This window comes from Podarcis liolepis, assembly GCF_965112155.1.
Source record: "Podarcis liolepis genome assembly, chromosome: 14".
Classification (NCBI taxonomy): Eukaryota; Metazoa; Chordata; class Lepidosauria; order Squamata; family Lacertidae; genus Podarcis; species Podarcis liolepis.
In genome coordinates this window covers 6,019,202-6,091,290 of record NC_139569.1, presented here as the reverse complement: position 1 = coordinate 6,091,290, position 72,089 = coordinate 6,019,202, and the positions used below count along the sequence as shown (strand labels likewise).

At 46.8% G+C, this 72,089-nt stretch overlaps 2 long non-coding RNA genes across 2 annotated transcripts in view; both read left to right on the top strand.

Moving 5' to 3' along the window:
- The first annotated feature begins 19,647 nt into the window (after positions 1-19,647).
- LOC310693141 lies at positions 19,648-27,285 on the top strand. The gene is made up of 3 exons (XR_014519003.1): positions 19,648-19,704; positions 22,733-22,841; positions 26,486-27,285. It is a non-coding gene; the product is annotated as an uncharacterized lncRNA (long non-coding RNA).
- Positions 27,286-65,892: 38,607 nt separating this feature from the next.
- Positions 65,893-72,089, top strand: part of LOC310693137 — an 11,956-nt gene continuing 5,759 nt past the window's right edge. The window contains exon 1 of the long non-coding RNA XR_014518996.1: positions 65,893-66,019. This is a non-coding gene — a long non-coding RNA (uncharacterized lncRNA). The remainder of the gene's footprint in view (positions 66,020-72,089) is intronic.

Here is a 72,089-nt window from a genome sequence, read left to right as displayed (position 1 = left end):
AGTCAGACCACTGGTCCATCTAGCTCAATATTGTCCACATTGGCAGTGGCTCTCCAGGGTTATTGATGAAGGACATTCCTAGCCCTACCTGGAGATTCCAAGGGTTGAAATTGGGACCTTCTACATGAAAGGACTATGGGACGCGGGTAGCGCTGTGGGTAAAACCTCAGCACCTAGGACTTGCCAATCGTATAGTCGGTGGTTCGAATTCCTGCGGTGGGGTGAGCTCCCGTCTTTCGGTCCCAGCTCCTGCCCACCTAGCAGTTTGAAAGCACCCTTAAGTGCAAGTAGATAAATAGGTACCGCTTTATAGCGGGAAGGTAAACGGCATTTCCGTGTGCTGCGGTGGTGCCGGCTTGCCAGAGCAGCTTTGTCATGCTGGCCACGTGACCTGGAAGTGTCTGTGGACAGCGCTGGCTCCCGACCTCTTAAGTGAGATGAGCGCACAACCCTAGAGTCGGACACGACTGGCCCGTACGGGCAGGGGTACCTTTACCTTTACCTTTACATGAAAGGAAGATGGTCTACAGGCCTTCCCAAGGGAAGCAGCTCAAACTGAGATCTTTATCCCTTCCTGACTCTCAGCGAACCCCTGCATGCACTTCCCTGGAGGTGGCTGGATGGCGGCTAAGAGATTGAGGTTGAATCCTGACAAGACAGAAGTACTGTTTTTGGGGGACAGGGTGCAGGCAGGTATGGAGGACTCCCTGGTCCTGAATGGGGTAACTGTGCCCCTGAAGGACCAGGTGCACAGCCTGGGAGTCATTCTGGACTCACAGCTGTCCATGGAGGTGCAGGCCAATTCTGTCTCCAGGGCAATTGTCTACCAGCTTCATCTGGTACACAGGCTGAGACCCTCCCTGCCCGCAGACTGTCTCGCCAGAGTGGTGCATGCTCTAGTTATCTCTCGCTTGGACTACTGCAATGCGCTCTACGTGGGGCTACCTTTGAAGGTGACCCAGAAACTGCAACTAATCCAGAATGTGGCAGCTAGACTGGTGACTGGGAGCAGCCGCCAAGACCACATAAGCTACATTGAAAGACCTACATTGGCTCCCAGGACATTTCCGAGCACAATTCAAAGTCTTGGGGCTGACCTTTAAAGCCCTAAACAGCCTTGGCCCAGTATACCCGAAGGAGGAGAAGAGGAGACTGAGAAGTGATTTTATAGCCATCTTCAAAAATCTAAAGAGCTGTCACATGGCAGATGGAGCAAGCTTGTTTTCTCCTGTTCCAGAGAGTAAGACCTGAACCAACAGATTCAAGTTACAAGAAAGGAGATTCTGGCTAAACATTAGGAAGAGCTTTCTGGTGGTGAGAGCTGTCTGGCAGTAGAATGGACTCCCTTGGAGGTTTTTAAGCGGAGTTTGGGTGGCCATCTGTCAGGGATGCTATAGTTCAGATTCCTGCATCGCCGGGGGGTTGGACTAGATGGCCCTTGGGGTCATTTCCAGCTCTACAGCATTAAGATTCTCTGATTCTATAAGCTTCCCCAAGAGTTAAACCCTGTGGCCTCAGTTATAGGCTGGAAAATCCATCACCCAAAAAAGGACGAAGGATTCAGGTTGAGAATGAGTCATTAGTTGGGAACAGCTCAGATGTGGCTGAGTTAACAGAAGGGAACGGCACTTCTCTCACTCTATCTGAGCCAGGGAGGTGTTATGATTGGCTACCAGGACGCCGAAATCACTTTTTATATGCTGACCCACCCAGTGAGGAAGATGAGAACTGCATAAACATTTTTCTAGCGCTGAATGGTCCATTTGCACTCCAAAAGTGTTTGTGTTCCAAGAACCAGATTTTCAAAGCGGTGTGTGTGTGTGTGTGTGTGTGTGTGTGAGAGAGAGAGAGAGAGAGAGAGATTTAAGAAGTGGTCGTGAGACCTGGCAGAGCTGAAGTCCTTTTCACGGGGCTGGGAGCTGTATAATGAGAAACGAATTTCTCTCTTTAACGCATGGTTGGGAAGTTTGTAAAAGAAAATAGGACTTGCGACTGCTGTGTGTCAAAGCCAAGCAAACTGGGCACAAAGAAAACTGCCCCCTTGCCAAGACTCAGCAACGGTGGAAGAAAACTGACCATGAAATGAGAGAGGGAGGGAGGGAGAGAGAGAGAGCAAGGGGGAGAGAGAAAGGGAGAGGTTGTAGGCAAACTAGGACATGACTTTATGATCAGCGTCAAACCATTGTTTGGTCCTAAGCTCTTGGAAGCGTTCCTGCTTGTTGCCAATGCCCTCAGAGGTAAGGATCCTTGCAGCCTTGTCGAAGGATGTTTCTAATTAACTGTCCTAGAGTATCTGCTTACATTTTGGCAGAGGGGTCTGGCTGCGAGAGGTGAAACTGCACCAACTTGAAACAGACCACAGTGGCAGCCATTGGCTCGAACACAGAGAGCTGCGGTGGCACTGCAGAGAGTCGAGGGCCAGGGTCCAAATCGCCGTACGACTGGCTTCGCGTGCTCAAGGGGGGATTTGGAATCAAGCTCCTCAAAGAGGCCGCCTCCCTCCATGCTGTTTGATGCAATGGCTTTTGAAACTGACCAGTGCTTTGGGGAGGGTCCGAAGGTGTGGAGTCGGGCACCTGCTTTGCATACAGAAAGTCACAAGTTTGATCCCTGGCACCGCCAATGACAACGATCAGGTAGCAGGTGGCTATCACCAAAGGATATTCGGGTTAAATTAATATAATTTAGTTTCGCTTGGTAAGTAAAATGTGTGTAAAAACCGCACATAAATAATGAAAAACGATTGCCAAGTACTTGCAATTATATTATTTAGCATCGCCTGAGATTTTCAGAAGGCAAAATGAAAATCCTTTGGTTTTCCGAAATGTGCTTCTTCATTAAATGTAGAATTATCTGGCCAAATGTTGTCCAGTTGCAAAAAATAACAGCAGGTTTGAATTCCTCACACCTAAATACGTATTTAAAAGACCCCCTCGCTGAAGAAATTTGCAAAAATTAAGTCTCGCCTCCTAAAATGACACACCCTATGTATTCCATGTTGTCTCTGGCTTCACTTACCACAGGCAGGTGGCCCCTGGAATCTTGTTCAGGAGGGGACGTGGCCCTCAGCCCCACCCTCCCTGCAGACGCTGCGACTCCCAGGCAGGAAAGTATGGCTGGCTTAAAGGACAGTCAATCCCAGAATCCTCCAGGCTCCAAGGCACGTCATCAGAGCATCACTGCTTTAACGAACCATCCCCATCCCCGCCAACGAACAGCCACATTAGGCTTAGAAGTCAAGGAGAGAGTTGATTATACAGGATAAGATCCCTAGCAGTGAAGAGTAATACCCTCCCCTCTTTGAAGATAATGTGCGGCCCTCAACTCTCTGAAGATCGCGTGGCTTCCTTGTTCCTCGGAGAGGGTATTGAAACGCGCCAGGCCTTTTGAACAAGAAGTGATATTCCCATTTAGAAATGGTGAGCGATAAGCTCCAAAATGCCACTTTTGAAATTGAACCCAAAGAAGTGTGAACTGTCAGCAAAGGGAGAGAAAGAGAAGTGATTTACCTTGGTCATTTGATAAGTGAGGGAGAAAATTCCAACGATAAGAAGAAAATTGAGGCGGTGGGGTTGGTGGGTGGGTGGCCGGCAAGGGGGGGGGGAGAGGGGGGGGAGATGCACAAGTCAGCTGACACGGCAGATTCTCAAGAGACTTCCAGCGGTGTGGATTCTCTGGCACACTGCGGGTTATTCAGCCTGGAAGACCCCCACAATTCTGCTTTGTTTTGTATGGAAGGAAAAGAAAGAGAGACATTCTTTTCACACAACAACAGTGCTTTAAACCGAGTCCAATGAGCTGTTCCTCAGGGGCAATCTTGAAGATCTGTGACAGTTGGAAAGAGACCAGGGCCACATCTATACTGCACATTTTAAGCGCTATGATACCACTTTGAACTGTCATGGCTTCCCCCAGACCAGACAAATGCTGGAGATGCGGATTGAGGAAAGTGAATTATGTACACACCCTTTGGAATTGCTCTCAGATACAGTTATTTTGGAAATCTGTCCAGGCTAATATTCCTGACAGGATACTGAAGTGTAAGTGGGTCCCCACGAGGCAAGACGCAGCGATAACAGCAAGAACCTTTATTGAACTACATCACTGGGAAACAGGGGCAAAGCAACTGCTTATATACATGCCTGAAAGCCTGGGCCACTCCCACTCCCAACGCGATTGGCTGTCTAAACTTTCCAAGCTGCGAATCACGACTCAGAGTTCAAGGGCCAATGACAGAGGCCCAAATCCTGAAATGTTTTGTGATTGGACAATATGTATCGAATCAGAATACAGGAGCTCAGAATCCTTAGTCCAGACTCAAGCTCAGGCAGACACAGACCACTGAATACATAACATCACATTCCTTTAGAACTGGAAATCTCTCTACTTGGTTAACTGAAAGATGTTATTCCAGAACAGGATCAAGAAATAGTAATAAATTTTAAGGCAGCTGTAAAGATTATGATAGTTAAAAATGGGGTGGGGGATTATACCTCTCACTGTATATGAATGGTTTTAAAAAATCTGGTCTCTAGTAACTATGATTATACACAGTCCTTTTTTCCCCTGGGGTTACGCATACCCCTAAACATTTTGTGAATCTAAGTTTGGCTTCATTGAGGGGCAGTATTTCAATATGGGTAGGAAAATGGGAGTACCCCTAAACATTTTTTTTAGAAAAAAAACCCCACTGATTAATCTGCCTAACAGGTTTCCGGAAAAAATGTGGTGGTTTTTTTTTAGTATTTTTTTGGAACAAGATGTTTAAGGAGAAGGTTCAACCTTACGCAGTTTTCAACCTGCTATAATTATGTTTATTTCTTTATGGATATTTAATGGCAAATTTAAAATGCCACAGCTTGCTCCAAAGAATTCTGGGAGCTGTAGTTTTTTTAAAGGTGCTTAGAGTTGTTAGGAGACCCCCTCCATTTCCCTCACTGAACTACAATTCCCAGAGTTCCCTATGAAGAGGGATTGACTGATAAATCATGCCAGGAATTAATCAGCTCCCAGCACCCTTAACAAATGACAGCTCCCAGAATCCTTTGGGGGGGAAGCCATGACAGTTGGCAGTAGTATCATAGTGCTTTCAGTGTGCAGCACAAATGCTGCCTGAACAAACTTGCTGGTTGACACGGTGCAATTCCACGAAGGCCGTGCCATTCTGTAATGTGGAAAGCATGTTCAAATTGGCTGCTGCCGAACAGGAGTTGAAAGGTTTTTTTGCCAAAATGTCCTGCACATGGGGTAACTGAAAGAAATCAGAATCGCCTACTTCTAAAGTTGAGAGGTGGGCGAAGACAAAACACCCCTCTTCCCCCCCCCATAATTACACCCACAGGAGCATGGGTTGTATAATCACGGAGACACGAGTTGACAGGAAGGAGGCAGGTCCTTGAGCGCTTGTGACATTTATTTTTCCTCTGCTATCGATCCCATCAAGTCCGTACCACTGCTGGGGTCATCCTTACACCATAGACTATTTGCTTATTGTACTGGAAAGCAGGTGCTAAGTGCTTTGTATACAAACTGTCACCGACACACAGATGCGATGCGCACACACACACACTCGAAGTTGGCAAACCATCTGGAGGTCCCCTCCTCACTCAGTTGATCAGGAACGCTGTGTATAAAACTGTCACCCCACTAAGAACTAAGGTTTTAATACACTCCAGATATGGAGGAAAGTACTTTTGCAAGCTCTTTCCTTTTTCCAAAAAAACCCACACGTCCAGCCAAACAGCTCTTCCAAAAGACGCTTGCCAATTGTTGTTGGGAAGTGACTAGATGCTAGGAGAGGATATATTTGTTAGATATTATCCTTCCTTCCCCACGTTTGTGAGTTCAGCAGAATGCCATCCCTTTGCAGATTAAAGGGGAAGCTTCTAAGCTTCTAGGCCAGTTTTAGTCTAGTTTAAGTAATCCAGGGTGTTTTAAAGGCAGACTGGATTCTCCTGCTGTTTCCCCCCTCTTAAAACAAGGATCACACAGCCAGTCTTGTAAAAGATGAAAATAACATTTACTCAGAATACTTGTTGAAGAATACATTGGTACCTCGTTCTGGAGGTCCGTTCTTAACCTGAAACTGTTCTTAACCTGAGGTACCAGTTTAGCTAATGGGGCCTCCTGCTGCCGCCACACAATTTCTGTTCTCATCCTGAAGCAAAGTTCTTAAGCCGAGGTGCTATTTCTGGGTTAGCGGAGTCTGTAACCTGAAGTGTTTGTAACCTGAAGCGTCTGTAACCCGAGGTACCACTGTAACAGAAACAGCAGCTTTGTTCAGGCAGGCTCAAAATGGTAATTCAGTTACAAAGACATACTTACGGTAAATCTAGCCTAAAATGGTGCCTGAGCTTGCAGATGTTGTCACATTGCTGGCAGAGCAGAAAGAGATGGAAAACAGTAGGAATATCTATAGCTATAGGAATATCCCCCTGTCAGGGCACAGTGGGTGTGCCTCTCACAGAGTTCACTCTACAGGGCCGTCTTAAGCATATCCGGTGCCGTGGTGCAAAACTCCCTCTGGTGCCCCCCCCCCCATTTCCCAGAGTTGTCCGCCTTTTTTTAGGGAGGACAGTGCTGCCGGCGGGGATGGTGGAGGCGGGCAGCGGCTGGAGGGCGGCTCCTCTGACAGGGAAGAGGTGGAGGCTGGACGTGGGGCTTCTCAATTCAGCTGGCCGCTTCGTGCCATGGTGGCCACGGCAGATGGAGGCTCCAGGTGCGGTGCTGCTTCGGCGTGGCATGGCAGAGGTGAGCGAGGGCGGCGAGCTGATGCTGGGAGGCACTGCGTCCAGCCTCCGCCTCTTCCCTGGCGCCCTCCAGAACGTGGTGCCCTGGCGCCCCACGCCACTAGCCTCTATGGGTAAGACGCCCCTGTCTCTCTAGTAAGTTTACAGGAAAACTCTGTGAGCTCTGGCTTCTCTCTTGTGCCCATCTAGCAAAACATGAATTGTTGGTTTGACTGCACTTTAATATCCCACAGTCACGTCACAACAAAGCCTATTAGCGGGAAACAAGCCAGAGGCTTTTGTCACGTGAGGAAGCCTCTGATCAGGGCCACATGTGTGAGAAGATGCCGTTCATCTCCACAAAGCTCCGTAGAGGCACTTATTACACCAAGGCTCCTTGGTAAATAATACAGTCTAGAAAGAGCTGAAACTTGGGGAAAGCGTCCAAGAGGATCAGAGACATGCTCGAAATCCAGATGAATGGATTCCATTTCCCAGTGTGGGGTAATGGTTACTGGGCTGGAGTGTGAGCCTGTTAATGGTGCAAGTAGTGTCAGTAAAAGCACAGATTTGACACTCTTCATCTTTCTCTCCTGTTCTGACCAGGCCGCAGTCACAGGTGAGCCTGCTTCCCTAGGATATTCCAGCCAGGATTGGTGTTAGAGGACAGCAGTGTCAGGCTTGGGTTGAGGCCCACTCCCCAGCAGAGGATAAACTACCCTGCAGAACAGCTCTTGCTCTTGGCCTTTGCCAGATGTTCCCTTGCCCTCTCCAAGTGTGTGAGCAGCAGTGAGAAAAGTGAGGAGATAGATCTCTCCTTAGCATTGTCACAGTAAAAGGTAAAGGGACCCCTGACCATTAGGTCCAGTCGTGACCGACTCTGGGGTTGTGGCGCTCATCTTGCTTTATTGGCCGAGGGAGCCAGTGTACAGTTTCCGGGTCATGTGGCCACTATGACTAAGCCGCTTCTGGTGAACCAGAGCAGCGTACGGAGATGCCATTTACCTTCCCGCCAGAGAGGTACCTATTTATCTACTTGCACTTTGACGTGCTTTCGACACCAGCTCACCCGAAAAGGACCATCTTCTCCACGACACCTCTATGGGACTCATGACAGGATGAAGAGCACACAGGCCAGCCTGAAAATGAAAAGCCAACTTTAGACTCCAACCCAAAGGCCAGCAACTCATACCTCTTCGGTGTGGAACCACGGAAGCTCCCTCACTCTCCTTAGGATGTCAGAGAGCACACCTAAAAGGTCTGATGTGGTGTGTAAGAACCCGACAGCTCTTAACCAGAGTAGGATCAGACCTGTAGGAGGTTTGAAAGGGCTTGACCTGAGATTTGATTTTTGCTGGAGCAACATTTGTTCTACCTCAGAGCTGTCCAAGGTACTGAAGATCCCTCTCTGAATTTGCTATCTGAAACGTTGCCTCACGTGAGCTGCTTCCTTGTGGCTAGTTGTGATCCTAGCTACTCACCCACACCTGGGTAGCTGACCGAGAGGCCACGTTGCTTTCATGCAATTTGCTTGGCACCCTTCAGCTGCACCACACAACTACAACGGGACAGCTTTCTATTCTAATATGCATGGCATGCCAGTTTTACGCCATTTCTGGGAATCTAGCAACCATAGCAGCAGCATTGACCCACGCCGCTACTGTATTAGCATGCTAGTCCAAGTCATTTTGTGACAGTGGTATTGGCATTGCCTTGGCACGGAAACTGTTGCGCTCTCATCCAGATCACTTGCTTGCTGGCTCATAGGATTTGGCTGCACATTTTGCCCCACTCCCCACCGAAATAGCACAAGATGTCCTCAGATCAAGAAGGCAACCTGCCTACCCACTGTATTCTGGTTTCCACCAGATTTAAATGCAAATTATGGTAATAGCAGAGGGCTTCTGTGTGCACTAAAATATGCAAATTGGCTCCAGCCTTTCGGCTCATTATTAATATGTTCACAAGCTGAATATTCTTTTTTGCTTCTTCTTATTCAGCATCCAGGCACTCCCGGGTAAATACAATGAGCAGAATAGGCAAGGAGATTTCTTACTAAACAGCAGCACCAGACTGGCCCTTTGCTGTCACCTGACTTCCCGGGGTTAAGAGAATTCTGGGAAGTCATGCAAATGCCCCATATCTGGATCTGCCTGAAGTTCATTTCAGGGGCACAGGGAGCCAGGGAACTCTGGTCCCCAGGGCTCCCAACTGGAGTCCTGTGGCACCCAGCATTCAGAAACATCGAAAATAAATTCTTCAGGGCGGCTGAGACCTTCATTTGCTCAAACCTAGCAACATCACCTCCTGGCAAATAGAAGGGGAAGAAATGGAGGCAGTGAGAGATTTTACTTTCTTGGGCTCTGTGATCACTGCAGATGGTGACAGCAGTCACGAAATAAAAAGACGCCAGCTTCTTGGGAGAAAGGCAATGACAAACCTGGACAGCATCTTAAAAAGCAGAGACATCACCTTGCCAACAAAGGTCCGTATAGTTAAAGCCATGGTTTTCCCAGTAGTGATGTATGGAAGTGAGATCTGGACCATAAAGAAGGCTGATCGCTGGAGAATTGATGCTTTTGAATTCTGGTGATGGAGGAGACTCTTGAGAGTCCCATGGACTGCAAGAAGATCAAATGGAGACATTCTGAAGGAAATCAGCCCTGAGTGCTCACTGGAAAGACAGATCCTGAAGCTGAGGCTGCAATACTTTGGCCACCTTATGAGAAGAGAAGACTCCCTGGAAAAGACCCTGATGTTGGGAAAGATGGAAGGCACAAGGAGAAGGGGACGACAGAGGACGAGATGGTTGAACAGTGTTCTCGAAGCTACCAGCATGAGTTTGACCAAACTGCGGAAGGCAGTGGAAGACAGGAGTGCCTGGTGTGCTCTGGTCCAGGGGGTCACGAAGAGTCGGACACAACTAAATGGCTAAACAACAACAACAAGCAACAAAATCCAGGGTTCGGGTGGCGAAACATGGGTTTTCTCGTCCAAAAGCTATTGAGTAAACTTTAATTCAAGGATGATTGTCTGATGTGTGTGCCAGAACTTTGTGAAATGGGGCATGTGCTTGTTTCATCCCCTAGTTTCTACAGGCAAATTCCCCTAGTTTCTACAGGCAAATTCTGTCCATGGCTATTGCACATGAAAGCTAAATGGCAAATTCCCTCTATCTCTTATGTTTAGGCTGCATGTACCATAGCTTGTGCAGCCAACAGCACACTCACAACAAGAAGGTATTGGCAGACTCGAGGGAACCCCAAGTTTTGCAGAAGTACACATTTTTTGGGGGGGGGGTTGGTGGTGGAGGAAGATGCCCGGAGGTGGGAGGTCCTTCTCCCAGAAAACAGCCTATTGAAGACTGAGTATGCTCAGTAGCCATGGAATGCTGACTTAATGGTGGCAGAAGGGGAACTGAAAAGCAGGGCAGGAAGATGGAATGGAATATCATGGAAGAGGGCCCAGCTGGGTGGCCGGCATCCTGAACAGGAAAATTCTGCACTGCAGCATTTGGTTGCAGTGCCCTGCTTGTATTCTTCTAAACATCAGGTGCCAGGGGACAGCAAACGGCAACATAACCACCAGCATCAGGTTCTGCTTGTGAACTTCCAGAGGCAACTGGCTAGCCGCTGCTGGAAGCAGGATCCTGGGATGTGTTGAGCCTTTCTGCATCGCTGCAAAGGATGCTTAGGGGTGAGGGCACTTCTCAGCCGTGTAAAGGTAAAGGGACCCCTGACCCTTAGGTCCAGTTGTGGCCGACTCTGGGGTTGCGGCGCTCATCTCGCTTTACTGGCCGAGGGAGCCGGCGTACAGCTTCCGGGTCATGTGGCCAGCATGACTAAGCCGCTTCTGGCGAACCAGAGCAGCACATGGAAACGCCATTTACCTTCTGGCCGGAGCAGTACCTGTTTATCTACTTGCACTTTGACGTGCTTTCAAACTGCTAGGTTGGCAGGAGCAGGGACCGAGCAATGGGAGCTCACCCCGTCGTGGGGATTCGGATCGCCAACCTTCTGATTGGCAAGTCCTAGGCTCTGTGGTTTAACCCACAGCACCACCCGCGTCCCAGTCTCAACCGTGTACCCTGTGCCAAAATGCCTTGGGCCGTCCCTGCTCTGCTCTAGCTGCAACATTTCCCTAGCACACCTGGACCTTTCCCTCCATCCCATCTCACCAACCCCTTCCAAGCATACTTTAAAAGATGCTTTTATCGCCCCTTTTAGCCAAATCCCAGGACCCGACGGCCAGCAGTCCTGCTGCCAACCAACCCACCAACCCCCTCCCCACTCCCTCTCTCTGCCACCCTCCACTTTCCCCAACAGCCTCAGGAAAAGAGATGGCGAGCGGCCTCTCTCTCTTGATTGTGTCGATGGGAGATGATTTTCAAGGTGAAATTTCCCCGTTCAGGAGAGTCACTTTCATTCAAGGCAATGAGCAAAATGTCACCCCCACGTTGAACCGCATTCAGCGGCTCTCCGTTCTCCGGCTGCATTTAAATTTACTCCACTTTTCCTTTCTGACACCTGTTTAAATCAATATCTTCCTCTCCAGGTCGTGGCTAGAATGTGCCTGGTCTCTCCGCACAGCGCTTCTCAAATCCACTAAAATCAACACAATAATTGAAATATTTTCAAGCTGATTACACTGCTGCCTGGGGCTAGGCTGGTTGCTAAGGGTAAGCTCCCCGGTTGCTAGGGGGAGTAAATCATCTTGCATTATTTGATTTTTGTTATAGATATGAAACCGCTACTCCCTCGATTAAATGTCTCTCAGTCTAACACCTATGGGACCTGGGGAAAGAGAAAAGGAAGCCAGCAACCTTGACCCTGTCAAATAAATATCTCTAACTTTTCCTGTCCTCAGGCTCCCAAACCAAACCTGTCTACTGATTTCTCTCCCCCCCCCCCCACCGCCAACCTTTTCCCTCTCTTCCTTCCCCCCTTCTTTTTCTAAAACCCGACTTTAAATAACACCGCTGTGGGGACAAGCGGCTGACGAGGGGAAAGAGCTGTCTTTTCCATTAAAGGCACTCTCGACTTGGCGAAACGCTCTCTATTTACTCCAAACACAGCTTGATGGGGAGGCTACACGGACCTAATATCTTTGAAGACGTGCAATTGGAACAATTACGCCTTTCCATCCAGCCGGCCGGGCCGCTCGGGTGCCCCTCTCTTCCTTCAGCAGCAAAATAGGAGCAGGCCCAAATGGCGCAGGAGAGCTGGGGGGCGGGGGCACGGTTCTCTCTCCACTGGAGACCCCCCAGTGTATTATTTTGTCAGTGGATAGGTTTCAACCGTTTCAACCTTCAAACACCTGCCGAAAACTTTTCTGTGCCGGCAGGCTTATTATGCAGGCAATGGAGGAAAATTCATTCATCCATTCATTCAGTTATTTAGTTACAGTGGAACCTTGGTTCTCGAATGCCTTAGTTGACGAACAAATCGCTGAAAACCTTTCTGCGCCGGCAGGCTTATTATGCAGGCAATGGAGGAAAATTCATTCATTCATTCATTCATTCATTCATTCATTCAGTTATTTAGTTACAGTGGAACCTTGGTTCTCAAATGCCTTAGTTGATGAACAAATCGGCTCGCGAGTGCCAAAAACCTGGAAGTAAGTGTTCCGGTTTACGAACATTTTTCGGAAGCTGAATTTCCGATGCGGCTGTCGGCTATTGTTTCCAGGACACCTGTGCCAATCAGAAACCACGCCTTGATTTCCAAATGTTTTGGGAGTTGAACAGACTTCTGGAACGGATTAAGTTTGAGAACCAAGGTTCCACTGTATTTCGTTTATATCCCACGATATAGTTTATATCTTCACGGAGCTCAAAGTTATGTATCTGGTTCTCCCGCTGCCTGCTCCTCATTTATTCCCCACAACAGCCCTCTGAGGTAGGTTAGGTTGAGAGGCAGCAACTGGACCCCCGCCTCAAGGTCACCCCAAGAACTCCATGACTAACCACTATTATTGTTTCATTGAATGTATTTGTACCCCAAATTGGGACTCAAGGTGACAACCAGGGATACTTTTCTAGAAAAAAAAGAGGTATCAACATGGATTTACTGGGGAGGCAGGCTTCATGTTAGGCAGGGCAGAACCTCAGTTAGTTAAGTATTTTTATTGATTTACTTGATTTAGGGGGGCAGCTGCCCCCTGCCTTCCCCTTGTCTACGTCCATGTGTACTGGAACTCACCACAAATACCTCCCTTATTCCCTTATAATGCTAATACTGTCCACCTGAGAGGTGTTGGAACTGAGTTCCAGCTGGAAAAAAAGCTTATGACATTTGAAAATCTCATGATAAACGACAAAGCAATGTGGTGGCCTATTCTCACAAGCGATATAGCGCTTGAGGTTGAACTCATCGGTTAGTGGACAAGCTGAGCAATTGAGCGAGGCTGTATGGCCCAGCCCACTCCATACTTCTAAAGCACTATTAATCCACTTTAACCATTGTGGAGAATCCTGGGAACTGTAGTTTTCTAAGGGTGTTGAGAATTGTAGCTCTGCGGGGGTCAGCTCTTAGTGAACTACAGTTTCCAGGATTAGGATCATAGAATCATAGAATCATAGAGTTGGAAGAGACCACAAGGGCCATCGAGTCCAACCCCCTGCCAAGCAGGAAACACCATCAGAGCACTCCTGACATATGGTTGTCAAGCCTCTGCTTAAAGACCTCCAAAGTAGGAGACTCCACCACACTCCTTGGCAGCAAATTCCACTGTCGAACAGCTCTTACTGTCAGGAAGTTCTTCCTAATGTTTAGGTGGAATCTTCTTTCTTGTAGTTTGCATCCATTGCTCCGTGTCCGCTTCTCTGGAGCAGCAGAAAACAACCTTTCTCCCTCCTCTATGTGACATCCTTTTATATATTTGAACATGGCTATCATATCACCCCTTAACCTCCTCTTCTCCAGGCTAAACATGCCCAGCTCCCTTAGCCGTTCCTCATAAGGCAGCGTTTCCAGGCCTTTGACCATTTTGGTTGCCCTCCTCTGGACACATTCCAGTTTGTCAGTGTCCTTCTTGAATTGTGGTGCCCAGAACTGGACACAGTACTCCAGGTGAGGTCTGACCAGAGCAGAATACAGTGGCACTATTACTTCCCTTGATCTAGATGCTATACTCCTATTGATGAGGCCCAGAATTGCATTGGCTTTTTTAGCTGCCGCGTCGCACTGTTGGCTCATGTCAAGTTTGTTGTCAACCAAGACTCCTAGATCCTTTTCACATGTACTGCTCTCAAGCCAGGTGTCACCCATCTTGTATTTGTGCCTCTCATTTTTTTTGCCCAAGTGCAATACTTTACATTTCTCCCTGTTAAAGTTCATCTTGTTTGTTTTGGCCCAGTTCTCTAATCTGTCAAGGTCGTTTTGAAGTGTGATCCTGTCCTCTGGGGTGTTAGCCACCCCTCCCAGTTTGGTGTCATCTGCAAATTTGATCAGGATGCCCTTGAGTCCATCATCCAAGTCGTTGATAAAGATGTTGAATAAGACCGGGCCCAAGACAGAACCCTGTGGCACCCCACTAGTCACTCTTCTCCAGGATGAAGAGGAACCATTGATGAGCACCCTTTGGGTTCGGTCAGTCAGCCAGTTACAAATCCACTGAGTGGTAGCATAGTCAAGACCGCATTTTACCAGCTTCTTTACAAGAATAACATGGGGCACCTTGTCAAATGCCTTGCTGAAATCAAGGTAGGCTACATCCACTGCGTTCCCTTCATCTACCAGGCTTGTAATTCTGTCAAAAAATGAGATCAGGTTAGTCTGACATGACTTATTTTTGAGAAATCCATGCTGACTATTGGTGATCACAGCATTCCTTTCTAGGTGCTCACAGACTGTTTGCTTAATGATCTGCTCCAGAATCTTCCCTGGTATTGATGTCAGACTGACTGGGCGGTAATTATTTGGGACCTCTCTTTTCCCCTTTTTGAAAATAGGGACAACATTTGCCCTCCTCCAGTCTGCCGGGACTTCGCCTGTTCTCCAGGAATTCTCAATGATGGTAAAGGTAAAGGGATCCCTGACCATTAGGTCTAGTCATGGCCAACTCTGGGGTTGCGGCGCTCATCTCGCTTTATTGGCCAAGGGAGCCGACATACAGCTTCTGGGTCATGTGGCCAGCATGACTAAGCCACTTCTGGCGAACCAGAGCAGCGCACAGAAACGCTGTTTACCTTCCCGCCGGAGCGGTACCTATTTATCTACTTGCACTTTGACGTGCTTTCGAACTGCTAGTTTGGCAGGAGCAGGGACTGAGCAACGGGAGCTCACCCTGTCGCGGGGATTCGAACTGCCAACCTTCTGATCAGCAAGTCCTAGGCTCTGTGGTTTAACCCACAGCGCCACCCACATCCCTCCATGATGGTATAACATTGCTTTAAATGTTTGGCATGAATGTGACTTCTGGGTGAGGAAGGCCAAAGTCTTGAGTCATGAAGCGCAGCACGATCAAGGGAAGTTGTGAACTGGACCAAAGTGCTGAGTCGCAAAATATGGAACAATCAGATGACGTTCAGACATTTGTTACATGAGTTTGATTTCTTCCCAGCTCCTACTGATTTCAGACCTCTTTTGAACATCTTTAAATACTGCTTTTAACTGCTTTTTAATTGATAACGTTGATGTTTTGTTTTGTATATTTGTAAACTGCTTATATATAGGTGCAGTATGTAGGTGTGGCTAAAGAGGATAAACAAGAAAGGAGTGAGCTGAGTCAAAGTGCTGAGTCATCAAGCATGGACCAATCAAATGACGTTGCGAACAGGGCTGAAACGCTGAGTCATCAAGAGCTGACCAATCCAGTGGCGTTTCAACTGGAAACAGCATGTTGCTAGGGGGACATGGTGTAGGGTTGCCATATTTAAAAAAAACAAAGGTTTTAAGCTATGTTTTAGGAAGATCACTGCCATATGCCTGGGTTTTCCAGACATTTTAATGGATTTTCGAAAATTCCGCCCGGACACCATTTTTGATGGATGAATCCCAGCTATGTCTGGGAAATTTTGGACATATGGCAGTCCTACATAAGGTGCCCATCAAACCTTCTTTCCCTCCTCCCAGGTCTGGCAAAATGGTTTGTAGAAGCTCAAGGCCTGGGTGAGTTTTGCATCAGGAGAACTACCTTCTAGAACTGGTAGCAGAGGAGTCCCAGGACCAGTTCACATTGCTTAAAAATTTTGGTTCTCGTATGACTCAAATTGATTAATTTTTTTGTTGTATATATTTCAACAATCCCAAAGTTTGAGAGTCTGTAGCACAGATGTTGCAAAGAAGGAGTGTTGTGGTAAGCTGGCTGCTCTGCTGTGGCTCATGCAGTTCTTTCCCCTTTGCAACAGAGGTCGAGACCCTGGAGGAATAACAATGAGTTCATGGACGTAAGGCGGGTCCTAAGAATACACGCCTCAAGTGTCAAAAGCCAGGGCAAAGAGCTGCATCTTCAGCATTCAGGAGCACAATACCTAAAGGACCACCAAACCATTGGTTTGTTTTTGTTTTTATTATTCATTTTGCGCTTTCTATATTATAATTTTATGTCATGGACCGCACTGAGATCTAGGGATGGAGGGTGGTATACAAATTCAAATGATTTGCAAAAAGCTGTATAACAAAGGTGGCAGGTACACTTCTGTGTGGAGCTCCATAATTTAGGGACTGCCACCAAGAAGGCCCTGCTTTGGGCTGCCACCCTGCTGTTAAAAGATTTTAAAGGTGTCAAATATAGAATAAATATTCATAAATGCACACATATCTAAATATATGAATCATGTGTCTGAAACAGTATGGGAGAGCAATCCTGAAGCCATTTTGACTCTCCCAATGACCTCAAATATTCTTCTGCAGTAATGAGGAAAGCCTTCCTTCCCATTGTCTTTTTGCTTGTAAATCCTGTTTTAAGGGCGTATTTGTGTATGAATAGGGTGAGCCTGCGACCTGGATTCGGGAACTAAAGTATTAACTATCACAGAAGAATGGCCAGGCTGCCCAGGTAAAGCAATCAGTGATCATTATCAGGTATCCTGGCATACAGGATTTCTGCTATAGACCACCTCCTTCTGTGATGTATGTATGAGGTGTTTTTTTTTGGGGGGGTGGGGGTGTCTCTGGCTACAGGGTGGGCAGTTTCAAAAGTCTATATCAGGGCTTGTGCACCATTGTTCAGGGTTCTCCTCCCTCCTGCGTGTGGCGAGTGAAGACCCTGTTGCAACAGTTTAATAAAGATCAGGCTTACTAGCCGCTTTGCTTCTCAATATACTCTGGCTGGCCTGTTTTCTTCTACTAATAGGGAACCCACTTAAGGACTCTATATGGGCTCCGGAAGACCCCATAAGGGAAAGGGAGCAGTTTTTCTTATAACACTGCCAAACTTCTGAGGTAATACCAAGAGGGTCCTCTTCACCAATCTCAGCACCCATGGGGGCCTGTGAAGGAGGAGGCATTTTTTCAGGTATTTGGAGAGCCAAACACTAATGGAAAACGGCCTTGGTCCAGTATACCTGAAGGAGCGTCTCCACCCCCTTCGTTCTGCCCGGACACTGAGGCCCAGTGTCAAGGGCCTTCTGGCGGTTCTGGCGGTTCCCTCCCTGCGAGAAGCCAAGTTACAGGGAACCAGGCAGAGGGCCTTCTCAGTAGTGGCACCTGCCCTGTGGAACGACCTCCCACCAGATGTCAAAGAGAAAAACAACTACCAGACATCTGAAGGCAGCCCTGTTTAGGGTAGCTTTTAATGTTTAATAGACTATTAATTCTTAAGGAAATCAGCCCTGAGTGCTCACTGGAAGGACAGATCGTGAAGCTGAGGCTCCAATACTTTGGCCACCTCATGAGAAGAGAATACTCCCTGGAAAAGACCCTGATGTTGGGAAAGATGGAGGGCACAAGGAGAAGGGGACAACAGAGGACGAGATGGTTGGACAGTGTTCTCGAAGCTACCAGCATGAGTTTGACCAAACTGCGGGAGGCAGTGGAAGACAGGAGTGCCTGGCGTGCTCTGGTCCATGGGGTCACGAAGAGTCGGACACGACTACACGACTAAACAACAAAAGACTATTGTATTTTAATATTTTGTTGGAAGCCGCCCAGAGTGGCTGGGGAAACCCAGCCAGATGGGCAGGGTATAAATAATAAATTATTATTATTATAAATTATTATTGGGCATAGAAAGAAACAGACAACCAAGGCAGCTGTTTTGAAACCCGGGTTTTGCCTGTGGTCTTCGCAGAGACATCTGGTTGACCACTATGGGGAACAGACTGGTTGAATTAGATTGGCCTTTGTTCTGGCCCTGTCTGGGCATTGGAAGGGTGATTGCAGTAGGAGAAAGGGAGCCAGTTTGGGGCTTGAGGGGTGTGTGTGTGTGTGTGTGTGTGTGTGTGGTGTGTGTGTGTGTGTGTGTGTGTGAAATCAAAGCTGAACCTTGGAAAGAAGTGAGGCGTGGGGAGTCTTTCCAATCTCCCTTCCTCTGCTGTGCCACCTTAAGCAAAGAAGAACTCGGTGCCGGCAAAATGAATGAGCACCCGCATGCAGTGCCCACTGGAGCAGACACAAACAATCTGAAGGTTATTGCTGCTCTTATTATTCATGGGTCTCCACTGGTGTGTGCAGACTGTACAAACAGAGAAGGGGATGCAGGGCCCGGCTGGCCCATGGAGCTGGAAAGGGGATGTCGGAGGCTGACAAAAGGAAGATCAGATCAGGCACTGGAGAGAGGTGACAGGCCAAGGCAGCCACTGGATTTGGTGCTTTTTTTGTGGGGGCGCAGACAGACATATTTATCTGTGGAACAGCAGAGCTCATTTGGAAGCAAGTTCCTTCCCCACATTCATTTCAAAAGATCTCCTGGGCCGAGCTCTGAACCGTCACCCGCAAAGAAACTAACAGTTCTACACATTGATAAGCGCAGGCTGGCTGTGCACAGGGGTGATTGGCTAGCGCCTACAAAGTCACTCATACCCCTCTGCCCAATTCCTGGATTACGAAAAATCATACTCAGGTCCAGCCCAAGATGTTTTGCTCTCTGAGGCGAACAACAAAATGGCAAACACCCCATTTCCAAGAGTGCCGTGCTATTTCTATTGTAATTACTGGTATGTTTCGAACAAGTTTTATATATGTATATAGTTTTAATTCTATCAAGGGTTGATTGTATTTTAATGATTGTCTTTCCTGTGTTTTTAGTGGTTCTTGTTTTTATCTGTAAGAAGCTTCGAGTCCTTTGAGGGGAAAAGGTGGGGTTTAAATAGATTAATAATAATAATAAGTATTATACTTATAATAATAAGTATAATAATAATAATAAGGTCAGAAGCTGAGCAGATTAGTTGCTACTTCAGCACTGGCAAAGGGATAGCATTCTCAACTGCAATGACATTGGAGGTGGCTGACTTTGCCATTCTAGGCTTTCAAAAAAGGAAGAAAAATAAATGCAAAAACAGATTAACATGCATATTGTACTCAATTTTTATTTTTTAAGAAGGCAGGGAGCCTACATGGAGCATCTGGGGAGGGATAAGACTGACAGGGGAGCTATTATTTGATTCACAAATTTTCAATCTTGTGAGTTGTGAAACCCAGAGAGACCTGGCCTCCTATCATGGATAGAGAACCTGCCCCTGCAAGAGTCTCTACCCTTCATAAATCAATCCACCTTGGGTTTTTATCGTGATCTGGGCTCCTGTAACAACCCAGCAACCACTGAAAAGCTTCTACAAAATGTTAGGCCTCGGACATGTGTTTTCATGGTGGTGAGGAATTGCTCCATAGCCCTCCGACTCACCTTGGAAGACAAGGCTGGTGGAGAGAAACCATAGAGGTGATAAGGTTCTAGGGGCAACCAGCCTTCTTCACTTCCTGTTCTCATTCAAAAGCTGCCATTCTGGGGGCCAGGAGGACATCTCTATGGCACAACCCCTAGCGTTTGCCACCCATTCTGGAAACCAGAAGTGCAGATCAAGCACCTCCTCCTGGTATGTGTTTGCCATCCAAATTGAAACAGAAAGTATCGATCCATCTCCTTGGAAGCCAAGTGCTCCCCTGCTGTCTTCAGCTCCATCCTCGCAGCAGCCCCTATAAAAGGAACCAGGAGGAACTTCAGAGCAGGTTGGCACGTGCAACACGCGAAGGACAAGATGGCGGCTCTCCACCACCACCTTCCAGCCAGACTGGCAGCTGAAATCTACTTAGGTGCTGGAAATAGGACAGGGCCTTTCGCTGCTCCTCAGGCCTGTGCTCCAGTTTAAGAGCTGCAGGGAAGGCCACAGGGCACTCACAGCTGGTCCACTCCCTACCCCTACCTGAGGAGACAGCCTCATTATGCCTACTGCCAGGGCTGGCCTTGCAGAGTGCTAAGAAAGTCGAGGAGAGGCACACAGTCCTGAAGGCCTGGGAACAAACTAGAAGCCTGCCACCTTCCTAGCAGCATGAGAAGAGCTCTGTAGGATCAGGCCACTGGCCCATCTAGTCCAGCATCCTGTTCTCACAGTGGCCAACCAGATGTTTGCAGGAAACCAGAGAGCCAGTGTGGTGTAGTGGTTAAGAGCGGTAGTCTCGTAATCTGGTGAACCTGGTTCGCTTCCCCGCTCCTCCACATGCAGCTGCTGGGTGACCTTGGGCTGGTCACACTTCTCTGAAGTCTCTCAGCCCCGCTCACCTCACAGAGTGTTTGTTGTGGGGGAGGAAGGGAAAGGAGATGGTTAGCTGCTTTGAGACTCCTTCGGGTAGTGATAAAGTGGGTTATCAAATCCAAGCTCCTCCTCCTCTTCCCCCTTCTCCTCCTCCTCCTCCTCCTCCTCCTCCTCCTCCTCCTCCTCCTCCTCTTCTTCTTCTTCTTCTTCTTCTTCTTCTTCTTCTTCTTCTTCTTCTTCTTCTTCTCCAGCAACCAGGACCCAAGCACAAGAGGACTCTCCCCTTCTATGCCTTCCAGCAACCGATGTTCAGAAGAATTGCAGGTGGAGGCGCAGCCTAGCCATCATGGCTCCTACCCATCAATAGTCTAATCCTCTTTAAAAAAAATTATCAACAATTTCAACAAAATATTAAAACATATCATATTCATTATTCCCCCTTCCCCCACCTCCCCATCAAACCGCCCCCCGAGATTTCCCTCAGCTCCCCTCTCTGATTTCTCAATACATATTATTCTCTGCATATTGTAAAATTGTATAAATCCTTATACAGTATTATCTATCTACTATGTTAACAATCACGAAATTTGTCTGTGTTTATTCAAAACCTGCCAAGGAGGCCAATTCATTTTGTTGTCTTTTTAAGTAATTTGGGAAAAAGTTCCCATTCTTCTTTAAATAATAATAATAATAATAATAATAATAATAATAATAATAATAATAAATTTTATTTATATCCCGCCCTCCTCAGCCGAAGTCGGGCTCAGGGGGGCTAAGTTTAAAGTCACAGTTGTCCTTATCTCGCAGTTTGTATGTCAGTTTATCCAGTTCTGCATAGTTCATCCATTTCTCTTGCCACTGTTCTTTTGTCAGGGTTTCCTCATTCTTCCATCCTTGTGCTATCAAGACTCTTGCTGCTGTTGTAGCATACATGAATAAGTTCTTTGTTTTCCTTGGCAGGTCTTCTCCTACAATCCCTAACAAAAATGCTTCTGGGTTGTTGTTTTTTGGAAATGTCATTTTAAACATTTTCTTCAATTCATTATAAATCATAGCCTAATCCTCTTTTAAAGCCATCCCAGTTGGTGGCCAAGCGCCATGGATTAACTATGCGTCTCATCAAGGTGGACTTTCTTTTATCTGTCTGGAACCTTCCATTATTCAGCTTCGTGGGATGTCCCCAACCTCTAGTGTTATGAGAGAGTGAGAAAACCTTTTCTCCATCCCCATTCTCCATGCCATGCCATGCACCACCTTTATAAACTTCTATCATGTTTGCCTCTCACTTTTTCTCTAAACTAAAAAGTTCTGAATACTGCAACATTTATGATAAATTAACAGGAAGGATTCAAAACCTGCAGGACCAGAGATTCTTAGAAGACTGGAGTAAATACAGGGACGCGGGTGGCGCTGTGGGTAAAACCTCAGTGCCTAGGACTTGCCGATCGTAAGGTCCCTGCGATGGACGGGGTGAGCTCCCGTCGTTCGGTCCTAGCTCCTGCCCACCTAGCAGTTCGAAAGCACCCCTAAGTGCAAGTAGATAAATAGGTACCGCTTTATAGCGGGAAGGTAAACGGCGTTTCCGTGTGCGGCGCTGGTGCTGGCTCACCAGTGCGGCTTCGTCACGCTGGCCACGTGACCTGGAAGTGTCTTCGGACAGCGCTGGCTCCCGGCCTCTTAAGCGAGATGAGCACGCAACCCCAGAGTCGGTCACGACTGGCCCATACAGGCAGGAGTACCTTTACCTTTACCTTACCTCGGGTTACAGACACTTCAGGTTACATACGCTTCAGGTTACAGACTCTGCTAACCCAGAAATAGTACCTCAGGTTAAGAACTTTGCTTCAGGATGAGAACAGAAATCGCATGGCAGCAGCAGGAGGCCCCATTAGCTAAAGTGGTGCTTCAGGTTAAGAACAGTTGCAGGTTAAGAACGGACCTCTGGAACACATTAAGTACTTAACCTGAGGTATCACTGTATATGAATTATTTGAAAAGTAACTGTGATGAACAGATCACACTTGTAGGACTGCAAGAAGTTTTGTAAAGTAGATTATTTGAAATATTACATGAAAGACTATGAAAAGAATTATTAGTTAAGGAGAATTAAAAGTAATAGGAAATTAAGAAATGCAGAAGTATGTTAAAAAACGGGAAATCATCCGAGGTGTTGATGGAAGTCAAAATATTGTATGGGATGTGAAGATATGTTGTATGACTGTTGGAACTGATATGTTAAAAAATCAATTAAAGTGTGTGTGTGTGTGTGTGTGTGTGTGTGTGTGTGTGTGTATGAATACTGCAACATTTCCTGATAGGAGAATCGCTCCATGCCGTTGATTTTGGTTGCTCTGTTCCAAACCTTTTCCAGACCTACAACTGGGGCTTTTGTCCCCCAGCCAGGACATGCTGGAACTCAGTTCCGACACACCTCAGATGGGCGCCATTGCCATTACAAGAGAACAAGGGAGGAGTTGTTGGTGAGTTCTGGCACCTCTTTTCTAGAGAAAATAGCACATCCTTTTTGAGGTGAGGCAACAAGAGCAGGACACAGTATTCCAAATTCGGTTGCATTTCTTAAACCCTTAGCAGCAAAACAATATGCTTGAAGCTGCACAGTTGATGCCTGATGAAACCTCAGGAACAAGAGCAGCCGCAAAAAGCATGCAATTTTTCTCATTGATTCCACTCACAGAATGAACATTTCATGATGCAGAATTCGGTGCGGAGCGTTGGCCCCTTAAAGCGTGCAGCCCTGGGTTTAAGCATGGTCTGGCTTAATTGGATTAACTCTGCTTTGCTCAAAGGGACACAAACCCCTTAATTTTCAAGAGAGCCACAGAGAGGGAGGCACTCGACCCCCTACTCAGTTCTGCGGCGTCCGTGTAATTATCTCCCCCTGCACCCGCGATTTAATTGGCCCGTGGCCATTCCAGCACGTGCATCTCCTTGAAAGCGCCTCCCTCCTTTTGCAAAACTGACGACAGTTTTGGGGAAGAAGTGGAAGCGTTGAGCAAGGTGCGTTTCCTTGCAGGCGAGTCTTCCCCGGGAAGTTTGCGAGGTTTTCAGTGGGCAAGGATACTGAGCCTCCTGAACTTTAAGTACAGCTGTACCCGAGGCCCGTCTGCCTGGCAGCAGGTGGGCGTGTGCAAACGCCATTCCTGCTGGGATACAGCCAGCTGTTCCTAGAAATGAATCTCGAGTAAATTAGCAAACACCACACAAACCTGTCATTTGAATCATTCTTGATTACTTTAAATGCTGGGCTGCCTCCTAAAACCCCGGTTCCCCAGTGCCCAGCTCCTGTCTGTCTGCATTTCCGTTTAAGCCCAGGCTCCCTTATTTAGACCTCAGGGCCTAGTTTCTACTTAATGCAGCGACAACCTTGGTTCTTCAGTGGAAAACGAGCTCGACAGTCGTGATTGGTTTGTTGGTATATTTATCTCCCGCCTTTCCTCTAAGAAGCATCCCCTCCTCACCTCATTTCATCCTCACGACAACCCTGTGAGGTAGTTTAGGCTGAGGGACAGCAGCTAGCCGAAAGCCATCCAGTGAGTTTTGTCACTGAGTAGCTTGGTCTTCCAGGTCTTGATCTGACAATACGGGAGGCAGCAGTTACAGGTTCAGCAATGATGTGATTCTACGCTAGTTTGGCTTATTATTATTTTATTTCTTGAATTTATATACTGCCCTATACCCGGAGGTCACAGGTGGTTCACAGAACAAGATCAACATAAAAACCACACACACACACACACACACACACACACACACACACATTAAAAACAACAACCCAATAACACCCTCCTCCCCCCAAAAAACAGCCACATTTTGAAAGGGCGTAGGATGTCAATCAAATCAACAAAAGGCCTGGTTTAAAAGGAATGTTTTTGGCAGGTGCCTAAAGGTGTATAGTCAAACCTTGGTTCTCGAATAGCTCTATTTTCGAACATTTTGGTTCCCGAACGCTGAAAACCCAGAAGTAAATGCTCCGGTTTTTGAACATTCCTCAGAAGCCAAACACAGCTTCCGCTTGAGTGGTGGCTGGCCCCGCCTCCGCAGGTGGCTAGCTCCACCCCTGGGTGCAGGGTATGCGTGCTGCCGCAGGCGCCCGATTGGCTTGCTCCGCCGCTGCTTGGACTTAGCCTGCTCTGCACACTGCAGCCGCAGTGGGGAAAGAGGCATGTGAGTGTGGCAACCCCGCACACCTCTTTCCTTGGCTCGGGCTGGCAGCGGCTCTGGCTGCCCTCTTGTTTGCTCTTCAAGATATGGCAACCCTATTTATACCAAGTCAGAGATTGGTCCATCTTGACCTGTACCGTCTACACCAGGCATAGGCAACCATGGCCCTCCAGATGTTTTGGGACTACAATTCCCATCATCCCTGACCATTGGTCCTGTTAGCTAGGGATGATGGGAGTTGTAGTCCCAAAGCATCAGGAGGGCCAAGTTTGCCTATGCCTGGTCTACACTGACTAGTAGTGGCTCTCTATGGTTTCAAGCTGAGATTGAGCCTGGGAGATTCTGCTTGATCTTCTACAATGATCTGTGGCCAATGGAAGGTTAGATATCCTAGCAGGTTGGTGCTATTGAAATGACTCTGGATAATAATGGTCTTGGCTTTTAATCACAGCAATAGGCAGGACATAGTACTCTTAAAAACGGCAAGCGTATTGTCGGTGGTCAACAAAAGAGGTTCAAAGACTCTCTCAAGACAAATCTAAAAAAAGGGTAGTATAAACACCGACAACTGAGAAACACTGGTCTGTGAGTGCTCCAGTTGGAGAACAGCCTTTCCCAAAGGTGTCATGGGCTTTGAAGACACTCAAACTCAGGATGAAAGGGAGAAACGTGCTAAGCGGAAGGCACACTTGGCAAACCCTCACTGTGGTCAACTCCCACCCGGAAACCAATGTCCCCACTGTGGAAGGACGTGTGGATCCAGAATTGGCCTCCACAGTCACTTTTAAAACTGTGTTTATGGAAGACAATCTTACTCGGCTACAAGTATCGCCAAAGAATAAAAGAAGAAGAAGCTGGACATAGTTAGTCTCAGATGGACATCTGTCCAATTACTGCTTGCTTAACTGTATTTGTGCCTAAATGAGCCTACAGAAAGGGTTTTTGTCAAATTCATGGAGGAAAGTTTTTTTCTTTTTAAAAAATGGCTATTAATATATGATAGCTAAGTGAAACCTCCCTGATAAGGGGCAACCTACCTTAAAGTGCAAGATGCTGGGGAAGAACAATAGAGGATGGCCCCAGAGAGACACCCAATTTGTCGCTTTTGGAATCAGAACAATAATCAGAATAATTTTATTATTTGTACCTTGCCCATGTGACTGGGCCATGTGACTTAGATGGGCCAATCCAGCAAAGTGCTTCTCACGTTGTCCATTTATTTTGTAGGCATTCCTATCGCGAAATGAAGCTTGAAGTCAGGTTTCCAGCAACGCCATAATAAAATTCAATCAGGATTGTTTCTGAGGATGCAGCGAGAAGACATATAGGGAGGCCTGGAATGATGCTTTTGTATAATAAGGGGAGTCAAAATAAGGAAGTTTGTACAGAAAGGCAGGCAGGCAAGAATTACACTTGATTAAAAGCTGAATTACTGCAGCAATTCGTCAAACGAATACAGGAATGTGATGCGGGGGTTATAAATGCAAAAAGAAAAGAAGAACAGAGGCTAAGAGGAGAATGAAGAGGAAGAGAGATCAGGGCAGAAAAGACAGGGTGGCTGGTAGATGCAGGGAAGAGTCTATTAAATTAAACATTAGGAGGCACAATATTAATAATAATGCTATAAATATGTATACTGCAAAGTCAACACCTTCCAAAAGGTCTGAGCCACCAGTTTCCCAGAGCCATAAACATCATTATTAGCTTAAATTTTCCTTCCAGTAGCACCTTAAAGACCAACTAAGTTAGTTCTTGGTATGAGTTGGTCTTTAAGGTGCTACTGGAAGGAATTTTTTTATTTTGACTATGGCAGACCAACACGGCTACCTATCTGTAGCTTAAATTTTGTGCAGAATGACACAGATTTCCATTTGGGAAGGGACAATCCCTGCTAAAAATAAATAAATGTGATTTTTTTTTTAACATGGACTTTTTTTTTCAGTTGGAAGACTCATTGGGAAAGAACTTTCCATGATGTAAAGTAAATACCTACCCATCATTTTCCGGTTGCATCTTGACCAGAAGAGAGTTTCAGGACAGAGTGACTTGCAATTGATGGATTGGTCGAGTCCCAGTATTTACAACGTGCTTTCCAGCCAATTAACTTTTAGACAGCCTGATAGGTCTGAACCGTGGGGTTGCCTTCATAAGCTTACTTCATATTATGTAAAATATTATTAATAACAGGCACCTCATGGTGAGGCTCAGATTTAATGGCGGTGTCAACCGATAAACCCCCAAACGACTTAGGAACAGGTTGTCTGAAGGAGCGCCTTTCTCCCTGTTGCTCTCCAGTGTGAGGCCTGCACCAGAGTTCTTCAGCCTTGGCTCTCCAGATGTTTCTAGACTATAACTCCCATCATCCCCACTTGGTTAGGCAATTGTCAGGGATGATGGAAGTTGGAGTCCAACAACATCAGGGCACCCAAGGCTGAAGGAGCTCTGGTTCAGAATAGCTGATGAAACCCTCCTCATCATACCGCAGCTTTTGAAATTACAACTATCCATCTCTAGAGGGACGGTCTGTTTGGTGGTGGCCCCCGTACTATGAAACCAGTTTTCTTCTGAGCTGAGGTGAGCACCCACATTCATAGCATGGAGACATCATTAAAAACACACCTGGATCTCAGGTTATTATGATTTTAACTCCCCCCCCCATTTTTCAGTTGCATTCCCCGCCCCCCTGTATTAGATTTTTTTCAATAGTGGGGTGTGTGTATGGTTGTAAACGACCTAAAGACTTGCTATGGGAATTGGTACAGAAATGTTTTAAATAAAACAAATACAGTGGTACCTCTGGTTACGTACTTAATTTGTTCCGGAGGTCCGTTCTTAACCTGAAATTGTTCTTTACCTGAAGCACCACTTTAGCTAATGGGGCCTCCTGCTGCTGCCGCCGCGCCGCTGCTGCACGATTTCTGTTCTCATCCTGAAGCAAAGTTCTTAATCCGAGGTACTGTTTCTGGGTTAGCGGAGTCTGTAACCTGAAGTGTATGTAACCCGAGGTACCACTGTACATCAATGCACCACATTGATGTGGTTGTGTTCTTTGTGGTTTTGCAGGTTGCTAGTCTCCTCCTTGGTTGGGAAGTATTGACTGGATCACACTTGGCTATGATTCCCACAGGAACTGGACCAATCTATGGAAGGAAGCAAAGGTACCCAGCTCCTCCCCACCTGGCTGGTGTACAGATCCTGACTTGGACTTTCACCTATACGAGAAGCATGTATGTGCTCTGCTACATTACAGTAGTGAAAACCTGGCTCTACCATTAGGCAAAGTGAGGCAGCCACCTGGGGCAGCAGATGCTGGTGGGCAGGGAATGCTGGGAAACTATGTGAACCCTGGTTCAAGAAATAGTGACCCTCCTCCTCCATTGCAGGGGGTTGGCCTAGATCAGGGGCCAGCAAACTTTTTCAGCAGGGGGCCTGTCCACTGTCCCTCAGACCTTATGGGGGGCTGGACTATATTTTGAAAAAAAATAATGAACAAATTCCTATGCCCCACAAATAACCCAGAGATGCATTTTAAATAAAAGCACACATTCTACTCATGTAAAATCACGCTGATTCCCAGACCGTCTGCGGGCCGGATTGAGAAGGCGATTGGGCTGGATCCGGCCCCCGGGCCTTAGTTGCCTACCTATGGCTTAGATGACCCTTAGGGTCCCTTCTGTCTCTATGGTTCTGTGTGACTATTTGGTCTCTTTGAAGCCACTTTTCTTTTGAGTATGGTTAATAATACCAGCAAAACTGTTTTCACCACTTCTTGTGCATTTATTTGTTCAAACGTTTAGCACCTGGCCCTTTAGTTCCACATTTCCCAAAGCGGCTTACAACGAAGCTTTTTATTAAAATTGACCTTTTCAAAAAGGGATGCGGGGAGGGAATCTGTGGCCACAATAACACCATGCGTTTAAAGTGCTGTGAGGCAACAGCCATGGCTCCCCCCAAAGATTTATGGGAAGTGTAGCTTGTTATGGGTCCTGAGTTGTTAAGAGACAACCTATCTCCCTCCTAAAGCTACAGTCTCCAGAGCGGTTTAACAACCAATCCCTTTTCCCAGGGAACTCTGGGAACCGTAGCTCTGTGAGGGGAATAGGGGTCTCTTAACAACTCTCAGCATCCTTAACAAATGACAGCTCCTAGGATCCTTCAGCGGTGAAGCCACGACTATCTAAAGTGGTGCTATAGGACTTCGAAGGCATGATGTGACTGGAGCCTGCGTCCTTGAAAAATACAGCTGAAAGTGGGCCTTGGCTAGCCCTTGCTGTGGGCTTGGGGACAATCCACGACACAACTTACATACCTTCCAACATTTCTCTGATGAAAATAGGGATGCCCACTGCTATTTTTCTAGAAAAAGAGGTGCTGGAACTCACCGCGACGCCTCCCTTGTTCTCTTATAATGGCAATGGCACCCACCTGAGAGGTGCCAGAACTGAGTTCTAGCTGGAAAAAAAAGCCCTGTCAATGTCCTATTCCACATCCTTCACCACTTCTCAGATGATGGGCAGATGGGGCTCATCCACCTGGGAAGGTAGAAGAGTTTGGAATTGACATCCCACTTTATCACTACCCTAAGGAGTCTCAAGGGACGCGGGTGGTGCTGTGGGTTAAACCACAGAGCCTAGGACTTGCCAATCAAAAGGTCGGCGGTTCGAATCCCCGCGACGGGGTGAGCTCCCGTTGCTCGGTCCCTGCTCCTGCCCACCTAGGAGTTCGAAAGCCATCAAAGTGCAAGTAGATAAATAGGTACTGCTCCGGCGGGAAGGTAAACAGTGTTTCCGTGCGCTGCTCTGGTTCGCCAGAAGCGGCTTAGTCATGCTGGCCACATGACCCAGAAGCTGTACGCCGGCTCCCTCGGCCAGTAAAGCGAGATGAGCGCCACAACCCCAGAGTCGGCCATGACTGGACCTAATGGTCAGGGGTCCCTTTACCTTTAAGGAAAAGTGGGACATTCTGAGATCAAATCAGAAACAGGGACGGTTTCTGTAAATCCGGGAGTGTCCCTGTAATAGGGACACTTAGAGGGTCTGAACTTGACCCACTGGGTCTGGCTAATTCCCTCTGGAGAGGCACCCTCGCCTGGTGGCAAAGGCCTGCGTCCAGCGGCTTGGGGCCTGCCTTCTCCGCCTTTCATTCCGCGGCGCTGATGGGCAGCGAGCGGGGATCAATAAGACACCTCCGACTTTGTCTGTTTACAAACTAGCTGCCTTCAGCAGTCAGGCTGGTTAAGCACTTCATTCCCATTCCAGGAGGCCATCTGCTGCCTTTTGCTGTAAGTCTCTCTGAAAACCCCGGCCTTGACAAGCCGGAGATACGTCAGTGCCGTTATCAGCAGAACACAACATCTGCCATGCCTGACACCCACCATTGTAGGCCATTTAATCTGTCCCCCTCCTCCCTTTAACTGGAGACAACAGCTCCCTATATTATATTTTCCCACTCAATTAGCACTATCATCCTGCTGAAATAGAGGCCAATTTACCTTTAATGACATCATTGTTAGGAGAGTGGCAAGCGGCGGGTCCGGAGCTGTCACCCGATTGCGGGAGGCATGAGCCGCCTCTCTCCTCTGCTAACCCTGGCGGAGGAAGGGAGGGACAGGCAGCCTATCCGAGGCAGCCTTCACCCCCGACCACAGACATTGTTTCCGACAGTTCACAGAAGCAGTGTGGCGGAAAATTGAGTCCAGATTCATTAGGTTTTTCAGTGTGCTGCTCAAGTCAGTTAAATTGATACATTTCCTAACAAAATTGAAGTGCTTTGTGCTGCCAGCGGAAAGCCTGGTGACCCTGCTCGGCCCACTGAGCAGCCAAAACGAGTTGATGGATCCATTAGGCCGCTCCGAATGCTTCCCCCCCCCATCTCCCTCCGTTTCTGAGTGACACAGTAAATCTGAGCCAATTTCAGTCCCTAATCATCATTACAAACCCCCTCCACTGTTCATTTATTACTTCTACAATTCTAATACGGCACACAAATGGGTCAGCACCCGGGGAGGCAAATGTAACGGCACCAACAGGCTTAAAGAGCCCATAATCCTTTCCCTCGGCTTTATCGGCGATGCCAAACGCTGCCTGGTTTCCGCCTTTCCGCCCCTTCCGCCCTCTCCCCAAGAGGCCGGCGGCCAGGTGATCTGTTGATATTGGCTTGGCCGCAAGATCAGGCCAAGATATAGATCTTGGCTATAAGATCAGGGGCGAAAGCTATCCAGAGGGTAGGAGTGCTCTCAGCAAAACGAAGGGGGTGATGGGAACGCTAATGGCAGGTGGCGGAGATGGAAAGGAAGACCTGCACCCAGGAAGAGAAATCAAAAGAAGGCTGTAATGGATAAGGGCCATTAAGGGGCCACAATATGGCGGTGCCTTTGGGCCGGCTCAGGGTAACAGCAAGGTTTGTTTGTCAAGTGCATGGCTCTCTCTCTCTCTCTCTCTCTCTCTCTCTCTCTCTCTCTGTGTGTGTGTGTGTGTCCCTACGCATGCGTGTAATTTCAGGCAGAGAGATCGGCAGGAGCGCTGGCCAGCTCCTGGGGCCTGAAGTGCCAAGCCGTTTGGCACATGCATTGGATTGACAGCTGCCTGGCGCGGGGTTTTGGGTGGCAGAGCTGCCACGGCACGGCCGGGGCTTGATGAGCGTGCGGAATGGCAAGCATGTGTCAGGGATCTGGTATGGCGATTAGAGTTTTGGTTTTGCATCTGGTGGGCTTTGTCTGAGCCGTTCCGGTGTGGCGGGGGGAACGGCAAGTTCCCTCTCTCTGCCACAACGCCTCCATCGTGGAGGGGAAATGTCACCGCAAGCCCCTCGCTCTCATTCTGGCCAATAGCTTGCTGAGATGCACTGTGTGTGTGTGTGTGTGTGTGTGTGTGTAAGATCCAAGATTTTGAGATCCACATGATTCACTTTAGAGGTAGATTCTGTTCCTGAAACACCTTCTTTCAGCAAGTAACAAGAGTATAATAGCACAATTATATAATACCCTACTGGATCAGGCCCATAGCCCATCTAGTCCAGCATCGTGTTCTCACAGTGGCCAACCAGATGCCTGGGGGAAACCAGGGAGCAGGATTCAAGGACAAGATCCTTCTCCCCTCCTGCGTCTTCCAGGACCTGGTCTTCAGAAGCATTGCCAGGCATCCTGGCTAGCGGTCATTGCTAACCTTCTCCTGCACGAACTTCTCCAATCTTCTTTTACAGCCATTCAAGTTGGGAGTTCCACAGTTTAACTATACGTTGCACGAAGAAGTCCTTCCTCTTAGCTGCTATTTATCTTCCAACGTTCACCTCGGAATGGAAGATCATGCCTGGCTTGCAAATATCTATGGTATAAAAATGTACAGAAAGAACCCACAATATAAAGTTTCCAAAGGCTTAGAACAGGCATGTCCAAAGTCTGTCTCGGGGGCCTAATCCTGGGGTAAAATTTCCTGGGGTAAAATTGGCCCGTTGGTTGGCCCGTTGGTCAGCCCTCACGGCCCTCACTTCATCAAACCTGGCCCTCTTTGAAAAAAGTTTGGACACCACTGGCTTAGAAGATTCAAATATTTTGTTTTGTTTTGTGAGGTGGAGTTTTGTCATTTATTTATACCAATGCAACTAACCTCCAGCACTCTTTGGCAACACCAATGAGGGAAATACGGACCTCTTAATGTTTCTGCTAAACTTCTGCCCAACTTCTGATTTTGCTGTCAAATCGAGAGAACGGATGCGTTTCAAGTTTGTTGTTGTTTTTATTGTGTTTCTATCTTATTATACGTTGGAGTGAAATGAACTTTATTTAAATAAAAATAAATAAAAAATCTCTTCCGAGAGAACTGAGTGCCTTTGTTTGCCTCTAGGAAGTAAGCAAACTCAAATGATGTTTCCTTGTTTAAGCAATCTTTTACACCCTTCAAGAGTTAAACATAATTTGGCGTCTCCTTGGCAAATTATGGCATTTCCCCCCACCCTTCCCCTCTTACAATATAGCAGCTTTCCTCTGGAAACTCTTTATATATATATTGTTTTAACTGTTGGAAGCCATCCTGGTTTGTTGAAGAGGGTATAAAAGTTTCAGATGAATTTCGTTTTGCTGGGAAGGGAGAGCTGTTATTAGACCAGTATAACTTTAATAAATAAACCCTGGAAGAACCCGGAGTTTCGGCTGCTTTATGAATGGTCAAGGCTGCCTAATTTCAAATGAGCCAAAGTTCTCGTTTTCACGTGGCAGGGTTCCAGGAGAGCCATTTCACATGCTTCTTCATGGACTTGCAGACCAGTTCTTGGACCAAATGCTGCGCAAATAGGAAGGGCTGTTCTCGTCGTTGTCAACAAAGTGGAACCTGTAACAATTCTGTCATGATACTGGGTTAATCTGCGATCCCCCCCCCTCAAAAGTCGGTACACAAAATTTGCATTTAAATACTGCTTAAATATGGGCCTTATCACAAAAGAAACACTTAAATGTTTATCTCAACGTATGCATTTTATAAACACATTTCATCCTAAAATACAGGTATTGATGGATCTTTGGTATGTTTTCTGAGCCGAGGACTAGCTTCACAAAATTCGGAGATGTGCCAAATCCAGGGGATGATTATGTTCCAATCCATGTATCAGGTCAATTTTCTTTAAAAGTGGACACAACAAAATTCTCCTTCATCTCTGGTCACAACAGAGAATACTACGCTAGGCAGACAAGTTGCCTGATCTGCTACAAAGATGCTTCTTGTGTTCATTGGCTAAGTAGAATATTGACTGGCCCAGGTAGTGTACAATCACTGAAGTTTGTTCTGGAAAATAAAAAGCACTTCCAGAAAATTCTGCACAGCCATCTGCCACCTGATAGCTATTTTGCTGTCAACTACATATCACAGATCTGCCCCAGGTGTTGTGGGACTGACAAATTTTTATTGCTGGGCTTCTATAGTGATTTGGAAACCACTGAGCTGGGTGGCCCCAGGCAAGTAGCTCTTCTAACAGCACTAGATGGGCAGACATCTATCGTAGGATAGATCATACAATGATAGGATGATTTTGAACTTAAGTTCAGCTATGACTTCAGCAGGGAACCCTTGGATTCAACCTTTCAGGACCTTCTGTGCTGGAGGAACATCTTGGCAAGGTCAGTTAGAAGTCTTCCTATCGTGGGATTATCTGACCTCTTTGGAAGTTCAATAGATGTGCCTATCTAATATTGCTTTTGCCGAAATACCTTCTGAATGCAGCATTCACACATTACGCAGCATCCTGGAACCCTTCCCTACGTGGCCCCAGCACGTGACTCACCATTTGGATCACTTGGGAGTAACTGCAGAAGATGAGATTTCCGAACCTTGTTCTGGTGTCCCACCAAAATCCATCTTCATCGGAAGTCTATGAAGTCTAGTGTTAGGAGAGAGGAAGGAAAACTATCCACGTTCTCCAAGCATGATTTTATAAACTTCTTTTGAAGATGGTCTAAGAAGTCATCGCATGTGTGCACCACATTTTAAAAAAGATAATGTTATTTATTTACTGCACAAAATCCACATGATCCTCTCAGTGGTCCACAGTGCGCCTCAGACAGCCTACTAATTCATGCGTTGGCGCATTGGGCTTGCGCAAACTGAACAGAACCTTCTGCTGTCCTCAGAGCCAAGTTCTTAGTGCAGGTCGTGAACATCTGTCTTGGCATATGTTCAGAGCATACATCTTCTTTTCCTTACACCAGAGTAACTTGAGAAGCAGCATGAAGAAGCATCTCAGGCCTTGGAATCCCACCTAAGACAAGAGCTGGAGTTCTGTTTGTGAGTTGGACTGATGCTAGAATCGGGGGTGGTGACCCAGGAGAGGACATTCCCTCTGGCGGCCCCTAAATTGTGGAAATCCTTTGCTGTAGAAGAGTATCTGGCACCTTCATTATACATCTTTTGGTGAATGCTAGACACACCATTTCACCCTGGCTTTAGACTCTTGAGGTGATATTTTTAGGACCTGCCTGTTTTTGTAATTCTAAGTTGTCTAAAACTGTTTCCAAAAGGTGTAATATTGTGTGTTCATATGCATGTTGTGTTTTAATTGTTGAAACCTGCCCTGGGACCCTAGAGTGAAGGATGGGTTATAAAATGTAGTAGTAATAATAATGCTAATAATTTGACAAATAAATTGTGCATGGCTTACTTGTAAATAAATGTGGATAGGATCAAACTTCAAAACATGCTGAAAGTATTTTATTTCCAGTGATTGCTTAGATTCTTGAGTAACTGACTGGTACTCCTGTAACTGATAAACCACTTGTTTTAAAGTTTCATTAAAATGCAACTTTAAAAGGATTAAGCAAGTTTAATAAAAGAGACCCAAGTCACTGTGTTCTGACTCATCGAAGGCAAGTGGAGGCCACTATCTTATGGAATTCCCTGCCGAAAAAGGAGACATCCGGCTTCATCAATTCAGCATTTTAAGAAAGTTTTAATATTTCATCTATTTTCCCTGGCTTGTAATTGAAGGTGTTATTGTATAGACTGCTGCCGGAGTTGTTTCTTAAATGGCACTCAAAAATGCTCACTCTTGTTTAATTGTATTTATTGTCTGACTTACTGCTTATATTTGACTTGCTGTTCTGTGATATGATTTTTCACATTCAATACACTGCCCTGGTATCTCACGGATGAAGGGGACACATAGGCACACCACACACACACACACACACACACACACACACACACATGTGTATTGGTTCAAGGCAGGGCTGGGTTTAGGTTTGATGGGCCCTAAGCTACTGAAGGTAATGGGGCCCTTTCTATGTCCAGCTGTCCTTAGCCAATAACAAATTGTCGCTGTTTCTTGTGTTGAATATATGCTATATGGTACTTTATGGACCTAATAGGTATCTAAAGCCATTTGCACATGCAGAATGTAGGCACCCTATATATAGAAAGGAGCAAACCAGTGATATTTGAGGGAGCAGGCTAGCAGGCGGGGCCCATGACTTACATCATAGGAGCCTACACAACACAAAACACTGTTGCTGTATATAGGTTTTATTTTATTTGTTTTTTTATCCTATATTTTGGAAATGTACACCCAGTTTTTTCCCTTTAATTTTTTGGGGGGCCCCCAAGAGAGTGGGGCCCTAAGCTATAGCTTGTTTAGCTTATATGTAAATCTGGCACTGGTTCAAGGTCCCAGGAGATTGAAGACCCATCATTTCTGCAGCAGGGTCTCAGCAGGGACTCTGTCCCCAGCATCTTAGAGCTGCCCAACCAGTGTGAAAGGAGAGTTTTTTTAGCCACAGAGACCTTCTCCTCTCACTCATTGTGCTGGTTGGAGCCAATCAGAACGACAGAGGTGAGCCAGTCACTGAGGATCGGCTCCTAGGATCACTCTGGAGAAGGCACATGGGAAGAACACTGGGGGAGAGTTGTCCTGTATGCTCCAAAGCCAATAATAATAATAATAATAATAATAATAATAATAATAATAATAATAATAATAATAATATTTATTTATATCCCGCCCTCCCCAGCCGAAGCCGGGCTCAGGGCAGCTAACAGCAGTCAAATAATCAAACAATCAAATAATCCAACATTCTAAAAACATTTCATTATAAAAATTAATTAATTAAAATCAAATTAATGGCAACCGTTAAGCAAAATTCTGTGCAGGTTGCCAGAGGAGGGAGTCAGGCTGGGCCCTGACCAAAGGCCTCGTGGAACAGCTCTGTCTTGCAGGCCCTGCGGAAAGATGTCAGGTCCCGCAGGGCCCTAGTCTCTTGTGACAGAGCATTCCACCAGATCGGGGCCACAGCTGAAAAAGCCCTGGCTCTAGTTGAGGCCAGCCTAACCTCTCTGGAGCCAGGGCTCTGGAGCATTTAGGAACACTGAAAACCCAAAGTCCTTCCGTTTCAAGAGAATGATGTGCAAGTTCTGTTACGTGCAACGGAACTTCAAGGAAAACGCAAATTGAGTCGTGCCAAAAGAAGATATCGCAGCACTCCAAATCATTTGCCCATGTACGTGCACAGATAATAGTAGACGTAGCTTCAAGGGAACATACACTGAACGTTGCAACACATCCCTAATCATTATAACGGCATAATTAGAAAATTATTGTGTGATCTTAGAGGGTTGTATAATCTCAGAAGGGGGCGTGGCTGTGACTGTCACAAAGGGATCCTGCACACACGCTATGAAGTGAGGCAGCCAGAGACATACCTTTTGCGAGGGGTCAACCTGTTGAGTCAAATTGTGAAGGTTGGCATGTGAAGTCCCTGTCCTACTGGAGCTGTGGAGCAACTCTGACCAAGAACTGGATTCAACTCTGTGGGTGCTGATGGATGGATGGAGCTCGGACCCAGGGGAGCCACTCCCTTCTTTTGACCTCTTGGAGGGGTGGGTGTGGCTATGGCATCCACTATAAAGGCTGTTCAGCTGGTGAACGAGGAGAGCAAACTCCAGCTGAAGGTCCCATGGGTGGTAGGTGACATATCTGAGGAGGCTGGGCAAAGCCATCTTGATGGTCTTGGGGGTTAAGTTAGGCAAGGAGGTGCTGAATAATGTTGGGAAGGGGTTGCTCAGGAAACTGGGGAGACATGGCTGGGTGGGATCATTCGTACAAACACGAGTCGCAAGTTCCACCCATAGCCTAATAAGACTTGCAATTAGTGCTTAGTGGCCGAACCTACTGAAGCTCGATATGGGCTTGCCGTTCAGCCGTAGAAGAGATTAACGGGGACCGGCTTTTAATCTCATCTGGCATCCCCAGCAGATTAAGAACGGTTTGTTTCACTGTTGGGCTTGTGGATTTCTTGCTCAGCGTAATCTTAAGGAAGCAGCGGATTTATCCCAGGAAAGAACCTAGTAGGAGTCATAAGCCATGAATTACGGATATACATTTGAATTAGCGAAACGGGTGGGGGAGGAGGAGGGAGAGCAAAGGCGGAATGGCTTCTCATTTCCAAGGTACACTTATCAAGCACTAAACAAGGGGGAGGTTTGGGTGGATGCGTTCCTCATGGAGGCGCATGGGGGCGCAGAGCTGTGCTCACCACATCAGGGAAGCCGGTTGGAAAACTAAATCCCGCTCTGAAATCTATGTTCACACATGTATATCAACCGCCCAAAGAGAGAGGGTCGGAGGATAATTTTGCTCCTTTGAATTTTCAAGTGATCTGACCTAACACACAGTTCCCAGACTTATTCGCAGATGACAATTACAACCACACACTTCTCCAGGTTTTGATGAGCAGTATAGGTGGTGCTGTGGGTAAAACCTCAGTGCCTAGGACTTGCTGATTGTAAGGTTGGCGGTTCGAATCCCCACGGTGGGGTGAGCTCCCGTCGTTCGGTCCCAGCTCCTGTCAACCTAGCAGTTCAAAAGCACCCCTAAGTGCAAGTAGATAAATAGGGACCGCTTTATAGCGGGAAGGTAAATGGCGTTTCCGTGTGCGGCGCTGGTGCAGGCTCGCCAGATGCAGCTTCGTCACACTGGCCACGTGACCCGGAAGTGTCTTCGGACAGCGCTGGCTCCCGGCCTCTTGAGTAAGATGAGCGCGCAACCCTAGAGTCGGTCACGACTGGCCCGTATGGGCAGGGGTACCTCTACCTTTATGGCTTGACAGCAGAATGTGTTCAAAATGTGCATATTAGGGGAAAGTACATTAAAACATGTATGATTCAAATGCAATGTTTTGAGGCAGTTAAAAGCCGCAGCAACAACAAAAAAACTCCACAGAAATTTGACCCGAATTGACATGATCAAACACTTGTGAAATTGACAAGGAAGCAGAATAAGCTAATCCGATGTTCACCCCTTCCTGAGAACCAGCACAGTGAATGGATGGCATTCCTAGGTGAAATGAGGTTTAGTCTATGCAAGCACCAGACATGGTGGAATCACTGTTGGGTTCTTAGACTATACCACCTTCAACTGCAAGTGGGGGAAATTTAGCCTGACTAAATGCTTCTTCCCCTCTGTGAAGGAACTTCTCGAATGGCAACAAAAATCCTGCATGCAGATAGAGGAGGGGTGCAATCCAGTATTCTGATCAGCAATCTCTCTAAAGAGATATAGCCCAGGAATAGTTTTGCTGCATGACTTGTTGCTTGCAAGGATGGCTAAGGATGGGCAAACAACATGCCAATTTCAGTTTCTCATTTTTCCAGTCTTAAACTCAGTTCTCCACATTTCCACATTAGTTTGTGAATAATTTTTAAAGTCTTGTGAAAATTCGCCAGCATTCTAGTGCTTTTTTTATCCTACCATGCACTTTTAAATGTGCAATTTTGCCTGATATACACATTTTTGCAAGGATGCTTCCCCTAATACAATGCAATTTTGCACGTTGTTTTTACTAATATATGCATTCCTATGCAAACGTTACCCCAATATATGCATTTTTGGGCCCATTCTTGGCTGGAGAATAGTATTGCAAAATTCAGAGATGTGCAAATTTCACAGGGCGGCTGTGTTTCAGGTCACCTGTGGTTCTCAAAACATACCTACGGTCACACATCTCCAAAAAATTCTCCATTTATTTTGGATTCAGTTGCCAATTCTCAAGGGTTGGTTCACGTTAGCAAGGGAGTCCTTCAACATTTGATCTCTGGCAGCTGAATATGTGAATGGGATCCTTTGAAGAGCACAGTGCCTATGAGAGATCAGAAACCTCCTCTTAGCTGATTCTGTCTGTGATAGGCCATCCAGACATGGAAGCATCATACAAGGTGGCAATCATCAAGTGATGAGCTCATCAAATGATAGACCACCACCATCTTCTCAAACAACTGGTCCCCAAAGGGATATTAGCCACCCACAGATAGTTGTATGACAAATTTGGGACAAGAGAGGTCCTCTTAAGGTTGCAATATGCCACCATCTCTTTCAGGGTAGAATCATAGAATCATAGAATCATAGAGTTGGAAGAGACCACAAGGGCCATCGAGTCCAACCCCCTGCCAAGCAGGAAACACCATCAGAGCACTCCTGACATATGGTTGTCAAGCCTCTGCTTAAAGACCTCCAAAGAAGGAGACTCCACCACACTCCTTGGCAGCAAATTCCACTGTCGAACAGCTCTTACTGTCAGGAAGTTCTTCCTAATGTTTAGGTGGAATCTTCTTTCTTGTAGTTTGGATCCATTGCTCCGTGTCCGCTTCTCTGGAGCAGCAGAAAACAATCTTTCTCCCTCCTCTATATGACATCCTTTTATATGTTTGAACATGGCTATCATATCACCCCTTAACCTCCTCTTCTCCAGGCTAAACATGCCCAGCTCCCTTAGCCGTTCCTCATAAGGCATCGTTTCCAGGCCTTTGACCATTTTGGTTGCCCTCCTCTGGACACGTTCCAGTTTGTCAGTGTCCTTCTTGAATTGTGGTGCCCAGAACTGGACACAGTACTCCAGGTGTGGTCTGACCAGAGCAGAATACAGTGGCACTATTACTTCCCTTGATCTAGATGCTATACTCCTATTGATGCAGCCCAGAATTGCATTGGCTTTTTTAGCTGCCGCGTCACACTGTTGGCTCATGTCAAGTTTGTGGTCAACCAAGACTCCTAGATCCTTTTCACATGTACTGCTCTCAAGCCAGGTGTCATCCATCTTGTATTTGTGCCTCTCATTTTTTTTTTTTTTGCCCAAGTGCAATACTTTACATTTCTCCCTGTTAAAATTCATCTTGCTTTTTTTTTGTTTTTTGTTTTTGCTAGCATCTTCCCTTCCTCCAACAAGGGAGAAAACACCCCCTAGACCCACCCAGTCAACCCCCTTCAGCTAGCCCTAAGATGCCAAGATAAGCAAGGGGCAAGGGGGCAGCTGGTCTACACACTTCTCTAGACAGCTTGGATGCATTCTCAGGCTGCAATAACTGAAAATGATCCAGTACAGATAGAAAGGGACGCGGGTGGTGCTGTGGTCTAAACCACTGAGCCTCTTGGGCTTGCCGATCAGAAGGTCGGTGGTTCGAATCCCCACGACGGGGTGAGCTCCCGTTGCTCGGTCCCTGCTCCTGCCAACTTAGCAGTTCAAAAGCACGTCAAAGTGCAAGTAGATAAAGAGGCACCACTCCGGCGGGAAGGTAAACGGGGTTTCCGTGCGCTGCTCTGGTACTATGTTTTTATTTGTAAGCTGCCATTAGTCCCATCAGGGAAAATGCAGGGTATAAACAAACAAACAAACAAACAAACAAAACAAACAAACAGTATTTGCACCACCTGTGCGCGTGCACACACACAGTTAGTTAGTTAGTTAGTTAGTTAGTTAGTTAGTTAGTTAATATACCGCCCTTCATCTGTAGATCTCAGGGCAGTTCACAACATAAAAATACAATTAAGGTGCCGACTGTCCTGTTTCATTGCTCACAGGTCACCCAAGTGCGCACGTGACTTCCATGCTCCATGGAGACAGCAAGCCCATTTAGGAACATAGAACTGCAAAGTTGGAAAGACCCATGGGGGTCATCTAGTCCAACCCCCTGCAATGCAGGAACCTTTTGCCCAACGTGGGGCTTGAACCCACAACCCAGAGGTTAAGAGCCTCGTGCTCTACCGACTGAGCTATCCCATTGTCATTGTGACAAATGGCCCCATGTACCTCACATTTCACAGGGAGCAAGAGCCTCAACAGAACTGCCTGCCGTGTCAGTCAGCGAATCCCCACAGATCAGGGGAAACCCCTGAAGATCAGGGAGGTCCAAGTGGACCACAAGCATTGCTGTTTTTCTAGAAAAAGAGGGGCTGGGACTCACCATGAACACCTCCCTTGTTCTCTTATAATGGCAATGGCATCCACCTGAGAGGTGCCGGAACTGAGTTTTAGTGAGTTCCGGCTGAAAAAAAGCCCTGGCTGCAAGAGGACTTTGACATGGAACTGCCCATTGGACTGTCCTGCCTTAGAGAATTCAGGAATCCATCCGATTCTAGAAGTCTATGAGGATGGGCTCCATCAATGGGTCCTCCAATATGAGGTTGCTGTGTTCAGACCAAGCCTTACCACAAGCGCTTAAACCCCATCCTGCCTTCCAGTACAGTGGTACCTCAGGTTAAGTACTTAATTCGTTCCGGAGGTCCGTACTTAACCTGAAACTGTTCTTAACCTGAAGCACCACTTTAGCTAGTGGGGCCTCCTGCTGCTGACGCGCCGCTAGAGCACGATTTCTGTTCTCATCCTGAAGCAAAGTACTTAACCCGAGATAATATTTCTGGGTTAGCGGAGTCTGTAACCTGAAGCGTATGTAACCTGAAGTGTATGTAACCTGAGGTACCACTGTACTCATGTTCTCCCTTCCCATTTCTTCTTCCCTGTTAACATTCTGATTGGAAGCTCCCTGGGGCAGAGACTTGCATCTTATTTATTTATTCCTTTGCAATTTGTTATTCTCGCCTCACCCCCTCCATGCATATTGATGGTGCAGCATAACAGCAGCAAGAACAGTAATTAGAACAACAACAACAACAACAACAACAACAACAACATCTTGTCTGTTTCCAGAAACAACAAACATATGAATTTGGTGTTCGTGCCACCAATAAGGAATTAAACATTGGATCTGGCAAGGAACATTCTACACCTTATGAGTTTCTGCGCTTCCTATCAGACGCTGATCACTCTTAAATTTTTGTGTGTGTCTGTGCGCCTCACTTGCACACTCTCCTTGAAGTACGTGCACACACACACACACACACACACACACACGACATATTTAAGGCAAGTGTCATGTCTGCTTGTTTGGTAGCAGTGAATTTTCTCTGTGTTTATCCCCCAGAGGGGTTGTTTTGTGGCTTTATTGACTAAATAACGGTATTGATTTCTTAAGAGCTTTCTCACTTCCTTTCAATGGGAGATATCGTTTTGTCTCTCCCTCCTCATCTCTGGACACTGGGTGAGAAGTTCTTTTTAGTGACACCATAAATTTCCATCTCGGCTTTGTAAACAAGTGTTGTGCTGTCCACAGGGGTTAATTTGGTCATGTTAAATGTTCTCATGATTCCTCCTGGGCTTCGGGAGAGTAGATCATGGCTCCCAAGAAAAAGCAGCTTGAAGAGAAGGCATCCTCCTCCTTTCACACTTTCTCTATGGTTACACCATCCACCCTGACATCATTCGTGCAACCTGCTGGTAATTAGCCAGGGAACCAGTTCCCCACCCTTTAGAGAGGATGAAATTGATTCTCCACCTCCTGTTCCATTATTATTATTTTTGTCCTGGTGGTCCAGTCAGCACTGGGTTCCCCTTCTCCTGGATTCTACATCCACATTAGTTTGTTTATTTAGGGACTGAATTTCCCTTTCCTCCTTTCCTCCCAAAGGAGCCGAGGGGGAGGCAAACAATCAAGCAATTAAAAAGAAAATTAAAACAATTAAGAACTGAATGTCGGAAGATTCAGAACAGATCAAAGAAAACCCTTCTTCGCACGGTTGAACTATGGAACTCTCTGCCACAGGAGGCAGTTACGGCCACCAACCTCAAAGGCTCTAAAGGCAGATGAGTCAAATTCATGGAGTGGTAGGCTATTGACGGCTGCTAGCCATGATGGCTGTGCTCTACCTCCACAGCAAATTGGGACGCGGGTGGCTCTGTGGTCTAAACCACTGAGCTGCTTGGGCTTGCCGATCAGAAGGTTGCCGGTTCAAATCCCAATGACGGGGTGAGCTCCCATTGCTCTGTCCCAGCTTCTGCCAACCTACCAGTTTGAAAGCACACCAGTGGAAGTAGATAAATAGGTACCGCTGCGGCGGGAAGGTAAATGGCGTTTCCGTGCGCTCTGGTTTCTGTCTGGAGCCAGTGTGGTGTAGTGGTTAAGAGCAGTGGACTTGTAATCTGGTGAACCGGGTTCGCGTCCCCGCTCCTCCACATTCAGCTGCTGGGTGACCTTGGGCTAGTCACACTTCTCTCTGAAGTCTCTCAGCCTCACTCACCCCACAGAGTGTTTGCTGTAGGGGAGGAAGGGAAAGGAGATGGTTGGCCACTTTGAGACTCCTTAAGGGAAGTGAAAGGCGGGATATAACAACAACAACAACAACAACAAAAAATAACAATAACAATAAATTTTATTTCTACTCTGCCCTCCCCAGCCAGAGCCGGGCTCAGGATGGCTAACACCAGTAAAATTACAGTAAAATCATAATAGGAAAGAAACCCAATTTAAAATACGGGTTAAAATGCAATTTAAAATGCAGCCTCATTTTAAAAGTAGCTCACAGATCAAAACCATAAGGGGAGGGAAAACATAAGGGTCAGACTGAATCCAAACCAAAGGCCAGGCGGAACAGCTCTGTCTTGCAGGCCCTGTGGAAAGATGTCAAGTCCCGCAGGGCCCTGGTCTCTTGGGACAGAGCGTTCAACCAAGTTGGGGCCAGTACTGAAAAGGCCCTGGCCCTAGTTGAGACCAATCTAACCACCTTGCGATTTGGGACCTCCAAAATGGTGTCATTTGTAAACCTTAAGGTCCTCCGCGGGGCTTACCAGGAGAGGCGGTCCTGTAGGTACATAGCTCAGACCACCCATTCACAAGAATGGGGGGCTGACTGAGTGCATTTTCACACAGACACACACACACACACACACACACACACACACACACACAGAGTCCCCAAACCAAAACAGCCTATTTTCCCTTTTAAAAAAATCAAATCAAACAATCCCCATCTCCCTTTGAAGGGGCCAATAAAAAACAAAACAAAAAACCACAACCCAGTACATTTTTTTCTCCTTTTTTTCTATTAACTGGCAATTGAACCAAAAAAGAGAAGAAAAATCTTTCGCTTTCCCCACTTTAGCCGCAGTAAATAGAGACTGACAGTTTATTTCCGACCTCCTGGTTTCAGAGTGCGGGGACAGGCGCGCGCAAACACACACACAGAACGCCGAGCGTAAACAAGCCCCCAACGTTTGAAATAAATACTTATGGGCCCAATGACAGACACGGCAGAACACAGCCAGCTCTCCGTAGCAATCTTTCTGAGCTGTCACACTCTCTGATCGGTCTTTCCCCCTTTTTTTTAAACACAAACACAGCTGATTTCTTATCAAATGTAAAAAACCTAGGCGGCACTTTCTTAAATGGTTACCGCGAGCATGAAATTGACATTGTGAATCATATATGACACTGCCTTGTCTACTTTGTAATTGATCTGTGCTTAGGAAAAGCAGACAGAGCTTGTACATCTTCAGTTCCAATCACCTGCCTCCTCTTCTCTCTCTCTCTCTCTCTCTCTCTCTCTCTCTCTCTCTCTCTCTCCTTCCTCCTTCCCTGTAGCGCATACCAAATTTCCAAAGAATTTACTCAGGACCTCAAGTGACAGCAAATTGTTATAAACTGTAAGGGCAATGTTTTTTTAATATATATTTTTTGGTTCTTTTTTTAAAAAAAGGAAGATTAAAAGGGTTTCATTTGTTTGAAGAAAAGGTTTTTAAAAGGCTCTAATCCTCCGAGGTGTCACTTTTAATGTTGATGAATTCATTATTATGCATTTCAGACGGTTGTAATTGGTTAATCCAGAAATTTTCTCCCTTAGGGAAGAAAGCGGGGTGGGGGGGGGAGAGAGTTGGAATTAAGAAAGGAAAAGGATGGGATGCAAGGCGAATCAAAGAGGTTTTTTCTTCTTCTTTTTCTGTCTTTTTTGCAGCTGCTGACGGCACCTGTGCCACCCTGAGCTTGGCAGTCCAATAAAACAAAAGGAAAGGGAGATTGGCATCTTAACAGGATCCCATTTGGTTCGGTTAACTGAGTGCCATTTGGAAACCAAAGTTGTCCATCATGGCATGAAAGAAGGACCCTGCAGACTGGGGGAAGGAACCTCCCTGGGAAATCAGGATCCATTCATTTCTTTCCTCATCATATCAGAATGAGTCTGTCCATCTGATTATTCATTGGAGGGGGTGGCAACCATTTAAGCCATGGGTAGGCAAACTAAGGCCCAGGGGGCTGGATCCGGCCCAATCGCCTTCTCAGTCTGGCCCGCAGATGGTCCAGGAATCAGCGTGTTTTTATATGAGTAGAATGTGCCCTTTTATTTAAAATGCATCTCTGGGTTATTTGTGGGGCCTGCCTGGTGTTTTTACATGAATAGAATGTGTGCTTTTATTTAAAATGCATCTCTGGGTTATTTGTGGGGCACAGGAATTTGTTACCCCCCCCCGCAAATATGCCCCCCACAAGGTCTGAGGGACAGTGACTGGCCCCCTGTTGAAAAAGTTTGCTGACCCCTGACATTTTAAGCAGACCTTGCAACTGTCTCGTTTTGACCAAGACATCTGCCTCCCTGGCTTTTTCTATGGGAAAGTGCGCCTTGGTTTTGGAACGCTTTGGTTTTGGAACGGACTTCCGGAACAGATTAAGTTTGAGAACCAAGGTACTGCCGTACTTGCCAATCTCTCTTCCGGTGGAATTCTGGGAATTGTAGATCTGGGGAGGGTGGAATAGGGACCTCCTAACAACTCCCAGCAACCTCAGCAAGCTATATAGCTCCTTGAACTACACTTCCCAAAATTCTTTGCAGTGCAAAACATATGGAGGGCAGCCACCAGTCTGACGAAAACTGGGTGTGTGTCCCAGGCTAGAACCGAGGAAATAGAGACGCAAACCCTCCCTCAGACGCAAAGCTCACACGATGGTCTTGGATCAATCCCACACACCTGGTCTTTAATGTACCTCACAGGGCGGTTGTGAAGATCAAACGGATTGGGGATGGTACGAGATGTGCTACGTTGGAGAATGCTGGGATAAACCTATAGCCAGCAAGAATCAGCTAGCCGGGCTCGTGTTTTTATTTTTCTTCGAGAGGAGAGCACACACCCTGCAGGGGCACCTCGCTTGAGCTCGCGGGCTGCCGATGACGGAAGTTTGTATGTAAATGTTACATCACGTGCAATTTACATAACGGCCCAGTTGCCATGACACCACGCGCATAAAAACCAATCAATAAATAAGTGGAATTGGTGTCAATGGAAATTTTGCGCAAACGTGAGTGCTAAAGCACGACCCATTCATTTGGCAAGGCCAATTTCCATTTGCTCTCGTGTAATATTTCTCCCTCCTCTTTTTTTAAAAAAAGCTTTGCCGGGGGCGGGGGGGGGGGAATGCATTTTGAATGCGAGCTTGTAATACGCCCCTGTTGATTTCATTCAGGGATCAGAACGGTAATAAGGAATGTTTATTCTTTTATCAGATTGATGGAGATCTTCCGCCTCTTGGAGGAAGGCCCTTTTCTCAGGTGCGCCTGCCGCAAACACCCAAAGGAGGGGCGGATTTTGTAATCCAGTGGGAGAAATCCGTTGGGGTGGAGAGATCTCAAAAGCACCATGTCCATTATCTCGAGAGGCAGGAGGTCAGTTTCATGAGTGAATCCTAATTTGTCTAGGGTATTTCATATCTGTGGATAATAAGAGGGACGTGATCTAATGTTCAGTGTGGCTTTTGCATGCCGGGAGGCAGTCAGATCCAGCTATTGTGCAGTTGGGGGCAGAAGGGAGGCTGGTTGATCAGAGCGATAGTCAGGCTCGACCGGGAAGCCTTAAAATATCTTAGGAAGTGTCAGATTGGTGCAAGGTAGACTTCTCCAGTGGGTGACACCATCCCATCACCTGTGTTGCAGTAAGATGCTAGTCCAGTTCGCTTTTGTATGTGGAGCAGGAAGGGACGCCATCTTGACTTTTGCCTCAGGCAGCAAAATGACTTGGGCCAGTCCTGTTTGTAACCATGCAGCTCGCAGAATCATAGAATTTGTGATGGCCTGGGACTCAGGCTTGGACTCGGAACCAGAGGAGACTCAGTCTGCACCGGATCCTTTGCCCCAGGCATCATTTGAACCAAGTCTGGGGCCTGATCCTGAAGAGTCCCAGTCTGCACAGGTTCCCCTGCAACAAGCACCAGATGGGCCGAGTTAGGGGCCTGAGCCTGCCCTGGCTCCAGATGCGGGGATTACCTCGTTGCCTTCAGCTGGGCCATCACTTACAGCTGCTCCACTACTGGTTGGGTCAGGGGAGGCTCAGGTGGCCCCTGGGTCTAGTAACCCATCGACATCTCTGAGCTGCAGAGACTGAGGTCTGAGAGAAGGAGAGACCTGAGTATTTGCAGGAGGAGTGCTTGCCTTCGGGCGAAACTGGGAGGTGAGTTGCCGGGGGATCAGGACTGGACGCTAGCCCAACAAAGATAAAAGCCTGTCGGACCCTGCCCCAGGTTGTGGGAGCAACATTGCTGTTTGCTAGATCCTGTACCTGTCCTTGCCTGGTTTCCTGCCTCGTGTCCTGCCTTGGCCCTGTCGGACTGACTCCCAGCGGAACCTTCAGATTCTGGACTGGTCCTGGACCGCGTTTCATGGGTTACCCCTGGGCCCAGCACAGAACTGTAGAGTTGGAAGGGACCCCAAGGGTCATCTATTCCAACCCCCTGCAATGCAGGAATCTCAGCTAAAGCATCCATGGATAGATGGCCACTCAAGCTCTGCTTAAAAACTTCCAAGGAAGGAGAGCCCACCACCTCCCGAGGGAGATTGTTCCACTGTCAAACAGCTCTTACCTTCAGAAAGTTCCTCTTGATGTTTATTCAGAATTTCCTTTCTTGTTACTTGAAGCCATTGGTTCTGATCCTATCCTCTAGAGCAGGAGAAAAACTTGCTCCATCTTCCATGTGGTAGCCCTTGAGATATTTGAAGATGGCCATCATATCTCCTCTCTGTCTCCTCTTATCCAGGCTAAACATACCCAGCTCCCTCAACTGTTCCTCACAAGGCTTGGTGTCCAGAGTGCAGACCTTTCATCGTCTTGGTCTCCCTCGTCTCCACACCTTCCAGCTTGTCAACGTCCTTCTTAAATTGTGGTGCCCAGAACTGGTGCCCAGTTGTGGCCTTGAGGACCCCCTTCTTCTACATCGGCCTCCCTCTATGCTTCGATCGGGATGCTGGACTAGAAATGCCATTGGCTTCATCAAGCAGGTACTTCTTATGTTCCTTTTTTGATAAAACGATTAATAAGTTGGTTTTCTTCCCTTGCTTTGACAATATTAGTCCATGCGATCCTTTGAACCTCATTTGCATTATTATTTTTTCCGTTGGAAATGCCTTGGGGACCTTTGGTTTGGTGAAAAGTGGTCTAGAAATCTTTTAAATAAACCAACAAACTCAAGGCCTATGGCCGGTGGGCCAAATTCCTGGAGGATCCGCTGCATTTCCCTGTCTTTCCAGCAGCCAGTGGAAGGTTAGACTCAATCCAGGAGAATCATTGTCAGACTTAGGTGCCCCTGGCCAGCATTCTGCCTCTCTCGGAATGAGTAGGGGGAAGAAGGGGTGGGTTGGAAATCAAAACTTTAAGGTATATGAACTGTGAAATTAAATCGAAATACTCAAATAAGGAATCACATAACAACATAAGCAAAGATGTTTACCAGGGCTTGAAGTTAAATACAGATTTTTTCATAAAACCCAAACACGGAATGCAATAAAGTTCTGTGGAATGTTAAATATAATTTACAATTGGGGGGCAGTGAGATGGGGGCCGGCGGGGAGGGGGAAAATATATATGTTCCCAGCTGTCATAAACCATCTTTTGTGGTGTCATTTACCTAGGAAAAAAAAAGCAAGCAAGCAAGCTGTCCTATAGCAAATTGGTATTTTGTCATTTCTCTCACCCTGAGCAACCTTGGTCAAATCTGTCCCGAGCATTTAAAAGTGTGCCTTGTGCCTGCCAAGTGAGAGCTAATTAACAGAGTGGTTAGAAATATGAGGGACTCCAGCAGAGACCTATCTCCTTAGGGTGGGGAGAATCACTGGTTAGGACCACCTGCATCAGATTGTCCATGTTCAGGGGCAGAACAAGAGAAGAGGACTCTTGTACTACTTCCATAGCCGTCAACTTACAGATTTGAAAATAAGGGACCAGCAGCCTCGAAAATAAGGGATCAGCAGCCAAAATAAGGGATTTTCTGAACACAGGTATGTTCAACTTCTGAGCCCCTCCGAGCCAAAAGCAGAAAGCCCAGCCGGCAGCCAAACGAAGCCTCAAGTGGTGGTTCCCACAGCGCAGCAACCCGGCAAAGGGGATGCAGCAAGGAAAACCACCGTCACCTCTCCGTTGGGAAGCGCTGAGCAAAGGCGAGTCCCCAGGCAACATGGCTGATTTGACCAGCACAAGGCATGCAAGCTCCACCCCCCAGTCATTCTTAGACTCCTTATTGGGTGAGTAACGCAGCCAAGCAACACAGTTGGAGCCTCCTTCCTCCCTGGCCGGTAGGCAGGCAGGGAGAGGAGCTGCTTCCTTTGAAACCCAGGAAATTTAAGGGACATCATCAATAATGGACAGCAGCGGGACACAGCGCTGGGATAAGGGACTTTCCCGCCAAATAAGTGACGGTTGACAGCTATTACTACTTCCCTGCTTTGGGGCTTCCCAGAGACATCTGGTTGGCCGTCGTCAGAACAGGAAGCTGGACTAGATCCCCCCCCCCCTTGAACTGGTCCACCTTTAGGGCTCTTTCCATGTTCTTAGTTGCTGGAGGAGAGACAGCAAGAGACAGGTTGGCCTTCACCCCTTGCTTGTAGGCCTCCTTGAGACATCTGGTTGACCCCTGAGAGGTTTCATCCAGCAGGAGTCTTCTTCATATTGTTACAAAAGTTGGGTGCCTCCACCTCTCTCTTTTGAGCGGTGGCAAGAGTCCATGGCGTTCCAGGCACTGTGGTCCTATGGAGAATTGAGACATGACAGAGACTTTAAGAATTATGGTTTATTCACCTATTAGCACCTTCAGTCTGCAAGGAGTGAGTCCAGATCTTACAGCATGGTCCTTTCTAGAGGGGCTTGTCCCCCCCAGCAGAGCAGTCCTGGAGTCCAAGGCATCCCTCCCAGCCAGCCTTCAGCCAGCCTGCCCAAGATGGATCCCAGTCTTTCTTCTTCCTTCTCTTCCTCCCAGAACACCTTGCCAAAAGCTTCTTTTTTCCCTGTCACCTCACACCCAGTTACCCTGGCAGCCTTCCAACCCCCCAGTCTCTGTTCACACCTCAGGACAAGGAGAAGTTTTCTTCCACTGCCAATGGCTCTCAGTGGCCCTGTATTGTTTCTTAAAGGCCCTAGCTTGGCCAGGTCGTTTTGTATAGACTAGTCCAGAGATTCCTGTGTAACTGTAGTTCTCCCTTAACATCCCAAATGATCAAAATCTTACCATTTATTAATTTCTAGGGTTGGGGGGGGGTGTCTCTCCAAATCTATAACAGTATGTTCTAACCCAGAGATGGGGAACCTAGTGCCCTATCATCAGACTCCAGCTCCCATCAGCCTCAGGCAGCATGGCTGGTGGTCAAGGGATGATGGGAGTTGTAGTCCAACAACATTCACAGGTTCCCTAGTCCTTTCACAGGATGTGGGGTTTACATCCAAGTATCAAAAGAAGGGAAGGCATGCTCAGTCTTTGGAGTTGTTTGTTGTTTAGTCGTTTAGTCGTGTCCGACTCTTCGTGACCCCATGGACCAGAGCATGCCAGGCATTCCTGTCTTCAGTCTTTGGAGTGCTCTCCAATTATTCTTGAGAGTTATTCCTTTGTGTGTGTGTCTGTGTGTGTTTTTCTATGTCTGTGTGTGAGGGCCTAAGGAAGGGGTGCAGAACCTTTGGCTCTCCAAATATTGTCGGACTCCATTGCCCACTGTCTCTGAGCATTGGTCATGCTGCCTGGGGATGATGGGAGTTGGAGTCCAACCATATTTGGAGGGACACCACTTCCCCATCCCTGGCTGGAGGAGAAGTTCCTCCCTGCAGCCCTGATGCCTTATCACATAGGTGTGCTGGGCCTGGGGGTAACCCGTGAAACACGGTCCAGGACCGGTCCAGAATCTGAAGGGTCCGCTAGGAGTCGGTCCGACAGGGCCAAGGCAGGAAACCAGGCAAGGACAGGTACAGGATCTAGCACACAGCAATGTTGCTCCCACAACCTGGGGCGGGGTCCGTCAGCCTTTTATCTTTCTCAGGGTAGCGGCCGGTCCTGATCCCCTGGCGACTCACCTCCCTGTTTCGCTTGAAGGCGAGCACTCCTCCTGCGAGTACTCGGGTCTCTCCTTCTCTCAGACCTGAGTCTCTGCAGCTTGGGAGACGTTGGTGGGTTACTAGACCCAGGGGCTGCCTCAGCCTCCCCTGACCCAACTGGTAGAGGAGCAGCTGTAAGTAATGGCCCAGCTGAAGGCAACAAGGTAATCCCTGCATCTGGAACCAGGGCCGGCTCTGGCCTCTGACTCGGCCCAGTTGGTGCTTGTTGCAGGGGAACCTGTGCAGACTGGGGCTCTTCAGAATCAGGCCCCAGACTTGGTTCAGATGTCTGAGGCAAAGGATCCAGTGCAGACTGAGTCTCCTCTGGTTCCAAGTCTGAGCCTGAGTCCCAGGTCATCACAATAGGGTACCAGTACACATAGCAGGCAGGGGTCTCTCAGTTCTAGCTCCAGGAGGCCCCGGCCTCTTCCTATAACTTTGGGAAAGTCCTAGGATGCCCATAGATCCATGAGCCACACATAGGAATTTGGATCTGCAGAGGTTCCCATACTGGAGTTGAGAGATGTAGATCCTGCCTGAGAGTCATCAGCTGCCTAGGAAAAATGGAGGGAATTTTGGGCCAATTGCAACCAGCCAAGGAAACACATTAACACCAATAGGCTAGAGAGAACATCCCTGCAGAAAGGCTTCTGGGTATTATTATTAATAATGATAAAATGTACATGCTGCTTTTGTCAGAAAAGCAAAAGGCAGTTTACAGAGTACAATACAAATGTCACTATATAACATGACATCTATGCAACAAAGAAATCAAAACAATTACAGCGGAACCTCGGTTGATGAACGTAATCCGTTCCGGATGACCGTTCGACTTCTGAAACGTTTGACAACCGAGGTGTGATGGGCGGTTGGCAAACGCCATTGAGAAAATGGAGAAACGCATCTCGGAAGCCATTTGCCGAAAGCATTCACTTCTGGGTTTTTGGTGTTCGGCTTCCGAATCGTTCAGCTTCTGAGATGCTCGAAAAGCAAGGTTCCGCCGTATATGCATATAATTATAATGCTAAGAATACAGATTCTCGTAGCAACAACAGCATTAAAAAATAAGGGCAATGAAAATCAGCCACAGGGCATCTAAAATACAAAAATAGTGCACCAATATAAACTCTTCTCTCAAAGGTAGCTCTTCATTCTGGACCACCCACAGAAAATGACAGACCTTCCCAGCTCTCACCTGGGAGCTTTCCCCTCCTCTATCCCCTCCTTCGCTGACCTGCCTCTCTGTCAGGGTCTTTCTGTCCTCTGTCTGGGTGTGGCCCCCGGCCCCCAGTAGCAGCCCAGAAGGAGCGACACCAAAGGGCTGATTTCCTGGGCTGCCTCTCCTTTGCGGAGACCTCCCACTCCGACCAGCTTCTCTGCTGTGGGGATTTAGATGTTCCTAATCGCCTGCCTTCCAGGCACTTCCCTGCCACTAAGAATCACCTTAAGTAGCTCCTTACGACTTCCACCGAGCCCCATCTTTCCATCAGCGAGGAAAGCGTTCAAATAGCTCTAATTGTCCTTCTGGACGTTTCCGGTCCCTGAACTGTACAATTTCATCCGAGGCGATTGCAGGGAGATTATTCCTTGACAACTCCCTTGCTTTTTTTCTCTCTCTCTCTCCTGCCTCGCCCACGATCCAGGCACCCCTGACACGCGCACCCTGGGATGACAAGCTCGGAGGAAGGCAATCTGAATGTCACAGCCTCTGGCTTCGGAGTCACGGCTGGTGTCCTTGTGGGAGCTGCAGAGATATTCATTAAGAAACACTCATCAAGCCCAAGCTCATTTGCGGAATTGCCTTTGGATGGTGGAAGTCAAGGCGGTGGACGCTTCCGACATTTCCTGTTCACTAAAAGGCGTTTGATGGACAAGCAGCCAGCCTGGTGAATGCCATCTTCACTTTGTGGCTGGTTTCTGTGAGCTAGATTCACATGCTACATTTATCTGGATTTTATTAATTAAAAATAACGTTGACCCCACTGTCCTCCCTCCAGTTGAGATGCCCACAGAGGCTAAGGAAGAAACAACGGCACCTGCCGCAAAATGACAACAATCCAATCCAAAATAATTAACAGAAACGGGTATTCGAAATGACCAAGAGGATGCAGCGATTGCCCTACAAGCAAAGGCTGCAGCTTTTGAGGTCGTTTAGAGAAGAGGCTGTGGGACGCGGGTGGTGTTATGGGTTAAACCACAGAGCCTAGGACTTGCCGATCAGAAGGTCGGCGGTTCGAATCCCCGCGATGGGGTGACCTCCCGTTGCTCAGTCCCTGCTCCTGCTCACCTAGCAGTTCAAAAGCACGTCAAAGTGCAAGTAGATAAATAGGTACCGCTCCGGCGGGAAGGTAAACGGCGTTTCCGTGTGCTGCTCTGGTTTGCCAGAAGCAGCTTAGTTATGCTTGCCACATGACCCGGAAGCTGTACACCGGCTCCCTCAGCCAATAAAGTGAGAGGAGCGCCACAACCCCAGAGTTGGTCATGACTGGACCTAATGGTCAGGGGTCCCTTTACCTTTACCTAGAGAAGAGGCGACATGACCGAAGTCTACAAAATCATGCTTGGCATGGAGAAAGTGATGGATAAAAGTTTCCCTCCCTCTCTCGTAACATTAGAACTGGTGGATGTCCAGCGAAGCCTGGAAGATATAATAATAATTTTAATAATAATAATTTATTATTTATACCCCGCCTATCTGGCTGGGTTTCCCCAGCCACTCTGGGCGGCCTCTAACAAAAGATTTAAAATACATTAAAACACCAGTCATTAAAAACAGTCATTATCATATGTGGTGGGATTGCAAGATTATAAAAAGGGGGAAATGATATACAACAAACTGAAAAGAATGTTTAAAATAACATTTGTTAAAAAACCAGAAGCCTTTTCATTAGGTATTTTAGGACAAGAGCTGCTGAAAGAAAAATGGACATTGTTTATGTATGCTACAACAGCAGCAAGAATTCTAATAGCATAAAATTGGAAGACTGGAGAAGCACCATCTAAAGAACAATGGCAAGAAAAATGGACGAACTACGCAGATTTAGCAAAGTTAACGGATAAACTGTGAGAAAATGACAACAGGGGCTTGAAAAAGAATGGGAACCTTTACAACATATTTGCAGAAACACCAAAAAAACATGGACACATTGGTAGGATTTAAATAAACATTTACAATTTTATTTACATAAAACAAGGAATATAACACTGTGATAACATAGTATTGTATATAGAAAGAAGAACGTATCATTTGATGTAATAAACCAGAAATGGAAGCTGAGGGAAGTCAATGGGGTGTGTGTGTGTGTGAAAAACTAATGTTTAGTATTGATATTGGATATTTGTTTTGAAAATGGAAAATCAATAAAACCTTTAGCAACAACAACAAAAACAATCAGTCATTGAAAACTTCCCTGTATAAGGCTGCCTTCAGATGTCTTCTAAAAGTCAGATAGTTGTTTATTTCCTTGACATCTGGCGGGAGGCCATTCCACAGGGCGGGTGCCACCACCGAGAAGGCCCTCCTTCTGGTTCCCTGTAACCTCGCTTCTCACAGGGAGGGAACTGCCAGAAGGCCCTCGGAGCTGGACCTCAGTGTCTGGGCTGAATCCTGGAGGTTAATATATTAATATATTATTAATCATACTATTAATATTGTTCACGATCTGTTCTTGCTATAATTGCTATTTCAGCTGTATGATGAAAATGCATCTATTTACACCTGAGAAATGGAAAACGAGCGAGGTCCCAACCAAAGAAGAGTGGCAACTTAAGTTGACAGAATATGAACAATTTGCAGACTTAACATATAAAGTAAGAGAATAAGAAGAACATATGTTTAAAGAAGATTGGAAAACGTTTATTGAATATATGGGAAATAGTTGTGTACAGCTGAAAACGCTGGCGGCATTCAGATAAATTCAACAGTGTAAATAAGTTTTGATGGCTGAAATGATGGAATACTGAATGATATAGTTTTTGTAAAATATGCAGGGATTTGTGATATGTCAAATGAACCATGGAAAGAGAAGGGAAGCCACTCATATCTTAAGGATGTAAAATGAGTATTTTAAATTGTAAAACAGAATATATATATATATATATATATATATATATATATATATATAGCCAGTGTGGTGTAGTGGTTAAGAGCGCCAGAGTTAAGAGTGGTTAAGAGAGCCAGTTTGGTGTAGTGGTTAAGAGCGGTAGTCTCGTAATCTGGGGAACCGGGTTCGCATCTCTGCTCCTCCACCTGCAGCTGCTGGGTGACCTTGGGCCAGTCACACTTCTTTGAAGTCTCTCACCCCCACTCACCTCACAGAGTGTTTGTTGTGGGGGAGGAAGGGAAAGGAGAATGTTAGCCGCTTTGAGACTCCTTAAAGGGAGTGAAAGGCGGGATATATATATATATATTCTCACATATATATAAAGAGCTGGCAAAAAGGACCTGAGGGTCTAGGGAGGCGAGGATGATCTGAGGGTGTGGGGGAAATGGCAATTCTCCAACTATCATGGGCCCCAAGCTCTGAAGGGCTTTAGAGACCAAAATTCAGCACTTTGAATTGGGACCCCAAATGGTCTGGAAGCCAATGCAGCAGATCACAAATATAAACAAAGATGCAGGACGTATTTTCTTCCTTTGCTTTTTCCATATGCATTGCTTATTACCAAGATGGCCTCTAAGCGGTTTACAAAAAAAAAGCCAAGTACATGATCCCTGCAGATGGTGACAGCAGTCACGAAATCAAAAGATGCCTGTTTCTTGGGAGAAAGCGATGACAAACCTAGACAGCATTTTAAAAAGCAGAGAATCACCTTGCCAACAAAGGTCCGTATAGTGGTACCTCGGGTTAAGAACTTAATTCGTTCTGGTGGTCCGTTCTTATCCTGAAACTGTTCTTAACCTGAAGCACCACTTTAGCTAATGGGGCCTCCCGCTACTGCTGTGAGCACGTTTTCTGTTCTCATCCTGAAGCAAAGTTCTTAACCCAAGGTAGTATTTCTGGGTTAGCGGAGTCTGTAACCTGAAGCATATGTAACACGAGGTACCACTCTATAGTTCAAGCTATAGTTTTCCCAGTAGTGATGTATGGAAGTGAGAGCTGGACCATAAAGAAGGCTGGTCGCCGAAGAATTGATGCTTTTGAATTTCTGGTGCTGGAGGAGACTCTTGAGAGTCCCATAGACTGCAAGAAGATCAAACCTATCCATTCTTTAGGAAATCAGCTCTGAGTGCTCACTGGAAGGGCAGATCCTGAAGCTGAGGCTCCAGTACTTTGGCCACCTCATGAGAAGAGAAGACTCCCTTGAAAAGACCCTGATGTTGGGAAAGATGGAGGGCACAAGGAGAAGAGGACGACAGAGGACGAGATGCTTGGACAGGGTTCTCAAAGCTACCAGCATGAGTTTGACCAAACTGCGGGAGGCAGTGGAAGACAGGAGTGCCTGGCGTACTCTGGTCCAGGGGGTCACAAAGAGTCGGACACGACTAAATGACGACAACAACAACAATATATGTCTCAAACAATGAAGCTGAAAAACTACATTACCAAATAAGATTGCCTTATTCCATATATGCCCTCTCAGCTGTTTCAGTCTGAGGAACTGGCCCAGTTTCAGGGGCCACATAATAGGTTCTGCATTTGTAAGAACTTGGTTTTTTAATGTGGCAACACCTACACTTTGGAACTGCCTGCTGACTGATACCAGTCAAGTGCATAAAATACCCTTTTTAGCACCTGCTAATTTTTCTTCAGACAACCCTATCCAGATATCTAGAAAGCTGATGAGAGTTTTCATCTGTTTTCCGTTTATTTTAACCCTTCCCCAAACGTTAAATGATTGTTGCTAATTGTGTTGTTTTATCTTCTTTTTCATAAACTGCTTTGAGGTTTTGCTTTGTCTTTCACATGGGCTTTATAAAATTATCATGAATCAATAACTAAAAATCATGATTGATCAGCGGCTTTACTCACATTCAGGCCAAATGTGGCAAACAATATTGTAACGCGTCAATCATCGCACTCAGATTCCGCCTTCCGCCTGCTCCCGTCGAATTTCCCTACGACATCAAGACAAATCATGCAGCCCTGTCAAAAGGCCTGTTATCTCTCGCCGCTGCCCACCTCAGCTCAGAAAACAAGGACACCCGGAAGCAGGCCTCTCGCAAAGACCTTAGAAAAGTGGCAGGATTGTGTGTGTCGAAATAAATGATCGTCATTGCATCACGGAGCGCACAGTATGTTACGGAATTACATAATAAGCAAAGGCAGTTTGCTGGCCCAAAGAACCCTCAATTTATTTATATATCTCTTTAAAAAAAATTATTAAAGATTTTCATATGTTACAAAACAAACAAATAAACAAGTATAAAAAAAAATACAGATCCTGCCGTTTAGATGATCACACAGGTTTGTGTGTGTGTGCTGTGCAGGATGCGCATTATTCTGCAAAATAATATAACCTGAGTAAATACAGTTCCCTGCCCTGAGGAGGCTACAATTGAAAGTTAGATGGCCACAGGAGGAGGCGGGGTAGCAAGACAGGAATGTGAGGAGGAAAAGAAGAAGAAGACGATGAAGAAGGGGGTTTCTTCCAGGACTGGGCAGATGTGGGCAGGCACACATACAAATATGCTGAAACTAAATTCATTTTTTTCCAGCCTTTGCAAGAGGAATGGGGGGAAGAGAAAGGGGGGAAGGAGGGGGGAACTGTTTTGATCACGGTCTGGTTGGAAAGCCCAGGTCACTGGGGGAATGGAAGAGAATCCTTTGTGCCATCAAGTCCCAGGTGCATCATGTACTGGGCCGAATTTGAGCTTACAATTTGGGATTAAAGTAAATCCTAGTATTTTTCTGCATGCGTGCTCTGCTCCCCGTCTCCCGGAGACTGCTGGGTAACTGCCTATTATCCCGCGGTTCCACTCCAGCGCCCTCCCCAATAAAACTTTTCATATCCTTATAAACGAACTCGATTGCCGTGTTATAAACATTTACACTGTGCTAACAGATCATCTCCGCACATCGGAATTGGCTAAATTCCCTTTTCCAGATGAATATATTGAAGGAGATTAGAGATATGATAGCTTTTCAGATTGCTGAACCCAGAGAAATTAGTTTAGTGAGCATTTACAGAGGCTAAATTGGAACCATTAAATAGTGGATTAAATTGATGGTAGTTTCATTGTCTGTCCTTCGGTACTGCTGTAAAATCAATTAGCCGTCACTATTCCATTCTCCATATAGTGAGATTGTCAGCCTGCTAGGAGCTGCGGAACCTCGCCGGAGCGGCGGGTGGTGTGAAAATACACCTATTAGGTGATGTGGCATGAAATAATATCACAGGGCAGAAGGCCCGGTGAGATTTATCCCAGCCTTATCTTGACTTTAACAGAGAGGGAACAGACAATAGTCTCGAGGTGACACTCATCTCCTAAGAACATCGACGGGGCAGGATGCGCTCTCAACTGACAATTATTATGACATCCCCGACTCCATCAACCTCAATTTTTATTTTTTTTCACATTTAAAAAAATCTGCTTGGGCCATCCACCACCCTCCTCCCTCAAATTTGCCGTGTCTGACATGAAAAGCGCGCTCTCTCTCTGTGTGTGTAGGTATATATATTTGTGTGTGTTTGTGTGTGTTTAGTTATTAGTCTTGGGTATGTGTGTGTTAGTCTGCGTGATGCTCAGTCCCTAAAAACCTGCATGGGCCATTTATTCTCCCACTCCTCAAATTTGCTGTTTCCTACATAAAAAGCTGTCTGTCTGTCTGTCTGTCTGTCTGTCTCTCTGTGTAGGTATATATATATTTCTCTGTGTTTGTATATACAGTTATTAGTATTGGGATTGTGTTAGTCTGCATGATGCCCAGAGTTCTTAAAAATCTGCATGGGCCAGACATTCTTCCCCTCCTCAAATTAGCAGTTTCTACATAAAAAGCTGTGTACATGTCTCTCAGTTCAGTGGTACCTCGGTTTAAGAACAGCCCTGTTTATGAACTATTCAGTTTATGAACTCTGCAAAACCGGAAGTAGTGTCTTGGTTTGAGAACTTTACCTTGGTCTAAGAACGGAATCTGAACAGTGGAAGGGCACCGGCAGCAGGAGGCTTCATTAGGGAAAGTGCGCCTCGGTTTAAGAATGGTTTTGGTTTAAGAACGGACTTCCAGAATGGATAAAGTTTGTAAATTGAGGTACCACTGTGTGTGTGTATGTATAGTTATTAGTGATTTTTTTTGGGGGGGTTAGTCTGCATGACACCACGAGCCCCTAAAAGCCTGCATGGGCCATCCATTTCCACCCTCCTCAAATTTGCAGGGTCCGATATAAAAAGCAGAATATTACTATTACAAGTTACTTAGTATTATATAAAGCAGTCAGCTAGGCTGCAGTGAGTCTGACTCCAGCAGCAGTTCTAACTGCTGTAATAAAGAGCTGTGAATCTTAAAAAAAGGCAGAATATCTATCCTGCTATATGTGAATTTGTGTGTGTTGTGTGTATAGCTATCAGGTTTTTTTGGGGGGGGTTAGTCTGCATGACCCCGCGAGTCCCTAAAAGCCTGCATGGGCCATCCATTCTCCCCCCCCCCTCAAATTTGCAGTGCCCTACATAAAAAGCAGAATATCTATCCTGGTATATGTGAGTTTGTGTGTTTGTGTGTGCCAATTTGCATTCTGCCCCGAGTCCCTTCCAGATCCTTGGGTATTTGTAGGGATAAAAGATATGAGGGCAGACTTGCCCAACCAGTCCCTTTGTGTAGGACATGGGTAGGCAGCCTAAGGCCCGGGGGCCGGATCCGGCCCAATTGTCTTCTAAATCCGGCCCACCCACGGTCTGGGACTCAGCGTGTTTTTACATAAGTAGAATGTGTCCTTTTATTTAAAATGCATCTCTGGGTTATTTGTGGGGCATAGGAATTTGTTCATTCCTCCCCTTCAAAATGTAGTCCGGCCCCCCACAAGGTCTGAGGGACAGTGGACCGGCCCCCGGCTGAAAATGTTTGCTGGCCCCTGGTGTAGGGCAATGTCTGTGGTTGGCATAGCATGCCCCACAAGTGTCCTGGTTTTCCAGGGACAGTCACAGAATTACAAAAGCCATCCCAGTTTCAGATTTGATCCCTGAATGTCTCGCTTTTCCTTTTTCATCCCCTCCTCGTCTCGCAGAACAGTTAAAAGTAGTGTATGTAGGTGCAAAAAAACCAGAGCCCTGTTTATATTGAAAATAAAGTTATTGTGGGAATTTTGTGGGAGGTGCTGCCCCTCCCAGGAGCCGTAGAATTGCAGCCTGAGGCACCTGAAATAGTTTGTATATTTTCAGTTGGCACCCGTTAATTTATTAATTAATTTGGAATATTTATAGCCTACCTGTGAGATCGCTTTACCCAAAATAGGCCCACTCAACAGCTTCGATCTGCAGAACAGGCGCTGTTACAGGTGCCACACAATACTGGTTCCACATTTGTAAGGAATCATTTTTGTTTAGGAATGTCTGTCCAGACACGTCGAATGTGTTTTAATCTGCTTTTGTTTAAGGCTTATTCTTGGCTTTATTTATTTCCTGAACGTTTTAAAGAGCTGTAGTTTCACTTCCCCCATTGATAATTTTAACATTTTATTCTTTTCGCAAACCACTCGGAGGCTTTATTCTTACAATCAAGAGGCATATAAATTGCATGAAATAATAATAATACGTAATGACGAATAATAGTATGTAATGCAAAAAAGCCACAGGGCAGTTTACCATGACATCAAATAGTAGGAGGAAAGAATGCATAAATTAATGTGGTCCCTAAAAATGACAACCACTCGTAATGTTTGATGTTTTAGTTTGCTTTTATATTTGTTGGAAGCTACCCAGAGTGGCTGGGGCAACCCAGTTCAGATGGGCAGGCTACAAATAATAATAATAATAATAATAATAATAATAATAATAATAATAATAATAATAATAGTAAAAGTAAATCACAAAATAGTAGTTATGATTAACAGCAGCAATTAATCCATTGGTCTAGTTGGATCCTTGGAAGGCTCAGTATATTTGGTGACACAGGAATTTGCCCTATACTGAGTCAGACCATTGCTCTAGCTGGCTCAGTACTGCCCCCACTGACAGGCACCAGTTCTCCAGGTTATCAGACAGGATACGGCCCCAGCCCTACCCAGAGCTGCCAGGGCTTGAACCTGGGGCTTTCTGCATGCTGCAGCTCATTCCTTAAAAACAAAGCAAGTTTCTAGTCCTCATTAAGGGCTGATTTCAATAGGAACATCGGAAGACGGGTGCCTCCTGCCTTCACAGTTCATGAAGAAGAAGAAGAGTTTGGATTTGATATCCCGCCTTCCACTCCCTTTAAGGTGTCTCAAAGCGGCTCACATTCTCCTTTCCCTTCCTCCCCCACAACAAATACTCTTTGAGGTGAGTGGGGCTGAGAGACTTCAGAGAAGTGTGACTGGCCCAAGGTCACCCAGCAGCTGCATGTGGAGGAGCGGAGACGCGAACTCGGTTCCCCAGATTACGAGACTACCGCTCTTAACCACTACACCACACTGGCTCTCAACTTTCTTTCACCTGCCCTGAATCTTCAGGACAGCCCTATTGGATGCCCACAAGTTGTGGTGTCACGAAAGAGGGAGAGAAAACCTTTTCTCTATCCATTCTCCCCACGCCAGGCATCGCTTTGTAAACTTGCCCATAGCGAGGCATCACAACGCACACGCTCCCGACACGGCCAGAGCCCACAGCTTTGGAGACTTTGTAATCGTCCTCGAATTGGGATTCTCAGAAGGAGAAGCGACTTTGGTGCTTTATGAATTATGACAACGTTGCGCCCGCTTCCCTTCTGCCCGCTTCCTCATTAATGGAGGGCGTTGCTCTTTCAATCAATAGAGAACGCCGGCAATCAGCTTCTGCCATCCATCTCACGCCTTCCTGGGTTCCCTCCATCTATCATCATTACCAGCGTCGCGTTGATGAGCAGAAAGCCATCCCTGCCATGGAAGGACACTCGTCTGGCACTCGCGTAATTATTGAATCTCGAATATCAGTCCCCTCTCAAACCTTTTGTGACACGGCGCCACAGCTTCCTTACCACTGCCAGGCCTGGCAGGTCCACACTGTGCACCCCATAGCGATTGGACCACCTTTGAGGGCAAGCATGCGCGTGCAAATGTACCTTGGGCGTCAGGGTTGCCATATGTTCGGGAACCGGGATTTAACCGGCAAAAATGGTGTCGCTGTTCTGAACATTGCGTTTCGTTTCCTAAAACTTCAACAACTTTTGCGTCCTGAAATATGACATGGATGGCTTCTTGAAGGAAGCTTGACCCTTGATTCCTTTCACCCAAAAGTCATTCTCTTTATTGTGTGCAGGCCTCAGTTGGGTACGGAACGTAGAATCATAGAATTGTTGCATCGGAAGAGACTTCGAGTGTCAGGGGGTGGACTGAGGAGGAATGTGATGACCTGGGACTCTGGCTTGAACTTGGAACCAGAGGAGACTCAGTCTGCACTGATCTTTGCTTCAGGCATCATCTGAACCATGTCTGGGGCCTGATCCTGAAGCGTCCCAGTCTGCACAGGTTCCCCTGCAACAAGCACCAGCTGGGCTGAGTCAGGGGCCTGAGCCTGCCCTGGCTCCAGATGCGGAGGTGACCTCATTGCCTTCAGGTGGGCCATCACTTACAGCTGCTCCACTACCAGTTGGGACAGGAGAGGCTGAGGCAGCCCCTGGGTCTAGTAACCCACCGACATCTCCCAAGCTGCAGAGACTAAGGTCTGAGAGAAGGAGAGACCTGAGTACTTGCAGGAGGAGTGCTCGCCTTTGGGCGAGACAGGGAGGTGAGTCACTGGAGGATCAGGACCGGCCGTTACCCCGAGAAAGATAAAAGGCTGTTGGACCCTGCCCCAGGTTGTGGGAGCAACATTGCTGTTTGCTAGAACCCGCCTGAGACCCTGTGCCTGATCTTGCCTGGTTTCCTGCCTCATGTCCTGCCTTGGCCCTGTTGGACTGACTCTTTGTGGAACCCTTGGATTCGGGACCGGACCTGGACCGCGTTGCTCGGATTAACCCCTGGGCCCAGCACAAGGAATGGTGGGGACCACCACGCCTTCTCCTGAACCTTCCCAAGAACAGGAGGACAGTGTAGATTTAGAGCAGTGGTTTGCAGAAGGCCATAGTTCAGAAGCTGCAGAGGGGAGAAGCTGGGAAATATTGGGAGAGGAACAGCAGGAAGCAGCAGCATCAGGGGAGAGAAAGCTGATAGACTCCGTGTCCTTGGAAAGCATTCCTGACCCCCCTCTCCCAGGACCAGGCGAGCATTGAGAGTGTCAGGAATGAGCCAGCTCCCAGCAAAGGTTTGCAGCCAACTGCAGAAAACAGCCAGGAACAGAGAGGCTTAGATGTTAGTCAGGCAGGGAGAGAGCCGGCAGCTGCAGACTGTGGCTTTTCCTGACCTTGACAAGTCGGTTGATAAAGCAGTAGCTGAGAGCAGGCTAGAACACAGTCAAAGCTCTCCGGAAGCTCAAATAGGTGGGAATAGACACTGAGTGAGTCTCTCAGAAAAGGAAGAGGAGGGAGATGATCCAATAAGTCTTTGGAGTCGGTGAATGGGAGGGCTGCTAGACAGGAAGCAAAACAAGAGCCATAAGGTGCGAAAGTTCCATATATTCTGTAGACACAGGAAGCAGTCTTCAGAAGGGTCATCTTGAGTGATAATGCCGGCGGCTGCGTTAGACCTGTCCGGAGCTATCTGTGTGTTTTTGCAATAAATCCTCCTTTTTAATTACCTACGCTTACTGTGTTATCAGGCTGGGGACCTAGACTCCTGGCAGAGAGTAGGAGAACAGAAAGCTCAGAGGCAGAAGGCTCAGATCAGCTGACACAGGGGTGACGTAGAATAGGAGAGACAAAGGAGGTGGGATTTTGCGTGGGCTCTGCTTGGACTCTGCATTCCTTTGTCTCTCTCTGTGCATTTTGAATAAAATACTTGGTAAGAACTCTCCTTGCTGATCTGTGTCTGGGCTGCCACTGTGGGAGGGATAGGATTCCCAGAAGCCTGATGACTGGGTGACTGAAGCCTGGGTGACTTTCAACAAAATATTAAAATACAGTGATGCATCAAACATTAAAAGCTTTCCTAAACAGGGCTGCCTTTAGATGTCTTCTAAAAGGAAACCACGTGATGATGAAGAATTGTATCCTGCTCTTCAGCTAAAAAGGTTCCCAGGGTGGTTTTCTGGGTGCATCCAGACAACCAGATTAACAAAGGACAATCATTTATAATAATTTTTTTGTTACATGAACTGCCCACGTGCCTCCCAGAACCGCAGGGCAATGGACGCGGCCCCGCCTGCCGTACTTATCCATGCGACAACCCTGCCAGGTAGGTTGGGCTTAGGGGTAAAAGGTAAAAGGTCATGGGGTCAGGAGACGAGGCCAAAGCTCAACCAGAAGGTTCAAGGGGATGGACGGACTCTCCTATGAGGAAAGGTTGCAGCATTTCAGACTTTTTAGTCTAGAGGACTGGTGAGTAAGTGGTGACATGACAGAGGTTTAGAAAATGGAGTGAGCAAATGGAGAAAAGTTTTCCTTCCCCTCTTGGAACACTTGAATTTGTGGACGTCTAATGAAGTTGAAGGTCGGAAGAAGAAGAAGAAGAGGAGGAGGATGAGTTTGGATTTGATATCTAGCTTTATCACTACCCGAAGGAGTCTCAAAGCGGCTAACTATCTCCTTTCCCTTCCTCCCCCACAACAAACACTCTGTGAGGTGAGTGAGGCTGAGAGACTTCAGAAGTGTGACTGGCCCAAAGTCACCCAGCAGCTGCATGTGGAGGAGCGGAGACGCGAACCCGGTTCACCAGATTACGAGACTACCGCTCTGAACCTCTACACCACACTAGCTCACCACACGGAAGACTCAGGACACTCCAAAGTTGAACTGTGAAACTCACTGTGATGTCCACCAACTTGGATGGCTTTATAAGAGGATTAAGCAAATTCATGGAGAAGAAGGCTACCAAGGACTATTAGCTGTGATGGCTACGCTGTGCCTCCACAGTTGGAGAAAATAATGTTTCTGAATCCTAGTTGCTGGAACCCACGGGGGGTGGGAGTTGTTTTTGTGCGCAAAAATTCCTGCTTTCTGGTTTCCCATAGACATCTGATTGGCTGCTGAGAGAGCAGGATGCTGAACTAATGCGCCATTGGCCTGATCCAGAAAGGCTTTCCCTATGTTCTTATGACCACCACACAAGCATTTTTTTATACTTTGTGCAGTGGTACCTCGGTTCTCAAACGCCTTGGTACTCAAACAACCTGGAACCCAAACACTGCAAACCCAGAAGTAAGTGTATGAACTTTTTCCGGAAGCCAAACGTGCTCCATTTTGAGTGTTATGCTGAGGTCTGTCTGCTTTTGCTATTTATTTTGCGTTTCTGTTTTTGCGGCTTTTCTGTTTTGTTTTTGTGACTGTGTGGAACCCAGTTCAGCTACTGATTGATCGTGTGACTGCAGTACATTGTTTATTGCTTTCATTTTATGGGTCAATGGTCTCGTTGGGTAGTAAAATTCATGTGAAATTGCTGTTTCAGGGGTTGTTTTTAAAAGTCTGGAATTAATCAGTTTTGCATTACTTTCTACGGGAAAGCACTCCTTGGTTTGGGAACGCTTTGGTTTGGGAACGGATTAAGTTTGAGAACCAAGGTACCACTGTATTGCTTTTGAAATGAAAGATGGGGTGTGTGTGTGTGTGTGTTCTGCCTTCAATCACTGTGGCATTTCCTAGAGAGTCAATCCAGGACTCCCTCTCCCTCTTTAATAAATGTCACCTTCTCCAAAAGCCTGAATCTATTAGCCGAATTAATTATACAAGCATGCAAATGAGTGGTGCTGGCCCGGTTTTCCTTGAGTTTTGACATTTGGTTTTCCTCTAGCGCAGGATTTGGCACAGAACGCACACACTTGCTCTTATCACTTCCCCCACCCCCCACCCCCGTTAAGTAAATCTCGGCTTCATTCAAAAGAAGCTTCATTCATGACTTCCTGCTATCCTGGTTCTTGTTTTCCTTTTCTGGAAATGATGTAACTTCAAAAAACCACCCCCCTTTCCTCGGTTCAAAGCCCGGCTACTGAACTTTGATTGTCCGGAGAAATTATTCACTGGTTGTAGGAGCCACACCAGGGGGTGGAAAAATGAGCCGGGATCTCCATAGCAATGCCCCTTCTTTTGCTGTTATTCGTGGAGACATCAAGACGCATGAACAATTAATCCTTGATTTCCAGACCCAGGCGACTCCGCCAATAAAACAGCTGTCAGCTGCCGGTCCTGTTGAGGTGCAGTTTAATATCCCAAGAGAGGATAATTATTCTTATCTGATTTGGCTCAGGAATGAACTGGTAAGAAGCCTCATCCCGTTCGTTACCAAAAAATAAAATAAAATTTAATTTTTTAAAAAATCAAATAAAAAGATTCCAGGTCTTCTGAGAGGGTTAAATGGCTAACATTCATGCCAGTCTTTACTCCGTCTAACAGCTGATGTGTGACAAAATGTAACCAGTAGAAGCACAGAAAATATTGTTTTTTAAGGGAAGGCATGGAACACCTGCATGCAAATGGTCCAGGCCCCCCCCCCCATGGCATCTCCAAAAAATACAGGGAAACTCTGGACAAAAGCTGCCAGCCAGTGTAGACACTACTCAGCTGAATGGAACAATGATCTGATTTAGTATAAGGAAACTCCCTAACGTTTTGGAAGGGACAATTGCTTAGCCATAGGGCACATGAATTGCACACATAAGGTCCCAGGTTCAAGTCCCGGCATCTCCAGGCAGGGATTAAAAACAAACCTTCCCTATACCAGTGTTTCCCCAACCTTTTTTGGGCAAAGGCACACTTGTTTCATGAAAAAAATCTCGAGGCACACCACCATTACAGCCCCGTGACGTCAGCGCGCAGCGTCACGCCGGGAGGGACGCACGAAAGTGTAAGTTTCAATTTTCCCCCCTCCCCCTTGCCTTCCTTCTGTGCCAACCGCCAAAAAGCCAAGAAAAAAGCCAAGACTTTAGGGCAGCAGGTCGACACGGAAGAAGCTCCTACCTAAGGACAGGTGCGACGGCCGTGTCCTCTTCTGCCACACTTGGCAGCCCTGCCTCACGGTCGTGACTCCCACCCTGATTTCTCCCCGCAGGTCGAGCGGCACAGGCAGCCCAATGTGTCCAGCCCAGACACAAGCCCCGCTTCCCCACTCTAGATCCTGAATGCGACCAAGTGCTCTGGACTCCCGAGCAGGGTGGGAAAGAGGACTCGCATCTGGTAGCCTCCGGGCTCCTCGCCTGCTCGAGGGATGGCATTGCAGGCAAGCTGCCGGCCGTCGCCATCGCAGCCCCCTCATGCGAGTGGACCTGCCCGGAGTGGTGGGCCGGGGGAGGCTCACTCTCTGTGGGGATGTGGCCCGCACGCGCGGCCCCGGTTCCTCCTGCCCAGGGCTGAGCTCCTTACCCGCGATCTCGGTCTCGCGCACGCGGATCCCACTTATTTCGAAGCTCGCGCCACTAGCCGGGGCTCTCACACCGTCGCCCTCGACTTCCCTGTTCCCTCCCCTCCCTCGGGTCGCCGTGGTTACCGAGGACTGCAAGCTGCTCGGGCGAGCGTGGGGCATTAAGTGGGAGAAGGAAAATTAAAATTAAAACTCGCCTGAAGGCCGCCTCTCCGGATATGAAGCTATCTTTCGAATTTTTTAATTTTTCCCGCGGCACACCAGGCAACATCTCGTGGCACACTAGTGTGCCGCGGAACAGTGGTTGGGAAACACTGCCCTATACAGATGTCTTCTAAAGGTTTTCTTGGCTCTGTGGTTGCACAACTCCACATCCTCCAACTTTTCTCCAATGAAAATAGGGATGTCCTAAGGAAAAGCGGGACATTCTGGGATCAAATCAGAAACCGGGATGGCTTCTCTAAATCCAGGACTGTCCCTGGAAAAAAAGGAACACTTGGCGAGTCTGGGTAAATGCACTTACCTGGGATTAACTCTCATTGAACACGCATAGGTTAGGTGCATCATTAAGTTAATTAATCCATTAAATAACTCTACTTACTTTTGTATGTGGGTTAAAACAGTGCCTCTGAAGCGAGAAGCGTCTGAAATTTTAGGACGCGCAGGGTTTCATCAGTTCATACATGTAAGAAAACACAGACAAAGCCACTGATGCCCATAAACGGTCTAAGATGTAAGCAATGTAATCAATATAATATAATATAATGATTTCAAGGTCCCCCACTTTCAGATACCCTCTTCCTGCCCAGCTGAGAAAACAAGATCCAGCTGCCACAAGCATTGGGCCAATAACATGTTGGGACAGCCTTATTATTATTATTATTATTATTATTATTATTATTATTATTATTGCCATAAGGTCCTAAGCCACCCAAAAGACAGCTGCCTCGGCTTGGATGTTGAAGTCCCCTGAAATCTGCAGTCTGGGAGTCCTCAACACTGCCTCCGAGACCAGCTCTGTCAGCTCAGGCACAGAGACTGCTGGGCAGAATCCCTAATCTGTTCCAATTGCCCAGGAACACATGCTAGACGCAGTGCCGGATTTAGGTATAAGCTAAACAAGCTATAGCTTAGGGCCCCACTCTCTTGGGTCCCCCAAAAAATTTAAAGAAAAAAAGTTTTGTGTTGTATAGGCTCCTATGATGTAAGTAATGGGCCCCGCCTGCTAGCCTGCTTCCTAAAATATCACTGGTTTGCTCCTTTCTATATATAGGGTGCCTACATTCTGCATGGACTGGTTGCAGGGCAACATGGGCAAATGGCTTTAGATACCCATTAGGTCCATAAATTACCATATAGCATATATTCAACACAAAAAACAGCAACCATTTGTTGTTGACAAAGGACAGCTGGACATAGAAAGGGCCCCATTACCTTCAGTAGCTTAGGGCCTCATCAAACCTAAATCCGGCCCTGGCTAGATGCCACCACAACCGGTCAGGGAACCTGGAGAAAGAGATGGAATCTCTATAGACTACAGCAGCTCTCTCTACTTGACCCTCAAGCCTGCCCTGATGCTGCACCGAGTACCCAGGTGGGCACAGCTGGGTGAGACCCTCCTCACCCACCCAGATCTCAGTGATACACACCAGATAGGCCTCCTCATTATGGATGAGAGCGCTCTTACTCCAAGCTGACCTGGCATTCAGCAACAGCAGCCACCGACCCAAGGGCTAGCTGAGGGCTGCCTGAGTTGCAGTCCTACAGCATTTTGAGGATGCCTGGCCAGATGGATCAATGGCTTGATGGACCAAGGCCATCATTTGTCCTTGGACCTCACCAGGAGGAAACTTAATCCAGATTCTTTCTTTCTTTTTAATTTATTTATTTGGTTTTTCAGATTAAAAGTTTACAGTCACATATCCAACAAACAACACAAAAACAAGATTCCAATGAATCTCTTGGACTTCCATCCTCCCCTTTGTGGGTCCTATTTTTAATAATTTCCTCCTGCATCTTTTATAATAATCCAAATCTTTTACTTCTCCATTGTGTCCAAAATCCACCATTAAACTACAAGTGATATTGCAATCCTGCTAACGATTTTTAACTGTTTACAATGGTCTTTAAGGTATGTTATAAATTTCCCCCGTTCCTTATTAAAGTCTTGGTATTCCTGATTTCTGATTCTTCCGGTCATCTTAAGCCATTTTGGCATAATCCATCAATTTGACCTGCCATTCTTCTCTGGTCGGGACTTTATCTTCTTTCCATCTCTGGGCCAGAGAACTTAATCCAGATTCAAGCCAGTCAAATCTTTCTAGCACTGATATGGCCATGACATGACTTTGTGGAGGAGAAGGACTCAGACAACGCTTGACCCAAACCGAAAGAGGGACACCGATAAGAGGTTTGGATTCGACGCCAAAATTCTAGAACCAATCCAGAGTTTGTAACATCTTAGCTCTATTATCTGACCTAATGAAATAGATGGAAGGTGCTTCTTTATCCGATGAAAACCTCTTCCCCCCTCTACGCCCACCTGCCTGGCCTCCTTGATGATGATCAGAGTTATGATGATGTTTCGAGGAGCTGATGATTTGGCAGGGGGATACAGAACTGACTTCTTGTTTAAAGTTATGAATGACCTTTATCATTATCTTCCTTACCTCCCATCTCGAGAGGCTCCTAGAAGTAATGACCATGGAACTCAATTTAACATCCTCCGAACTCTTGTTTACTGAAGCCTTCAATTGAGATGGCGTGCCGGATTAGCGGATCGGCCCTGCGTCTGAAGTGCGGCTTAACGGGATCTGCGCGCGATGCGAGGACAGCCTTTGAGAGACCTTGGCAGGCCGGAGGGAGCTCTTGAATTTGAGAAGCTGTTGAAAACCCTGGGCGGGGAGGGTCACGGCGGAAGATTGATGGTGGGGCTTGGGTATCACAGCTCGCTAAGTACTGGGTAGGACATTAAGGGGCTTCCGGGGTCATCCTATTCGGTTCTGGTAATCAGTTCATCTGAGAGTTGACCCATCCTCCAAACTCAGCTGGGGATGGCAGTGGTATTTCGAGTATTACAGCTGCCCTAATAACTTTGTAGTATAGTCTGGGCATATGATTTCCTCTTACTCTGCAGACATTTGCCAGATCCCCCCAGAAATGTCAAAGCAATAAGGGTAGGGCAATGGCGAGAACTGAGGCACAATGCAATGAGATTGCGGGAAATGGATCCGGCCACATGCCTTTCTAAGTACAGCATTTTTAAAATTTCCAGTAGCAGCCAGTCTGATGCCTCTGGGAATCCTGCAAGTTGCTTGGGAGCCTGATACTTCCCCCCTATTGTCAGTATAGTGAAGATAGACTGCTCTTGTAGATGGAGATTCAATTACAGTAGTGATCATGCCTAGTAGCCGCTGATGGACCTTCTTCTCCTTCCTTCCCAGAGCCATCCAAGCATGTAGCCACCACTCTAGCTTGCACAATTAATGGCACTAATCTCACCCTGTGCCATTATTTCATTTTTTTCCTGCCTGCCAGGAAGAATAATTTCCCAGTCCCAAGTTTGAGTGATGGGAAGAAGAATGTTCTACAGTGTTTATAATTTTACATAATTTCGCCCAGACTCAACCTTTCTGCCCCCCTCCAATGCCCCAATGGCATTTCCTCTTTGGAAAGAAACATGCTAAAACGGTATTTGAAAGGTAAGTCAGATAGTCTTTAAACCAGGGGTAGGCAACCTAAGGCCTGGGGGCCAGGTGCGGCCCAATAGCCTTCTCAATCCAGCCCGCGGAAGGTCCGGGAATCGGCGTGTTTTTACATGAGTAGAATGTATCCTTTTTTAAAAAATGCATCTCTAGGTTATTTGTGGGGTATAGGAATTCGTTCATTTCCCCCCCTTCAAAATATAGTCTGGCCCACCACATAGTCTGAGGGACAGTGGATTGGCCCATGGCTGAAAAAGGTTGCTGACCCCTGCTTTAAACTGTAATTTTTGCCTCCTATTCTTTAGTGCATGCCATGACATCATGGCTGGGCTTCCTGCAATAGTCTCAGTGAACCCCTGAATTTGGGAGGAAATGTCATGACT